The sequence below is a fragment of the Lampetra fluviatilis genome, chromosome 4, assembly GCF_964198595.1.
Source record: "Lampetra fluviatilis chromosome 4, kcLamFluv1.1, whole genome shotgun sequence".
In the NCBI taxonomy this organism is placed as follows: domain Eukaryota; kingdom Metazoa; phylum Chordata; class Hyperoartia; order Petromyzontiformes; family Petromyzontidae; genus Lampetra; species Lampetra fluviatilis.
The window spans coordinates 19,841,727-19,902,366 of record NC_136278.1 but is presented as its reverse complement, the minus strand read 5'-3'; the positions used below and the strand labels follow the sequence as shown (position 1 = coordinate 19,902,366).

At 45.4% G+C, this 60,640-nt stretch overlaps 3 protein-coding genes and 1 pseudogene across 3 annotated transcripts; 2 read left to right on the top strand and 2 right to left on the bottom strand.

The window, feature by feature from the left end:
• Positions 1-8,410: 8,410 nt before the first annotated feature.
• On the top strand, positions 8,411-13,730 carry LOC144931318 (chymotrypsin-like elastase family member 2A). Its single transcript, XM_078855119.1, has 8 exons — positions 8,411-8,504; positions 9,013-9,107; positions 9,573-9,670; positions 9,977-10,105; positions 10,823-10,959; positions 11,276-11,418; positions 12,181-12,333; positions 13,131-13,730. The coding sequence occupies exons 1-8, from the start codon at positions 8,465-8,467 to the stop codon at positions 13,233-13,235; spliced, it is 900 nt and encodes a 299-aa protein (XP_078711245.1). The 5' UTR covers positions 8,411-8,464; the 3' UTR covers positions 13,236-13,730.
• An 8,430-nt stretch (positions 13,731-22,160) lies between these two features.
• Positions 22,161-28,278, bottom strand: LOC144931317 (chymotrypsin-like elastase family member 2A). The gene is made up of 8 exons (XM_078855118.1): positions 28,189-28,278; positions 27,438-27,532; positions 26,271-26,368; positions 25,855-25,983; positions 24,902-25,038; positions 24,415-24,557; positions 23,658-23,810; positions 22,161-23,073 (listed from the first exon to the last, which is right to left on the bottom strand). Exons 1-8 carry the CDS (start codon positions 28,226-28,228, stop codon positions 22,969-22,971), a joined length of 900 nt encoding a protein of 299 aa, XP_078711244.1. The 5' UTR covers positions 28,229-28,278; the 3' UTR covers positions 22,161-22,968.
• Positions 28,279-44,060: 15,782 nt separating this feature from the next.
• On the top strand, positions 44,061-48,924 carry LOC144931316 (chymotrypsin-like elastase family member 2A; annotated as a pseudogene).
• A 4,911-nt stretch (positions 48,925-53,835) lies between these two features.
• On the bottom strand, positions 53,836-59,955 carry LOC144931315 (chymotrypsin-like elastase family member 2A). The gene is made up of 8 exons (XM_078855117.1): positions 59,866-59,955; positions 59,116-59,210; positions 57,949-58,046; positions 57,533-57,661; positions 56,578-56,714; positions 56,091-56,233; positions 55,334-55,486; positions 53,836-54,749 (listed from the first exon to the last, which is right to left on the bottom strand). Exons 1-8 carry the CDS (start codon positions 59,903-59,905, stop codon positions 54,645-54,647), a joined length of 900 nt encoding a protein of 299 aa, XP_078711243.1. The 5' UTR covers positions 59,906-59,955; the 3' UTR covers positions 53,836-54,644.
• Positions 59,956-60,640: the final 685 nt, after the last annotated feature.

The following is a 60,640-nucleotide window of genomic DNA, read 5'->3' as shown; positions in this document are numbered from 1 at the left end:
AGTCAATCTCAAATATGCGTGCGAACAGGTTCCATGCACGTTTATATTTTTATAGTTTGTATAATGCAGCTATAAAAATGCACGAGGACCTACGGAGCTTTTTCCCCCCACAAATGTCCAGGAGAGGTAGGTCAGAAGTTACATAATGCAAGGCGGGGGGGGGGAGATCCTATTATCCTGCTTTATCCACTTACGTAATTTTATTTTCACACTAAAACTGGTTCGTGATGCCCTCTGGGGGGGGGGGGGTGATTATGAAGAGGAGGCGTCCCGCACAATGTGACACTATGGGAATTTACCAAACACCCCGATGTTAGCAGGACCCTCCTTAAAAAGAGTACTGAGACTCAGTGAGACTTCCTAAGGTAAAGTTTATTATTAAAGTTCCTGTAACACATTCAGGCAATATCACCTGCTATGTGATCAGTTATATTTATTTCAGCGATGAAACAATAATAGGTTTTACCCTTTTGGCATTAGCAGGTGTTAAGATGTTCAAACACCAAGTAGACACCTATTGCAAGGCATCAAGGCTGCATTAACCAAACGTACTTGTGGCAAAACATGCTCTTACAATATAGGCATTTTGTTTAAAACTGATCGGCCTACACCAGAGATGTCCTTCTGTATGGCCTTGTTTAACCAGTTTTAGACCACATATAGCCAACATGCGAAAAGTACAAATCGATCCTACACATTTATTTCAGCTTTATGTCTATCACTGGATGCAGGCCTCCTCATGCGGTGTCAGTCATGAGAAAGGTTTGAGCACGCAGTGTTTAGGAACTAGATGATGCAGCATTAAACTTGCGCATAGGCAGGAACATCAGCAAAGAAAAATCAGGTGATTATATCACAAATACCTTGTGATCACACAAGGAAATGAAGGTTCCTAGTTAATTTGCATATGTGAAGACATTCGTTTAATATAAAGTAATTTGAGTAGTGCACGTTTTTTTATTTCTCCGTAGCAACCTTGGAAATGTATGTTTAGTGGAATTAAATTGTAGTTTGCATAGATATATATTTTTTAACAGCCCGTTGTTAATATGCTGCTGGATGAGGGCCTCGCCACGCCATGGCAGTCATTGAGGGTTTTTTTAACCACACTTTGCCGGTCTGTGGTAGCAAGTGTCATCATACTGGTGGGGAGCGGAGTCGCAGTGGTTACGGCACTGCACTATGAATCCCGTGACCTGAGTTTAATTCCCGGCCATAACAAACATCACTGACGAGTGATATTCAAACAGATACTGAGCACCAATAACACTGACAAGCATGGTGAAGCATGGTCAGTCAGACAATGGGTTGACAAAAGGACTGTTAGTATTATTCAATATATAAATCGGACTTGTGTACTCAAACCGTGCACTAACTGGCAAGAGTTAGGCAAGAGTTAGGCGCGAGTGCAAGTGAACAGTAGTCAATACACTGACAAATGAAAATAGTTGTGAGATGAAGAGTACATGCCGGAGGCACGCTTGTTTATGTGAACCAATACATTGTCAATAAACAAATAAGGAGGGTGTTTTTTATTAATCGAAGATATATGCATGTCTCTTAACAGATTCCAAAGTGAGCGAGGCATTGCCCTGGTGTTTTAGCACAACAGTATGTTGTCCAGATTTTTCTACGATATCACATACCCCTCAAATAAAATATGGTGGTACCCTTGCTTGCATGGCACAACCAGACACTGTGTTACCCTTTGAGAAAATGACTACTTGTAACGATTAACTTTTTTAAAATTTTACCAGGTAAAGCACACTGAGCAATATATCTCTTTTTCACAAGTGACCTGGCCACAAATGATAGCTGAACGAAGTTGCTTATGTGGAAATCTATAGCAGCCAAATACTTTAACCCCATGGATAAAAATCCAGGCGACCACGGGGAGAGCATGCAAACTCCAAATATACAGGCGTCAGGGTCTAGATCGAACTCAAGACCTCCTGTATACCGAGCGAGGTAGTTAACATCTGGCCACTGTGGCGAGTACTGTCCCACTTTGCTTAAAAGCCTACATATGCCTTCCAGCAATCCTAACACACGTTTTACACATCATACTATTCTCCTATGTAACATATGGAGCAATCAATTTCACAATATTTATACAATAGTTGAGCAGAGAGAAAGAGATGCAGGTGAAATATGTGGCGTGTCTATAATTATCTCGTGTAAGGCACGAGACTCACGTACAGAGCCAAACTAAGGCAGCTTTAATATTCTCGGGGTTCACTATCAATATCTGAGTCTCGTAACGGCAGCCTGAGGAGTGGGAACCGTGGGCAACGGCTGTTAAAACATGGCGCAAGCTTCAGTCTTATTGCCTCCTTTTAGAATGTCGCCCGCCAGAGGGCGACACAGATAAACGGCTGTGGCGAAATTGCAACGCGGTCGTGATTTCAAGACACAAACAAGATATTTCTTCGTTAATATTGACTTCGTTTTGGTCATATCGCGTGAGTACAAACACAGATATTGATTGTTTAAGCACACCGGAATGTTGAAGCGCAATGCACAACATTTGACAATTAGTTTTCAAAGTTTTCGCTGGTTATCACATCCAGCATCACAGAGCGATTACTCAGAGTTGAACTCCTGCAGGAGATGTGTCTGTGGTGTAGAGTTTCTAGTCATTTGCAGCTTTGAACTTTTCAGGTTTGTTTGGCGACGTATTCATGTTAAGGAGTTGACAACGCTGAGGTGTAGAGTCACAACAGCGAGTGCGTGATTCACTGCCCTGGTTCTTGAGCTGTAGAAATTTTAAGGAAAAAAACCAAGCTTTTTAATGCACACACTTTTATTTGCACCCAAAGTAGAATATAAATTATTTTGACTGCGGAATGAATCAAATTTGATGTGCTGTCCGACTGTTTTGTTGTACATACTGTAGAGTACACATTCATTTTGCCCGTAATCACGGAGCTGAAGCGTGCAGCGAGTGGTGACGATGAGAGTGTTGCGTCTGTGGCCCGGAGGAAGAGGGGGAGGGTGGGCTGAGCCCCCCCCCCCTTAGTTATTCTAACCAGCCCTCCCCACATCAACTCGTTGTCCTCGTCATCTAAACCGTTAATATTAAAGGTATGTAAAGTTAATATATGCTATTGTGTAATGTACTGTATTTTGTTCGGTGTTTAGTGAATAAATATGCAACTTAGTAAAGCTATGGTGAGCATGACAGCGGCCATGGTTCCCCCAAGCCCCTATTTCCCACAGGCCCCTACACTTTACCAACCGCGAGGGCTTTAAGGAACCTAACCCTCGCGGTTGGCAAGGGATTACTGTAGACCCTGGCTCATAAACAAAGTCAGAACTCGGGCTGATCTTTTGAACTTGATACTTTTAATGAGCGTGGCCGTCTTCCCAACGGGGTGGAGACGGACCTATCTCAGGGTAAAACTTTTACATCGAAACATAAATGTCGTTAGCTAATTAAACATTGAACTCCCTCGTTATATTCACAGCCACTATGCTGCTACATCAAGTAGTGGTAAATGCCTAAGTAGAGGCTAGCCAAACTTCATCCCTGTGGTATATAAACAGTACTGGCTGAAAGATCACCGACCAAGCATTGCAACACGGGCTTACCACAAGGTACACTTCATCATCCTTGCCCCAGGCAGCGTTGGATGTATCTTCAAGAATTATTCAGGGTGGCTATTTTCAAGAGTGACTCACAGTTTATCTCAGACTGTAACCAAATGAATAAATTGGTTGGGCTTACGCCTGATTAGGTCTCATATTGGAGCACGTTAAATACATGCAGTGTGCACTACTTCTTTAAACTCATTACGTGGCACTAACAATACACTCGTGAAGTCTCCACCAGAAACAATATTGATTACTCACAAGTTTTGTGTCTCAAGGGCTGCAAATATGATGGATTAACATAACATAATGGAGCTCAGCGTGGAGACTGCATCTTATGAAATAACTGGCCCTGCCTCTCCCTGGTTATGTGGCCAAGTCTCCGAATTAGGCTATCAATTCCATCCCTGTACATTCTGTCATTTAGTGCCAAAGAGTGCACATAATGGACAGAACAATTATTTTAAGGTGGCCTCACTTGGCACTTATATATTAAACAACTTGATATATATATCTGGCGCTTCAGCATCAGAACTACGACACATATCTGGATCTAGAACGCGTACATCATTCTTATACAATACTGCAAAGCTCCACAGGTTTACCACAGAAGTTCCACATGTTACAGCTATTTTACATATTCTTACATCTCCAGAGAACAGGAAGCAACAAGATCACTGTTCTTCTAATTTGCACTAATGATCTGAATACCAGTGTAATGCGTCACTCACTAAACAATGCTCGTGTGTGCATTGCCATTCGATATTAGCATGGTCGACAGAGGACCGCACTCACATTTAGAATGTTAGCAGTGGTTAGCGCATTGCACTATGGACCCAGTGGAACTGAGTTTGATTCTCAGCCACTGCTAACATCAGCGGAGAGTCCAGTGTGAACCAGTCCTGGACCCCTCTGCTTCTCCAGCCTGCACTGACTAACGTGGCAAATATAATCTAACTACGACTGATACGGCACAGGGAAGCCTTCATTCAGCAATCGATTGACCAAGGGCTGTAGTTACATATTAATTCCACCAAAATTTAATTTCTTCCAAGGTAGCTATAAATAAAACCACACTTGTCCTAACCTCCACACATGTCTTGGGTTTCCATGCCATTGCTTAGTTCTAAACATTTCAAAAGGGACATTTCCACACACATGCAAATTTGCACACGAGGAACCACTATGTTTCTGAGTCAATTTCATTGTGATAACGCTCTCTGCTCTGATGGTGTTGCACACGCTCAGGTTTCAGGCTGCCCTATCTTGTTCATAATGTCCCATCTATGTTTTCCAAGTAATTTGCATGCATTCACTTGGATGACGTATTTTCGCTTGGCCAGATGCCGGAAGATGTAGAGGGGGAGGAAGTGGAGAAACGGTCAGCTCTTCACATATTGAAACAACGCACCAAACACCATCTGACATTTAATAAGAATCTCCAACAGATTACATTCATAATTAATGTGTAATAGCGACCTGTAGAAATGTATGCAATGAAAAAAAGAAATCTAAATCAAGTCATAAACAGTTGGGCAGTGCTCTTCTTTGGCAGTCCCGATCCACGAGTGGAAATTCCACATTGCTGCCGTGGGGAGCCAGACTCCCCTGAGTGCATCAACTGTTGACTGTACACAAAGTTTTGCAAATTTAATTAACCCAGAAAGGATCATGGGCTGAGCCGATCCCTGATCTTTAAAACAAATAAAATAGCAAGGGGAGTGGTTACAATGTGTTCAAGATGCTGCAGAAGTTGTAAAACATGGATCAACTCAGTCCTTTGCACTGGATGTGAGTTGGTAGAAAATGTTAATGTGAAACATTGTTCATATCTTTGAAGTGGTAACACATTTCGTAGCCTCTGTATTTGCCAGCATTATTAATCAATTATGTTACAATCTGTAATTATGCAAGTTCTAGTGGTATACATTTTGTTATTACAAGAACGGCAGCTGAAATTGAGAATAACTGAACAGGAATTTGGTGTTTTGATATATTATCAATGCACTCACAATTCGGCAACATAGGACAACATTTAATATTTTAGTTTCAGAGATTGAGAATTTCGCAAATTAAAAGAACAAACAAGAGCAAAGACTCAATCAATTTTTGGGGGTGGTGGGGGGGGGTAATGACCAAGATTTGAACTTGCGATCTGCGATTCAACTAATAGGCAATACAATAACCTGCTTTTTAAACACAAAAGATGAAAAAATACACTTGCGATGTATGATATTTCCAGTAAATCAAGGTTGTAATACATAATTTAGCCACAATAGCATTCGTAAGCCTCAAGGCTCTTTCCAGTTGGATGCTGCTTGGGTTGTTTGGCTAATTTCTTTTACAGAATGTTTGAAGATAGGAGGAGGCTGGAGTACTCGGAGAAAACTCACACGTAAAAGGGGATAACAATGCAAAATTTGGACAGATACATTAGGCCAGCGACTTTCTTGCTACAATGCCACCTTCAGGTCATCTTTCCAAAATGTATCTCGTTATACAATGATCGTTTGTGATTAAAAACGTGATTTGTAACTTTCATGCTTACACATGTATTAATAGTTAAATTTAATGGGCAATTTTATTGATGTGATCTCGGACTGTTTAAGCTGTTGTTTTGCTGCCTTGCCCAAGTTTGGGAACTGGTGTACTTGTGCAACTTGGACGTATATACTTTATCTATTTTACGTATACATTTGTCGTGATTTACTTACCTTTCTTATAATTTGCACTCCTATCGTTGTTTTTATTGTTTGTTGTTGTAACTTTCTGACCCACCTATACTGAAAATATATGAAAAAGAGCTTCATAGATCATCGGATTTCTCCAGGATAAATATAGACTCTGATGCTGATCATTAAACTGGTCAGAGTACTACCGTTGTGTGAAAAAGATTAGAGTCAAGGAAGCAAATGTTAACAAAGGAAGTTGAATATTCTAGACTAGGACAGAGAAGTTATTATGAATACCAGTGAGGGGTTAGAGGATGTGGCCTCAAATGAACCAAGTTTGCCTGAGGACAATGGCGAAACAGTTTTGAAAGACATGATGGGTGATGCCTTTTAGAAAACTCTATCACATCAATACCTGCTCGAGTGCAGAAATTAGCTGGTTCAAATCAAACATTTCTATGCATAGCAAAAATAACTCCAATGTAATATTTCTGGAGAGACTTGGAAAAGTACTGTCATTGACTACTTGCTGAGGCCAGGATGACACACGAGAGTGGGGTATGGATAGAAACGCGTACACACCTGGCCACTTTTGTCTTCCTATAATTTGGCCATTCATGACTTCGCCACGCAAGAGACGATTGTGGTCAATTCCGTTAATGCCACCGCAGCTCACAATGCTTGCTACCTTCTGCTAGATCACCTAAATGTCACACAGCTGACTCTACACATAACCGTCAAAGTCCAATTTAACATTTTCATTATCATCATCACCACCATCTGGAATTAGGTTTCAGGTCTATCCCTGGGTCGCCGACCTCTGGGTGCCAAGCCGACGTATCTCCCAGCTTAAACAAGTGTCTGGTAATGTTTACCTCAATTGGTGACCGCTTCTACACACGGTCCTGTAAATCCATCTCACCAGTCGCTCAATGAATCTACCAGTCTCGTGGTACTCATTTTATCAACCAGAGAGGAGATAATTAGCTCAATCAGCCACCAACCAGGATTTTGAGTTTGCCACCATCTGATATCGACTGTGAACTTTTTAAAGATTGATGGTAGTTTTTCAAGAATGATACCACTTCTGGTATATATGGAACTTTCCAACACAGCTTTTTTAAGCCCGGAAAAAATACTAAATAGAGGAAAACCCTGCCCAACGTGTGTTAGTCGAACGCGTGTTTCGTTTACACACGGTTTACAAAATTAAGTCAGTTCTACAAAACACGGGGGTGATGTTTTGACAATACACACTGCTACGATGATAATTTCCGCGTTGAAAAGTAATGCCAGGAGAGTATTACATCGTACTCTTAAGTTTTTTCGAAAAATCCTTGCAGTCACGAAAGCTTCAAATCTAGCAGTGTTTACATCGGTTGGAATTTGTGAAGGCAACGACTATGAGAACGGTTTATTTACCGTGTATGTTTTGTGTGTGTGTTTTTGTATAATAATGTAACACACTCAACACACACAGCAGCAAAACACAAATGCTCACAATGCCGCATGCATCTCGTTGTCCACCTCGCGCTCCACTCGTTGCTTTGGGCGACACTCCTCTGACCTCCATTGTTGTTGGAGGGCAACTGCCTCCAACTCTCCAGTCGTGTCCCTCATGAGCCTCCTCCGCAGTCATCGGCTAGTCTGATCAGCTCTACATCCTCCTATACAGTATTAGTCCATAATTTATCTACCCGTGCCATGCTCTTTTAGCCTCCTCTATCCAGCCAAGCAGAAGTTGCTTGGGTATGTAGTGGATGGGCATGTGGGCTTCATAATCCAGCCAACGCAGCCTTACATGCCTAAGGAGCTCATTTATGGGAGTGACCAGATCTGTCAACCATCGGTCAGCTCCACGTATCGCACTATAACCTAACCGATACAAAAATCTGTCCTTAAATTTGGTTTGGTATTGTCAGCAGGATAAACAATATATCCCTTACTGCTCACCAATACAGAAAAAGAACACCTAATTTTCATGTTGAAAAAAAAATATCTGAATTTGTAATTTGCATGCCAACTTGATTTGGACAGTTTTGCAGATAGGGAAGTATTCTGATTGCAATCTGAGGGTTCACGTGGACAGCAGATTCTGTATAAAAACCAAGACGGCCCAAAGTGAGACACGGCAGTGGAAAGGAAACACTGGTGCACAAGACGCTCCAAGTCTTCAATCAACTCCAGTTCTTCGATCAGCCATGCTCGCCTTTCTCGTCTGCGCTGCTCTGCTGGTTGGTGGTGAGTGATTGCCATGCACACATTTATTTTAGTAGAGTGATCACTCTAGCTTCTTCAGGAACTGGACTTAGTTATAGAAGAGGTTGCTAGTACATGGAATAAAACATGACACAAAATGCATAAGGACCAACCCAAAAACACATCACAATTATTGTGTGTGTACTATAGTGTGTATGCACATGGAAGAGGTAGTGGAGCGCTTAGCGTCCTGTGATACTAACCCGGCGACCCGAGTTCAATGACCGCTCACGACCAACACCAGTGACGATTATCAAGGTCGGGCTTGGGCCTCGCCTAGGTCGAGTCAACCACAAATGAGTACCTGCCACAATGTGTAAACATCGCCACTCGGAAAACAAATGCGGTTGGGCGTGGTGCTGGCTACCCACCCCTTCGTGTGCCGCAACCGGTCTTCATAGGTGCTCATTAACTGCACTTGCCCCAACATTTCGTTAAGGCTATACGGGGATCTTTGTTTTTGTATCGCGTGTCCTTTTATTTCTCACAGCTGAGGTGTCTGCTCAGAGCTGTGGGATTGCAGCGTATTCCCAGATCCGCGTGGTGAACGGCGTGGAGGCTCGCGCTAACTCCTGGCCTTGGCAGGTAAAGCCAGAGGCTGAATAACAGCCATCACAGCCACACGATGCATTGTCAGTCGATCACAGTGCAGCAGCATCCATTGTTCTAAATGCCACGTGGAGGACATCATCCAGCAGTGCACTGGCAAAACGGCTGCATGTGTGCATCATGAAATGTTCAGATCTTCCACTCTTCTCAATGACATTGAATCAGTGATTATAATGGGATAGTGGAAGCGCAGTGATTTATGCACCGTGCAACGAACCATGCTACATGTTTTACATTCCCAGCGACTGCTAATATTAGTAGGGAGTGAAATCCATACCAGTCCCAGATTCCACCCCTTCACAACCAGCTGTGACTAGGATTGTGAGGCCTGGTCAAATGGTCAGTGGATTGACGAAAGGGCTGAGTTAGTACTGTATTGCAAGATTTAGAAATTGGAGAAAAAACCGTAACTACCACCACTTTTCTGCGTGTGCATTGCAGGCGCTCGTGCAGAGGTACTCTGGAGGAAGATGGGTCAACTACTGCGGAGGAACCCTCATTGATAGTCAATGGGTGCTCACCTCTGCGAGCTGCTACACGTGAGTCACGGCACCAGTGGCGTCGCTTTTGTGTGTGCAGGCGGTGCAACTGCACCGGGTCCCAGGTGTTGTAGAGTATTTTCCTGTACCACATTGTGGACACCAAAGTTTGAGCAATGTATCTTGGGAGCAAGGAGGCGGCCTCTATCAATGACATTTACACGATGCAGCAATGTGGCAGTGAAAATACCATGATGTAACTCGCACCATTTCTGTTTATTAATTCCTCACTGCAATGTTTACAGGTGTAAGTGATTACGACCGCCCGTCGCTCTGTTATCTCCCCACATTCACCACAACGTGCAGGAGTGGCTACAGCTACAGGGTGGTGCTGGGAAAACACAGTGTGTCCACAACCGAGTCTGGGCAAGTCACACCTGCATTGAGCCTGATCGCCTGGCATAGCTACTGGAATCCCAGCATCCCGGCCAATGGGTGAGACTGCACACGGGCGCACTGTTTCCGTGACACTATGACATTACGAGTTGCAATAGACAGATACATATCCATATATATACAAACATGTACAGATACATTCTACAAAGACGCAAAGAGACAGACATTTATTTTCCCTCTCGAAGCACGTCACTGACACTGCCTTTCAGTAAAACAAAGTATAATTGGAATGTCAGGCAATGATGAATTATATAACACTAAATGTTACTTTTGAAGAATAATTTTTCTTCAGAAGTAACATTTAGTGTTATAAGGCAGTGTTAATGACAAGGCGATGAGATGTCTTGATTTGTGCTTACGCACTGCTTCCAGGCCATGCCCATTCTGTGTTTGAAAAGATACAGACAGTTGAGACACAATGCTATTGCTTCATCTCATACAATGCTTACGATACAATAACTAAAACATACAGTAGAACTCATGTATTTGACCCTATTACTCATGGCTCCATTATCTACAGAAGCTGTATTGTCCACAATACGTCTTATTACCTGTGGTCCTATTCTTCCCATTATTCATGAATCTGTCCCCACAAATAAGTGCAGAGTCAAATCATGGATAACTCCACGAAATATATCCCCCACATCACCCGGGTTAAGGGGAGTTCTCCTGTGCACAGCGCTGAATCCCTATTGCTTGTTGTATGTTCGGTGTTGAGCGTCACATCACGACTGCCCCTGTCTCGATCCCCCACAGGTACGACATCGCCATGTTCAAGATTGCGTCGCCCGTGGCTCTCTCCAGCAAGGTGCGCCCGGCCTGCCTGCCCAGCGCCAACCAGATCCTGCCCAACAACTACCCGTGCTACGTCACGGGCTGGGGATCCCTTTCCAGTAAGTAACGTTCACTCCCTGTCAATGAAACAAGAGGAGATAGAGTTTTGGGGAGTGCTTAAAATCCAACGTTTGAATTGCCCCTGCAGTTTGACTCGGCCCTTAATCTTTCTAGGGTTGACACAATGAACACAACTCTGCATAGAGTCAACAGTGGGAAGTAGTCTGTCAGTAGGGTGGCGGTGTTGCTATGTGGCTTTTCCCTTTTGAGCACGGAGAGATGGACGGTTCGATAGGGGAGTGCCTGTTAACGCCACCAAACTCCGATGCTTTCACCAACGCTCTTCATCTCCACGTTGTCTGTGCGCGTGAGCAGCCAGCGGCCCCTTCCCCAGCGAGCTGCAGCAAGCCAGCCTGCCCGTGGTGGACTACGCGACGTGCAGCCAGGCCAGCTGGTGGGGGAGCAGCCTGAAGAGCAGCGTGATCTGCGCGGGGGGCAGCACCCGCTCTGCGTGCTATGTGCGTACGGAGCGCAACGATAGCCAACCCGCTTCAATTCATTAAGTAAAATTTCCAATGGGAATATTTGAGGAAGGCCATAACGGTAGTTTGCTATACTTGCATTTTTCAAATATTTACTATGCACCCTCCGCATCAACATTCAATAACCCAGTTATTTGGCGATGCTATGTTGGTAGTGGTGCACAAGCATAAATGACTACAAGCTCCACACATTCGTCAATAAATCTACCTATATATCTAATTATTTACAATTTAGTTGCAGTTTTTTTGTATAACTAATAGTAAATTCAAATTTGACGGTTTTATTCACGTACATTAAGAGAGTTACTCAAAATAAAATCCAGATATTAAGAGGATGACATGAATTAAATATGGTAGATAAACTAATACTGTAGCCAACATGTCCCTCCCAAATCGTGCCATGTGCATGGAAAAAACAAAGGCAGCATAGTAGAGTTGGGGGACGGGAGGGATCAGGCCTTGGCATTCTGCGATATCTCTCTGTTACTTAGCACCATGGCTCTGAAGCACACTTGACGAGTGTTGGCTCACGCAGACACCTGTTACTACAGGAGCTCAAAACTTTTGGACAGGAGCTCGATGCCCACACTCTTACAAAGCCAAACGCATGCTAGCAAAGACACACAAGTTTGGAGAGGCATGGTGGCATTTGCTATCACAGCCACCCACTCCCATAATCCAATTCTTCTTGATCCAATGTTAACGTGAGGCATTGCTGTACTCTGCTATGCACCACAGGGTGATGGAGGTGGCCCACTGAACTGCCAGCGGTCGGACAATGCCTGGGTGGTGCAGGGAATCACCAGCTACGTCTCATCTCTGGGCTGCAACGCGATTCGCAAGCCCACCGTGTTCACCCGTGTGTCAGCCTACAACTCCTGGATCAGCAACGTGAGTGTTTAGGCTGCCACTGTCCAAGTTGTTAACATCATAAGGCTGTCACTATTAACATGTAATACTGTAGAAATATCATTGCCATAAACTATATGCAGTATAGTTCCAATTATTTTGCGGTGATGTGGAGAGTACATACTGCTAATGTATAAACAATTTGAACATTTCAGGGGATATGCATATGTGATTAACAACTGCATACACGTGAAGCAAATCTGCTATATGGGTCTATTTTAAAATATTATTCAATAGCTGAGACTAATTAGCCAAGTCTATAAATGCAACATACCTTACAACTCAAAAGATTGTGTCATCAAAGAGACAAGATAATCGACGTTCTACTCTAAATATTAGGGTCAAAACAACGGCCAAAATCATGTAACTGTCAATGTAATTATTGCTATAACTCTTGTACATGTCAATATAATTGTCAATGTTGTCAATATCAATGTAAAGCTCAACTGGCTTACAATCTTCTAATTAGATTGATGATAATGGTCTGTTACCAAGACAGGCATTGAAAGTGGGCTCCAGTGGTTTGCAATCAAAAGGAAAAATTGTAAACCAGAAGTTGGAGCAAGATCATCGTAAAACTTGGGGGTCTAGGTATTAACTACAATATGAGAAGCGATGGCAAGGTGTGATGATGACAACTTTATCTTGATCGATCACAATGCAAAGGTGGGATTGGCATAAGGAATCAGGCTGGTATTGGCCAGGTATGATTGCTATCATATTTGTTTATCTGTAGGTACTGACGTTTAAACACCACACATTCTCTGTTTCTCCCGCAGGTCATGAGCGTGTACCGTGAAGCCCCAAAGCTCGCCAATGGAGAGCAGCGTGTCAACAGCGGAGCCAATGCCACAATTGCTGCATTCAGTCAGCCACAGGAGTAAAGCTCTTTACATCAATGCTACCACTAACCCTAGAATTACAGTTTCTTGCTACGGGTATTTAGTTTTAATATGGGACTGGGCATGTGAGGATAGGATGGGTGTTTCAATGTAGTGAGTTTGTGTGGTCACATTGCTATACATGTCATCATCTATGACTGACTCCATTTTGCATGAATACCAGTAGTTAGGCAGTTATCTTTATATTTGGTGACGAAAGAAAGTGGCAATAAATACAGCATGCATACTGGATCATAAAGTGCCATTTATATCACTTGAGAAGTTATTGATTGAATCTGAAATATTAGGATGAGGCCGAGGTAGCATGAGTTAAATTGCTTCCGTTGTCATAGTTTAGTAGGGAATGGAACATCATGTGTTATTGTGGGACGACAGCTGATTTAGGGCGATGCGATTTTGGCTTGGTGTAAATACAAATTGGAGTACAAATAAAGTATCTGGTTTGTTGAATTGACTGGTGGAAGTTATACCACATTAACCATACACATAATTACAGGATTCTTAGATTATTCTTTTGGCGTTCATCTGCATTGCTATGACACGTAAGGAAGACGGCTGCTTGTGTTGTAGCCGAAACGTCGTGAGAATTATTTTATTATGTTTTATTTTTATTATTTTATTACTTCCCTTCTACGTGACTTTACCGAAAGAACCAAGAAGAAATATAATCACACTTGAGTAATCTAGAAATAATACGCTTGTTCATGTGTGTGCGCCTGTCTTTAATGCATCACGATGACATCACGCGAGTTTTGGATGAGGTGAAGGGGTTGATGGGATCAGAGATGCAGGGGTGTTGAGAGGCGTATCAATGTCACGCCAGGATGGGGTGATGTTGTGAGGAGGCAGGGTGATGATGTCACGAGATGTCGAGGGACCAAATGGAGATCATGTCATCACGAGACCTTAGGTTGGTTGGATTTTGTAGAGGGATCATAACGTCATGTGATACTAGTGAAGTTTAGGTTAAGTGTAATGACTCGGACAACTTGAACTGTAGAGTTTTATTTATTTATTATTTAGGGTGCTTCATGCAGGTAACTTGAACGTGGACAGGGAAAGCACAGCTAACTTGGACCAGGGATAGCACGCAAGTAGCGATGACATGAAGAAAGCGACGACGCGAAGATAGCGATGTGAAGACAGCAATGGCGTGAAGACAGTCGACCTGATCCCATGGCAGCCCCAAACCTTGCGTCTCGCATCCTTTTATTCCCGTTGTGGACCTCACTCCGCCCCGGCCATGTCCCCTTTCTCGAACCCTCTAGCCCATTCCCAAGCTTCCCGGATGGTTTTCGTGACCACTGGGCCACGTACTGTTCCTGAAACAGCACTGTCTCTACCCCCACACTGTCTCTGCCTCACCGCCCCCCCTTTTTGAAACACATCAGCCGTCTCGGCTCATAATGACAGTGTACCACGTGAGGGCCAAAGAACCGCATCAGTAATGAAAACTTTTACCCGACCTCCGCCGAATGTTAGGGTAGACGAACTGCATAAATAAACAACCCGACAACCGACGAACTCTAGGGCAGCCGAAGTGCATAAAATAACATGATGCCCGACGCTTTTTAGGATAAAAAAAACCCCGAATGTTGAAAAATAAAAAACCCGCCATGACCATGGGAGATCCGCTTAGCGGAATCCTAAACACTTTGACAGGGTCCTTGATGCCAGTCCATCGCTCTGGGTGGATTTTTGTGCCTCTCCAGGCAATGGGGGCTTGCACAAAAGCCTTGAAGGGGTAGGCTCATCCCTGGACTCTTCTGAGGAATTTGACTGGGCTCCAGCTAGTGGTCCATCACATGTGGCGGCTTCTGAAGGTTCCCCAGGCTTTAGGGAATTGGAAACTGTGGATGTGTAATAAACGACTGGACCCCGATGTCTGGCTCAGTGTCCTTTATTATTCGGTTCGTGCTGTACACCCACACGGCTGTCTTTACTCTGTAGCTTCTCCACGGTGCTGACTCCAATGTCGGCCCGATCCACAACAGCAGCTCCGCTGCTGTTTCTCTCCCACAGCCCCCCTTGGCTGTACTCGCTGCTGCTCTTCTCCCTCCGCAGCTCTGACGGCTTCTTGCTCTCTCTCTCTCTCTCCGCAGCTCCTCCTGGCAGCCACACCGCTGCCTCTAACAAGCAGCCCCCTCTCTCTCTCTCTCTCCGCAGCTCCTCCTGGCAGCCACACCGCTGCCTCTAACACGCAGCCCTCCTGGCTGTCTCCTCTGCAGCTGCACACCACTCCGCAGCTTCCTCTTATCTTCGGGGTTGGCTCCCGATGGCCGTCGGCGCCCCCCCTCTCCTCACTCGCCCCCGTGGCCTCACTCTTTTCCGCTCACACCCCGACTGACTTCCCCTTCCGGTTTACCCGCTTAAAGCCCCGAACCTTCCCCCCACGTCACATGACTCCACCCCCCGTGACGTCACATCCGGAAGGTCGCTTACGCCCGCATTACACCACCCTCCCCCGTAGAAAAATCCCAGCCGACCTCGGCTGACCAATAGCAAATCGTAATGCGGCGAACCGAGCTTCCCCCCCTAAAGGACACTAAGCATACAATGTAACAGCAAGAACAACAACAACAACGCAATTAACATCAACGAACGTACAAAAAGCATGCAATAAATACAACTGTAAGAAGAAAATAACAAGACAACAACACTCAACGAAACGTAAGCGATTTGGAACGTGTGCGGGTCGCCGGCCCGTCCCGGACGGTCGGCGGCCCACTCGCAGAACGGGAACGCGATGAAAGTCGAGGAACGACAGGGGGTAATCCCCCTGTCGCAGCTGGAAGTCCACCGCCGTCCCGTGTCTCTAAAGAGTTAGTCTTGGGCTTGTCCTGTGACCGTGCCCGCAGCTGGGTCGGAAGGGCTGCAGGGCTCGAAGGTCCCGCAGACCTGGCAGGCGTCCTCCGAGCAGGGCCCCTCGTCCCCCGCAATGTCACGGCCGGCCTGTCTGGAACAGGTACGACAGGCGCTCTAGCAAAATCAATGGACGCAGGCAGGGGAGAGTCAGCAGCAACAGACCCCGGCAAGGCAACATTGGGGGATGACGCATCATGTAAGGGAGCAACATATGGTTTCAAGCGCGACGTATGCACAACCCAGCGACGAGACCCAATCTGGACGCGTGCTGTCTGTGGGTTGGGAACCGCAATGAGGCGTACGGGACCATGCCAGGGTTTGTGCAATTTCGGCGAGGTCCCCGGACGTACCTGTGGACAATGAAGCCAGGCTAGGTCCCCAACCTTCCAAGGGCACTCCCCCTCAGACCGTCGCGCATATCGCTCGTTCCGGGCCTGGGCTTTGGCCGTAGCCACGCGGGCATTCTCCCGCGCCTCCGTGACTCGGCGAACCGTGTCCTGAATGTATTCAGGAAGTGGTTTCCGAGGTCCCTTCACCCCAGTTCCCAATTGCACATCCACCGGCGGCACGTTTTCCCGACCATACATAAGGTAAAACGGCGAATATCCTGTAGCCGCATGAGGCGTCATCCTGTACGCCGAAAGCACCCCGGGGATGTGCAGATCCCAATCTGATTGTTGTTCACTCACGGTATGGCAAAGCATGGCAGACAATGTCCTGTTCAGCCGTTCAACCATACCATCCGTCTGCGGATGGTATGGGGATGTCCGTACTTTCTTAGTCCCAAGGCCCGCGCACACTTCCGCCAATAATTTAGAAGAGAAATTCCTGCCCTGGTCCGTGAGGAGTCTCTCAGGCGCCCCCTTATCCATAATATATCCAAACAAAAAGGCGTCGGTAATGGCCGCGGCCGACTGATCGGGCAACGGCCAGGCCATCGGCCAACGGGAGAGGTACTCAACCCCTACCAGCAAATATTTATTACCCCTCGCCGATGGTGGAAAAGGTCCCAATATGTCCAGTGCCACCAATTCATTGACTCGAGACACCTGAATCGACTGGAGAGGCGGCACGTAAGGATGTTTCGGCGGCTTACGTTGTGCACACGCAGGGCACGCGCGCACGTGCCCTACGACATCTGTTGCCATGCCGTGCCAAAAATAATGACGTTGCAACGTCAACAAGGTCTTCTGCACCCCTAAATGTAAGAGAGTGTCACAATGGAGGGTTCTAATCAACTCGAATCGCAAGGACGTTGGTACCACCAGGCGCCAACGTTCCTGGAACCCCTCCCGCCACATAAGCAGACCATCTCGGAGAGCGGTTTGCGGCCCCACAGCCGTACTCGGACTCCCATTGTCCTTAGCAGACCGCTTCCGCAAGGACACCAATGACTCATCCATCATCTGTTCCCGGATCCAGACAGACCGCGGCAGATTCAAAACCCCGTCAGCCGGTCCCGGTTCCATCGGAGTGTCCGACTTCTCGACGGCCAACGTGAGCGGCTGAGGGGGGTTTGGAATCGGCGAACACCTATGCGTCCCCGACTCACATTTACAAGGGGCGCGCCGCGGTAATCTGGAAAGTGCGTCAGCGTTCGCATGGCGCACTCCCTTCCGATGTTGAATTTGGAAGGAAAATTCCTGTAGCGTGTCCAACCAACGTGCCAACTGTCCGGATGGCTGGTCAATTTTAAGGGCATATTGCAAGGCCGCATGATCCGTACGCACAATAAAAGAACGACCGTAGAGGTATGGTCGAAATTGCCGTAGGAAAAAAACAACCGCCAATAGTTCTCTGCGAGTGACACAGTAGCGGGTTTCCGCAGGAGACAAGACTCGGCTACCATACGCCACGACACGCTCTACACCCCCTTTAGACTGTGATAACACCGCCCCAATACCTGTGTCACTCGCGTCCGTATCAAGAATGAATGGGTGATCGAAATCGGGATAATCCAATGTTGGGGCCGTGGCCAATAGATCACGCAGACTCCGAAAGGCCGCCTCCTCCGGCTGTCCCCAAACAAACTTCCGTCCTTTACCCGTAAGGAGATGCAAAGGCCTCGCAATCGTCGCAAAACCCGGCACGAATCTTCGGTAATACGAGGCAAATCCCAAAAACCGCCGAACATCCCCCACGGTGGCCGGAGTCGGCCAATCCCGGACGCACGCCGTCTTTTCCGGATCCGTGGACACTCCCTCAGCGCTCACAATGTGCCCCAAATAGCGGACGGACCGTTGCAGTAGGTGACATTTCTTTGGTTTGAATTTCAATTTGGCAGAACGCATCCTCGTGAACACTGTCTCCAGCCGCGTCAAATGTTCATCGAATGTGCGGCTGAAGACAATGATATCGTCCAAATATATAAGACATGTCTCCCACTGCAACCCCGTCAAAACGAGCTCCATCAATCTTTGAAATGTAGCAGGGGCCGCATTCAATCCCATCGGGAGACAGTTGAATTGAAATAACCCCTGCGGCGTACGGAATGCGGTTTTCTCCCGTGAGGACTCGTCAAGGGGAAGCTGCCAAAATCCCGAAGAGAGGTCCAGTGTGGAAAAGAACTTAGCCCCCGACAATGCGTCGAGGGAGTCATCCATACGCGGCAGGGGGTACGCATCTGCCACCGATATCTTATTCAATTTGCGGAAATCAACACAAAATCGCAATTTGCCATCCTTCTTCTTAACCAAGACGACTGGAGCGCCCCATGGGCTGTTAGATGGCGATATAATGTCCGCAGCCAACATGTCTTCCACTGCCCCCCGTACGTGTTCTCGCTCCGCAGGACTCATCCGATGCGAATTTACCCTTCCGGTTTACCCGCTTAAAGCCCCGAACCTTCCCCCCACGTCACATGACTCCACCCCCCGTGACGTCACATCCGGAAGGTCGCTTACGCCCGCATTACAGATGGAACAACGCATTTTCCTGAGGCACAAGTTCCTTGGCCGATTTCCCCGGCTCGTTGAACACACCAGACATTGGCCACACAGGGCTTGGGGTGAGCTGTCAACAGAGGGCTGAACATATGGTTTCAGGCGCGATGGGTGAACAACCCAATGGCAGCGTCCCACCTGAATTCTCACACACTGAAGCCTCCTGACGTCCTCCACCTCGCGGGGACCTTGCCATGGCCGATGTAACTTGGGGGGGCGTACCCAGCAACACCTGAGGACAGTATAACGAGGCCCTGTCCCCGATTGCCCATGGAAGCACGTGCTCACGTCATTAGAAGCTTGCATCTTGGCAGTGTTTTCTCTGGCCGCTTCGCGAGCTTCAGAGAGACGACGCAGAATCACCTGTAGGGGAACGGGCATCACTGCTTTCTTCCTAACCGAGCCTGATACCTAATTGTGCATCAATGGGGGGTTCCTTTTCCCACCCGTACATGAGAAAAAACAGGGAGAATCCCGTAGAAGCATGTGGGGCCATCCTGTACGCTGCCAAACTCCCGGAACGTCCAAATCTCAATCTGTCTGTGCGTCATTAACTGCCTGACAGAGCATAGATGTTAAGTTTCTGTGCAAGCGTTCCACCACACCATCCGTTTGGGGATGGTTTCGCGACGTTCTGATCTTTTTTGTGCCCGGCACGTCGCATGCTTTGCGCAGCACCTTGGACGAGAAATTTCGCCTTAATCCATGAGAATCTGCTCGGGGGCCCTTTTTTCCATCACATAGCCATGCAAAAATGCATCGGCTATGGATGCAGCCATTGGACACTGGAAAAAATACTGAACCCCAACTAGGAAAAATGTATTCCCCTTTTGTGTAGCCGGACAGGGTCCAATGATGTCAAGCGCAACCAATTTGTTAATGTGGGACACCGTGATGGACAATAAATGGTGTTTGAGATTTTTGTGATGGCGGCTTGTGGCGCACGCATATGTGCAACCTTTGATCAAATGAAAGACATCGTTTGACATTCCCGGCCAATGAAAGTCTTTTGCATGGTTAAAAAAAGTTTCCAAATGCCCAAGGTGCATCAACTTATCTTCATGCACTGCCCACATTAATCTACCTCGCAGGGAGGTGGGGACCACAATACACAGACGGTGCGATGCCTCCTGCCACCTCATCAGCCCACCTTCCCGAAGGACAAACTGCGAGACTCCCTTAGGCCCGGGGTTCTTGTAGTCAGTTTCTGTGCAGCACCGCACATTCAACAGGGAGAGATCCTCCATCTGTAGCTGGCCCCATTGGGCATGCATAAGGCCCAATGTGTAATCTCTATGTGCAACCGCCACAGCTGGTGGTGGGTCACTCAAAGCCGCTACGACCCCCGGTGACCCAGCCATAGGCTGTTTACACTGGCTCGCGCGCGACAAGCACGCGCAGCGTCTATTTCAGCGGCAAGCGGAATAATGCGTCGGCATTACAGTGCCCCACACGCCTGCGATGAACCACTCGAAATAATTCTCCTGGAGTATTTCAAACCAGCGTGAGAACTGTCCGGGAGGCTGGTCCACTCTCAGAGAGTACTCGAGTGCCACGTGGTGCATGCAGACTACAACGTCTCTGCCATAGAGAGAAGGCCTGTACTGTTGGACGAAGTACACCATGGCCAACAGTTCCCTGCGGGTGACACAGTACCACTGCTCACCGGTTGACAGGATGTGACTCCCGTATGCGATCACGCTTTCCACCACGATCTTCACCTGGGACAGGACAGGCCCTATGCCCATGTCACTAGCATCAGTGTCCAGTATGAACGTTAGGGAAACATCTGGGTAGTCAAGATGAGGCGCGTTGGAAAGGTGATTTCGCAACCATCGCAAACTGCGGATCAAATCTACGGTAATACAACGCAAACCCGACAAAACTGCGCACTTCACCCACCGACTTGGGGGTTGGCCAATCGCATATGGACGCCATTGTATCCGGATCCATCGCTATTCCATTAGCACTAACAATCTGGCACAAATATCACATCGAGGTCTGTAGCAAATGGCACTTGGCGGGTTTCATTTTCAGATTAGCCGACCGTACGCTGGAGAGTACTATCCGCAACCACTGCAAATGCTCCTCGAATGTGCAGCCAAACACGATGATGTCATCTAAGTTAATGAAGAAGGAGTCCCACTGCAGTCCTGCCAGCACCAACTCTATGAGTTTCTGGAAAGTCGCCGGTGCCAACTGCAATCCCATTGGGAGACAATTAAACTGGAACAGTCCCTGAGGCATTCAGAATTCCGTTTTCGGGCCTGGATGACTTAACCAAGGGATCCTGACAATAGGTCCCGACAATAGGTCCAATGTGGAGAAAATCTGAGCGCCCGACAATGCGTCCATGGAATCCTCCATATGTGTCAGCTGGGGAAGCGTCTTCTACTGAGACTTTGTTCAATTTACAGAAGTCGACGCAAAACTGTAAGCTGCCATCCTGCTTTTAATTATCAGCGAGTACGTGATGCATTGTTATAATCTTGTTTGAATTATCAGTAATGAGTGGTGAGTGACGAGAATTAGGTGAGTCATACATGTTCAGTCGTGTTTGGTGACTGGAAGTTGGAAGTGGAAGGAAGCAGCCTTCACGTGTTAAGTGAGAAATAACAACGAACACCATCAACACGGTGACTGAACGAGCTCTCAGTCTCCAGAGCAACGACACAAGCCACGCCAACGGCCCTGTTCATGGCCAAACAACGTGCCAGATAGATGATTACCTAGTGCCTTGTGGCGTGTTACTAGCCCCATCAACCCCTCGAGTGCCTTCAGAGGTACATGCTTACAGCACTTGCCCCAACATACTAAGGCTACATGGGCGATCTTTGGTCAGTGGTGAGTCTAGTGAATGTCGGTTTTTGGTGATTGGAAGATGAGTGGTGAGTGCTGAGTAAGGAGTGTTTGGTGGTGTCAGATGTCAGATGATTAGCACAGTTCGCTATGTATGGTGTTCGAAATAAGTTCAACATACGTACATGAATATACGTAAAGCAAGTTGTGAGTGCCTATAAGTTATGACTGCCAGGTGAGTGGTGTGTGGTAAATGTGCCAGGCAATGAAACAAACCAGATACTTTATTTTGTACTTTAAATGTTTATTTTACACCAACCCGAACATTCACGAATAACATTATCAATTTACAGTACAGTTTTGTTCATTCATAAACCAAATCGGACACATCAAGCATTATAAATCGAGTCTACAATTAATAGTGTACTGTATGTCCATTTTTATAGGGAAATGATGCTTTGAATATGGCGTGGAGGCTAAAACAATTTTTTAAATTTACTCCACCAACCAATTGAGCTCTGTTTCTGGATCCTCTTTGTAATGCACACGCAACCAGATTATGCATGAGTCGGGAGCGTGAACACAACGCAGAACATCACACGGCCCCAGGTAATATTTGCCTGGTAGAGCATTATCAGATCCGGTACACTTGAGATTACATTATTTGGAAATCGAGTCGATAATTAGCTAATTATAGATTTGTAATTAGTCGTACCATACTACATATGCAATATTGTTTAACATTATGTCTTCACAAAGGGAGAACATTTTTAACTTACTATGAAAATGGCAGTTCTATTATGGATCTTTACTTTAAAAAGATTTTTTCAATTTGTATATTTAGCACTGGCGGTACAGTATGCATGCTGGTATGACAAAATATATTTCTTGTCAAATTAGAAAGCTTATTGTTTAACGTCTAATATAAATGGCACATTGTTACAGTGTCATTAACACTGGTAATGTCTGGCATGGCCACACAAACTCACTGCATCAAACCACCCATCCTATGCTCACGTGCCCAGTCCCACATTAAAAAAGGCAATACCCGTAACAAGAAACTGTGATTCTAGTATTAGCGATAGCATTGATGTAAAGAGCATGATACTTTAAGCCTGCGGCTTCTTGAATGCAGCAATTGTGGCATTGACTCCGCTGTTGACGCTCTGCTCTCCCTCGGCGATCTTAGGAGCTTCACGGTACAAGCTCATGACCTGCGGAAGGAACGGGGAATGGGTGGTGTTTGAACGTCATTGCCTATAGATAAACGAACATGATAGCAATCATACCTGGCCGATACCAGCCACACCGATGACTCATGCAAATCCCACCTTTGTATTGTGATCGATAAAGAAAAGGACATCACACCTTGCCATCACTTATACTAGTGCACAGTCAACACTTGAGCGCCAAGGTTCACGAGTCTTATCACCATCTTGTGGTTTTCACATTTGGTTTCTGACCACTGAATTCCACTTTCAACACCTGCCTTGGTAACATGTTCATTTCAATCCTCCACATATGCCCCATCCATAAAACGTTTCCCTGATTAATTACAAGGTTCAAGGTTAAGTGACACCTACATAGCTATTTACAACAATATCAACATTAACAATGATAATGACACTTATAAGAGCAATAACAATAATCACATTGACAGTGACGTGTTATTGAAAATGCTTTTTACTGTAACATTTGTATGATAATGACAATGGCATTGCTACAGTAAGAGCATCAATATTGACATTGACAGCGCGATCATGGTAAGAACGTTGACATTGACAGCATTGGCACTCACGTTGCTGATCCAGCTGTTGTAGGCTGACACACGGGTGAACACGGTGGGCTTGCGGATTGTGTTGCAGCCCAGAGATGAGACGTAGCTGGTGATTCCCTGCACCACCCAGGCATTGTCTGACTGCTGGCAGTTCAGTGGGCCACCTCCATCACCCTGTGATGCATAGAAGAGGATAGATATGCATCCACGTTAACTGGGTAAAGCATGCACGGGATATGGTGGCGGGTGCTGGTAAGGGTAAGTACAGGAGCTTGCAAACTTTTCAAATACACTTTATGACCGTGTTGCTAAGTAACGGAGTAAAATCACACAACCCTAAGGCCTGATTCAATATGCACCCTGTTTGGTCTGGCATTAATTTAGTCAATATTTGTATTCCTTCTGTTATTTATTGATTGAATGTAGTCATGCAAAAACTTAGTCTGAAGAATTTTAGTCAAATTTAAGTGTCACCGGATTTCATTTGGTCAATCTGTTAGTCTAGGCGACTAAAGCAGTCACACAATTTGTCCAGTCTGAGTTATTAATTATTGGGGTTGGATGTGCGCCGTCCCCCTCCGCTTCCCCAACATTACCAGGTCAACCAATCAGTGATCTTAGTGGTCACAGTCATCACCATGCTTGGTGATTGTTGTCCACTCATAGTCACTGTTGACTAAATTCAGATTTAAAATAAACATTGTGTTGATAACTATTCTCATTAGTAATTTCGTTAAATAATTGAGGCGGGTTGGCTCGCGTTGAACTCCATACGCACAGAGCACGCAGAGCGGGTGCTGCCCCCTGCACAGATCACGCTGCTCCTCAAGCTGCTCCCCCACCAGCTGGGCTGGCTGCACGTCGCGTAGTCCACCACGGGCAGGCTGGCCTGCTGCAGCGCGCTGGGGAAGGGGCCGCTGGCTGCTCACGCGCACAGACAATGTGGAAACGGAGAGCATTGGTGAAAGCATCGGGGTTGTGTGGCGTTCACAGGTGCTCCCCAAGCGAACCATTGGTGTCTCTATGTTCAATGTGCCAACGGCACATAGCATCACAGCCCACCTACTCGCAGGCTATTGACTCTATACAGAGTTGTGTTCATTTTGACGACAGAAAGATGAAGGGCTGAGTCAACCCTCTACTGTGATTTGTGACAGTTTCTCAGCCAGAATCATCTCGTAAAACTGGAGGGGCAATTGACGCATTGGGCTTAAATCACTTCCCATAACTGTGGCACCGATGGACACTGGGTGAACGGTACTCACTGTCGAGAGAACCCCATCCCGTGACGTAGCACGGGTAGTTGTTGGGCAGGATCTGGTTGGCGGTGGGCAGGCAGGCGAGGCGCACCTTGCTTGTGAGAGTCACGGGCGATGCAATCTTGAACATGGCGATGTCGTACCTGTGGGGGATCGAGATGGGCAGCGTGATGCAAGGCTCAACACCAGTAACGGACTGGGACAAAAAAATCGGCCCAGGCATTAGTAAACAAACCTGCCCAAATTATGGCTATTGACAATCATTTTTTTTAATGGGCTGTGGGACAAACTATATACGAGTAGCTAGATGTGCGATGTGACGTATTCATGTGATTTTGCCGTGCAATTTCATTGGCCCATTTGGGCAGATACAAAAAACAAATGGACTGGTGAAGAATAATCTTTTTGGCTGCCAAATATAGGATTTAATGCCAACTAAGCAATGGAGCTTAGACATTAGAGGTAAGAACATTTTTTTATTTTTACTCCGATCACATTTGCTATTTTTCCACACAAACCGGCTCACCTGCCCTCGGAATGGACCGGCCCACTGTGCATTTGCCCGGAATGCTGCCCTATGGCTAGTCTGGGCCTAATCCACATCCAACATACCCCATGCAATAGGGGTTCAGCGCTTTGCAGATAACTCTCCCCTAACCGTGGTGATGTGGGGGACCAATATCGCAGATGATATTATCTGCTATTTTACTCCTATTATTTATAGGAATAAAATTGCAGATAATCATGTATAATTGGAAGAATAGGGCCACGGATAATAGGAGTTTTTGCAGACCCTACAGTTCCTGTCTGTATGTCTCTGTATGCATGTCTGTTTCTCTACTTATAGTGTTTATATTTTGTCTGTTTGTCTAAATGACACTTTATGTTTGTATTTTTGTCTCTCCATGGCAATTCTGTCACGGTGTCACAAAAACCAGTGTGCCTGTTTGCGTTCTCACCCATTTGCTGGGATGCTGGGATTCCAGTAGGTATGCCAGACGGCCAGGCTCAATGGAGGGGTGATCTCCCCCGGCTCGGTTGTGGACACACTGTGCTTTCCCAACACCACCCTGTAGCTGTAGCCATTCCTGCACGTTGTGGTGGATGTGGGGAGATAACAGAGCAATGGGTGGTCTTAATCACTTAAATCTGTAAACATTTCAGTGAGGAAGTACTAAATAGAAATATTGCGATTTACTGCCACGTGGCATCGTGTGAAGGTAATTGATAGATGCCGCCTCCTTGTTGCCAAGATCGACTGCTCCATCCTTGGTGGCCACAATGTGGTACAGGAAAATACTGTACAGTACCTGGGCCACGGTGCAGTTGCACTGCCTGCACACATACTCGCGACTCCATTGGTGCCATGACTCACGTGAAGCAGCTCGCAGAGGTGAGCACCCATTGACGAGCAATGAGGGTTCCTCCACAGTAGTTGACCCATCTTCCTCCAGAGTACCTCTGCACGAGCGCCTGCAATGCAATCACAGCGAGATTGGTGGCGGTTACTGTTATTTGTCCAGGACTCCAATTACTATATCGAATAATACAGTCCTAACTTAGCCCTTGAGTCAATGCACAATGCTGATTAGAGCTGATTGCGAAGGGGTGTAATCCAGGACTGGTTCAGATATCACTCGCCACAGTTGCTGGAAATATAACCCATGTAGCCCGGTTCGTAGTGCAGTACGTAAACCACTGTGCCTCCGCTCTCCCAAAGTACAATTTAATTAAATCTGTGTTGTCCTGGTGTGTTCTGGGACTGTTTTGCTGTTGTTTTACTGCCTTTCCCAAGCATGGGAATTGAAGTACAAATGCAATATGAACTTCGAAACTTTATTAAAAATAATATTTATGTTTGAGGGACCCGACAGTGATGTGAAGGTATATTCCTCTCCTGGTATGCGGGAGGTCAGGGGTTCAAACCCAACCCTCACACTTGTACATTTGGAGTATGCATGTTCTCCCTGTGGTCGTGTGGATTTTATCCCTGGGTGCTCATGGTTATCCCTCCATATTTAAAAACTTACATCAATATTATTTTGCTGATATAAATTTTCGCATGATGGGCCACTTTGGTGAGCTATCATTTGTGGTCAGGACGTATCTAAAAAAGAAATAGTTCAGTGGGCTTTATCTGGTAAGATAAAACATATATTTTCGTTTAATTTATATATATTTTTTAAGTGATTTGTTTATCTTTCCTATACTTTGCACTCTTGTTGTGTTTTTGCGTTGTGTGTTGTTGTAACGTTCTGACCTGCCCCTACTGGACATCTGTGAAAAAGAGCTTCAAAGCGAATCGGATTTCTCCAATATAAAAACATTCTGATTCACATTCGGAATACAGTGACTGATTCAATGTCATTGGGAAGAGTGGAAGATCTGAAATTTTGATGTTGCATACATGCAGCCTTTTTATCAATGTACTGCTGGATGAGGGCCTCCACGTGGCATGTACAACAATAGATGCTGCTGCACTAAGATCGACTGACAATGCATCGTGTGGCTGTGATGGCTGTTATTCAGCCTCTGCCGTTACCTGCCAAGGCCAGGAGTTGGCGCGAGCCTCCACGCCGTTCACCACGCGGATCTGGGGATACGCTGCGATCCCACAGCTCTGAGCCGACACCTCAGCTGTGAGGAACAAAAGCACACACACGCATAAATGTTCTCAGGGGTGCAGCTCTGGGGTATGCAGCGTATGCGTCCCATATGGGCCCAGTCGGTCACAAGGAGTCCCGAATAAACAGACGAACAAGTATAACATGTTAAGAACAATTTTTTTTAAATCTTTTTTACAAGCGGTCTACCATGGACCGAGCCCGATTCACGCTATCGTATCAATGGAGCATTCAGATTCGCGATCCACCACCTTTGAGGAAATCCTAGAGACCTATACCGATGGGCCGGCATGAAAGCAAGACTCATAACGCATGATAATTTCATTGTGAGTATTGTACCTTTACGTTTATTAATACTTTAACTGTGAGACTGTCTTCCTCTAAAACCCAATACACGGTGCAACTGAAATCATATCGAAACAGTGATAGCCTGCGTATTATTGCATACGGGTTAAAAACATCAGTAGCTGTTTCAGTGAGAGTCGGGAGAAAAGAGGGGGGTGTCCACCAGTCAATGAATGCGGACTGAAATAAAAGCGGAAGTGCCATACGAGCATCTTCTAGAACTAAGTCTAGTTCCTGAAGTAGCTCGAACGGTCGCTCCACTAAATGAAATGCGTGCATTGCAATCACTCAGCAGCTCAATGTGTCAGCAAGAGCAACACTCACCAGCAACCAGCAGAGCAGCACAGACGAGAAAGGCGAGCATGGTTGATCGATGACTTGGAGCTTCTTGAATGCTTGTAGTTTCTTGATCACTGCCGTGTCTCACTGCTGGGACCTCTTCGCTTTTATACAGAATCTGTTGCCCATGTGAGTCCTCCAGGGGCAAACAGAATAGGGAAGTCCAACTCTCAACCAAAACAGCATGCAAATATCAAATTATTTACGTTTCAAATTAAGGCGTGCCATCGTGTCTGATATTTAGGTGGGTGTCAGCAGGAGAGAAGTGGTGGAATTTAAAGTATTTTTAGGCGTATAAAACTTTTATAAATGATGCAGCATGTGCAAAAAGTTATATTTTTATGCAAAACACACGCTATGGGAGGATCGGAAGCTCTTATCCTGGTTGGTAGTTTTATAGGCAGATACCCCACACCACAGTATGGGGAATATCCATCACTGGCTTAGGCCCGCCAGGAGAAGTGAACACTGCCAAACACTGGTTGAACAGGGAGACACTTTTGTTTGGCTTTTAGTGATTTGAAATGTAATGCATTCATTTATTTTCCTTATTTTAAGCCCATTTTTTACATTATTAACCTTACTCTTTGGTTCTTTCGGTAAAGTCACGTAGGTAGGAAAGAAATATATATCACGACGTTTCGATCACAACACCAGCGATCGTCCTCATGTGGAAAAAAATATCCAGCACTACAACTGTTGAACCAAGTAGAACACAGTGAGAGAGCTTCTACAACAAGAGGTTATATATGTTGGCCAAGGGCAAGCAGGCGGGGTCCGAGCTGGGAAGCAGTCCCATCCCCGCACGCAAGCACATCAGTTGTGTTAATGGGGAGATTAGGGAGAGAGATTAGGGAGAGAGATAAGCATGTCAAAGTAAATGAGCTTCCATCGCCGCATAAGAGAACCACCGCAACGGTGGTCGCGCCAGTGAAACACACAACCCACCACACATCCAGAACCATCGATACATCGAGGCTAAGCGAGCAAATGTGGCCATGTTAGTGAGACAACAGCCCATTAATGCAGAGGCACCCAAAAGGCCAATGCAACTCAGAGAGTCGGAGATAACAGCCAAACGGCAGGAAGGATGGAAGCACCGCAGCAAGTTACGACTTTACTTGGTTAATAACGTCCTTCCAATGATTGCTCAGCTTATACCAATCATCTCGGTTGAAATTGTCTCCGTGTTTATAAATCTGGATGGCTTCATAGACGAATCTTTGATAGTAGCCCGAAGGTTTGCAGAGTACCTTGGTCTCGGAAAAAACAATATCGTGCGAGCCCACAGAGTTATAACAATTATCAGCCAAGGTAGAGTTATTGGTTCTGTCGTGTTTCAAATCTGCCTTGTGTTCGTGAACACAGTCCGAGACATGTCGTTTCGTTTCCCCAAAGTAACGGCTGCTGCAGACACAACCTAGTTTGTAGACACCAGGGTATCGCATGTCATGAATGACATCCTTCACAGATGGAATCAAATCACGGATTTTGTGTACTGTATTGAATCGGACCTGGATCTTGTGTTTGTTTAAGATTTTGGAAATATTTTTGGTAACACCTGCTATGTATGGCAAGGTGATGGTTTTGATTGGGTCCTGAGATGGTTGTCTCCCCGTGGTTGGGGATTCAGCTTTGCGGATTTTGCGGTCTGAGTATCCATTCATCTTGAGGGCTTGGTGTACGTGCTCCAGTTCACTGGCTAGGTGGCGCTGGTCGGAGATGCAGTGGACCCTATGGTGTAGTGTTTTGATGAGGGAATTCTTCTGGGCCGGATGGTGGTGGGAATCAGGCTTTAGATAGGAATCCGTGTGGGTTGCCTTCCTGTAGACAGAATGTCCCAACAAGCCATCAGGCCTCTTCTCGATCAAAACATCCAGGAATGGTAGCATGCCATCATTTTCCACTTCCATTGTGAATTTGATGGAAGGGTGTATGGAATTAATGTGGTTGAAAAATTGGTTCAGTGCTGGTTGGCCATGTGGCCAGATTACGAAAGTGTCATCTACGTATCTCTTCCACAGGGAAGAACGGAGGGTGGATGTCAGGATGGTATCTGTTTCAAATTTCTCCGTGAAAACATTCGCTACCACTGGTGATAAGAGACAACCCATAGGGGTACCTTCATTTTGTTTGTAGAATGTACCATTCCAGGTGAAGTAAGTGTTGGTAAGGCAGTGCCTCACCAAAGTTGGTACATCAGGATTCAGTCCCTCTTGGACCAAGTCTTCAATGATTGCTATTGTGTCAGGTAGGGTTACCTTGGTGAACAGAGAGATTACAAAAAAACTAGCAAGCAAATCATCTAGAGACAGTGAAATGTCCTTGATTAGAGAAACCAAGTGAGCTGAGTTAAATACTGGTCTTGCCCGTGAATGGAAGCAGGGTCTCAGACAGAAATTGTGCCAGTTTGTAGATAGGTGAGTTGTTGGTGGATACGATAGGACGGAGTGGAGTACCTTATTTATGGATTTTTGGAAGGCCATAATTCTTGATGGTCTAGCAAGCCCAAGGTTTTAGAGAGAGCTGCTTGGTCGGTTCGATTAAAGAAGTCGGATTAGTGATGATATTGCTTTTTTTGTAGCCAGACGGTTGGTAGGATTTTCGTTGATTTTGGTATAACTGACATATCATTAAGAAGGTCCTGGATGTTGTTGTTGTATGTGGTTTTATCCATGATGACTTTGGCATTGCCCTTTTCGGCTGAGAAGATGACAATGTCATCTCTCTTTTTCAATTGAGCAAGCTCAGAGCGCTCGTCCCTGCTGATGTTACTAATGGATTTCTTAGTGTTTTTGAGGATGGCGGCGATTTAAGATCTTGCCACGTCTGCTGGGATGTGTCCCAAACCTTTGAGGGCTACGTCATCCTGGGCAATGATATCATCCACTGGGATGTTTTTGGGGGTGACTGCAAAATTCAGCCCTCTAGCTAGTACCGATTTTAGGCCATCAGAAATTGGGCTGTTACTCTGATTGATAACAATCTTTTTAACATCTAACCTTTTCACGTGTGGATCTGGCTTCTTTTTTGACAGGATGTTGAATTTAGCAATCAGGTTAACTTTACATTTGGTTGACATTGTCGCGGCAGAAGAAACAGTCATGTTATCTACAAGGTCCCAAGCAGATGTGGACATTTTATCTCTTAATGCTAAGTGAGAAGATGGGTATAAGCTGAGCAATCATTGGAAAGACGTTATTAACCAAGTAAAGTTGTAACTTGCTATGGTGCTTCCATCCTTCCTGCCGTTTGGCTGTTATCTCGAACTCTCTGATTTGCATTGCCCTTTTGGGTGCCTCTGCATTAAGGGGCTGGGGTCTCACAAACATGGCCACCTCTGCTCCCTTAGCTTCGATGTATCGATGGTTTTGGCTGTGTGATGGGCTGTGTGTCTCACTGGCGCGACCACCGTTGCGGTGGTTCTCTTGCGTTGACGCGCTTGCCTCTCACAGCGCAGTTGGCAGCGCCGCAGCTTGTGTTACACATAGACATGACATTATCTTGCTAATCTCCCTAATCCCTCTGCCTAATCTCTCCCATCAACATAGTGCTTGTCTCCCATTAACACTGCTGCTGTGCGCATATGCGACATTAGTACTCCTATGCGGCGACAGAAGCTCATTTACTTTGACATGCTAATCTCTCTCCATAATCTCTTTCTTCCTAATCTCCCCCATTAACACAACTGATGTGCTTACTTGCAGGGATGGGACTCCTTTCCAGCTCGGACCCCGCCTGCTTGCCCTTGGCCAAAAGTTATAACTTCTTGTTGTAGAAACTCTCTCGCTGTGTTCTTCCTGGCTCAGCAGTTCTACTGCTGGATTATTTTTAATGTCTGAGGACGATCGCTTGTGTTGCGATCGAAACGTCCTGATGAATAATTTATTCTTTATTTTTCTACATACGTGACTTTACTGAAAGAACCACAGAGTATGGATTCCTGAAGTCAAGAAAGCTTCAAATCAAGATTCTTGACCTTTTTTTGTTAATTTTGATAGTTACAACATTTTATCATAAAGTGTTATGTCTATGACAACATAGAAGATTAATTCATCAGCCTAAATGTTGTGTTTGGGATATACCTGTTTGCCTTTTAAGCTGGACGCAGTGGCACATGCCTGTGATCCGGCATTTTATAGTCGAATGTTGGTGGACCATGTAGATATATGAGAATCTTCCACACGTGATCTGATACAAAGTGGCCAGAAGATATCAGTACGGCAACTTGATTCTAGAGTCCATTAGTGCAGATCATCCAGTGTTTTCCCGGACCCGGGGCTCGGGGCTCATGTGTGGGGTCTGGGTCCTGGTTGCGTCGCTGCTCGTCGTCATCTCTCTGTCGTCTTGCCACGTGGAAGAACTCCTGTGTGGTTTCCATCGCCGTCATCGTCACGCCGCCAGCCAGCGGCGTAGCCGAGTGAGGGCGATGGGACCACACCAAGTGATCGGCTGTGTGTAACCAGTAGAGACGTTAATACCTAGTGTTGTACTTAGTGTAAGGAAGAATAAGCGTTGGCCTGTGTTGTGCCCAATGTGAGTAATAAAGAAGAAGTACCCTCTACACGACATGTCGCGGAAGTCGCTCATTAGACTTGCATTGCACATGCAGTCACTGTGTTACTGTGTGGGCGCCACAGTACTGTACCACTTTGTTTCAAAGCCTCTACATGATTCGAAAAAAAGTCTCGGTTTTTATATTGTTGATGGTGCGTTTGTGTGTGTGTGTGCGCGTGAGTGGGTGCTGTTGCTAGGGACGGTAACTAACTCTGAGAGGGCACGACCAGAACGGGTTGTCCCTCAGTTTAGAAAATATTCCCTGCCGCCAGCAAGGCGTGCACAGGGTGTTCACGCCGATGAACCGTCTCCCTGGGCCGTGCGAAGGCCGCGTGACCTCGAGTGGACAGAGGATTAGGGGTTGTGTGTTGGCAAGGGGCGATCTTCAGGTTGTCAACAAATGCCTGGAGAAGATTTTAGGCATGTGTTGACAATGATGGAGAACAAGTGGAGACTCTTTGACTTATTTAATGTATTAACATACATTTGTTATCATGTTACAGTGCATTATCCGTTCTTTTTACATTAATAACGATAGTCCCTTATAAGTGTTAACATTTATTTGAAGCACCCTGTAGAGTGGGACCCCAGCGGTCGCTCACCACTAGGGGGCGGTGACGGTACCTTGACGCTTGTGCCTTGAGGCACCTCAAGGGTGCACCTTGAGGCGACATACGCGCACGGATACACCCATATACATGTAGAGATATCCTCCACCTACGTAGAGACACACTCATATGTAAACTGGTGATCACATGGGCGTCTCAGGCTCAACGAAGCGGGGTGTCGAATATGAATCCCTGTGTGAGGTCGTTAGGTGTGGAGTGGTTGCCCAGCTGAGGTGTGCGATGACGAACCTGTGGCGCACACGCATGTGCACTTAGAGTAGGGGGGCAAGTACCCCACCCCAGGAGGGCCTCACTTTGGGGAAGGACTGTTCTATACAGGGGATGAGGAACCTGAGGACGAGATGGAGACCTGCTGGGGGCAGGCCGGTTGAGGCCGCAACCAGGCCGGGCGGAGTGGTAGGGGGCCGCGCAATGCGCCCCCGACGGAGTTTGCGAGCACACGAGGGCCTGACAGAGGCAGGGGGCTACTCTGGAACAGCACTCGCCGCGCCGGGAAGACCTCGGGTGGCGCCGGCAAGACCTCGGGTGGCGCCGGCCCACCAATTCCCCCACCCTGCTCGCGTAGATGTCGCGTCGGGTGACATCACATGGGGCTTGGGTCGTACAGAATTTGTCAAAAGATACAGCGGCGTTTGCATTCGAAGCAGCAGGATATTAAATGGTTGAACAAATAATGTAGGAAGAATAAGACACAGGCACATGCCCTCCTTTGTATTTGCTTAAGATGTGCGTGGTTTCACAGTTTGTCAAATAGAATGACATTTGCAAGAGAGCATTGCACCTGCACACATTTATTTTTTACTGATATTTAAGATTGTGACCACATAATGGGCACCTTTAAAGTCACCTAAAATTGTGGTAATGTAATCCCTATTCAATAACAAAAATATGTATAGAGTTTTAAAAAGCCACTGCCAATTTTTGTCTTGTTATGGACTTACTATGGAGGGACAAATATTAAATTTCAAAATATCACATTGTGAAATGGCTTATGATATGTTTACGTCATTTAAAGGTTGCTTATTTTTACAAACTGCCAGAGTGACGGTAATATTCGTGGAGTGCAGTGTGAGGGAAGGACCATCTGTGAACAATGACCAAGATCCCCCGTATAGCCTTAATACACTTTTGGAGAAAGCGCTGTAAGTGAGCACCTATTAAGATCAGCGCCAGCACACGCCCGGACGCCTTTGTCTCCCAAGTGAGAAATTTACACATCGCACAAAGTACTCATTTGAGGCTGAGTCTACCTCGGGAAGGTCCAGGACCAGTTCAAATAATCGTGACTGGTGTTGGCAATGATTATTTTTGTAATCCACAATGCGGTGGATAAACTTAAGCCATTTACGCACTCGAGATTATTTACCAGTACATCAATGCACATATATACATAACATAGGTGGAGCAACACATTCTTCCTGTTATATCCAATATTACAGATTGAAGAGTGGACATTTTATTGCAATATCAATGCTCATCTCAATTTTCTCTGGTGTTCGCCCCCCCCCCCCCCAGCTGCACAAAATCCCGAGTCCCATTAAACATTCTGCAAGAGTCTGATTGTCTTACTGTGGATGCCACAATAACCTAGAACTCGTTTAGTCCATCTCTCCATACAAAAGCATAGGCTTGGTTAAAGTCTAAAAAACAAATGCAAAGCACCTATACAAATTTCCAGCTGTTCACTACGATCTGGCCAAGTGTAAGTAACAATGCGATGGCTACAACTGAGCCCTGCCAAAATACCCACACTGGGTTTTCCTCGTAAGTGAGCACATCCGTTTAGTTTATTCAGACGGGCAAGATGACTCCATGGCTCGCACGGTAACCACATTTCGAGTGCGAGTCAAGCACATCAAATCACAGAGCCTCTGCGACAGACGGTTCCCGACTGCAGGGCACGACTAATATCAACTACAATCATGAACGTTTGACATGTCAGGCAGGTATAAATTAAATAGGCAGATATAAATGCACGCCCGAACATACCAAAATCTCACAAAAATGCTTCCTGCATGTAAATTATCCTTTGTAATGAAATAAATATATATATATACCTCCAGCACAAGAAATGCTTTCATCCTTTATACATGGAACTTGAAACAAAATATAATATTTGCATTGCCTGAGGTAGTTTCCGATACAAATAGTCAATCTCAAATATGCGTGCGAACAGGTTCCATGCACGTTTATATTTTTATAGTTTGTATAATGCAGCTATAAAAATGCACGATGCCCTACGGAGCTTTTTCCCCCCACAAATGTCCAGGAGAGGTAGGTCAGAAGTTACATAATGCAAGGCGGGGGGGGGGGAGATCCTATTATCCTGCTTTATCCACTTACGTAATTTTATTTTCACACTAAAACTGGTTCGTGATGCCCTCTGGGGGGGGGGGGGGTGATTATGAAGAGGAGGCGTCCCGCACAATGTGACGATAGTACCGTGGGTTTGCGCCACGTGTGAACAGATATTCCCCAATGGCTGTCCCACGGCGTGGATGGTTCTCTCCAGGTTCTCCCGTTTCCTCCCACAAATAGCCACCCACTATGGGAATTTACCAAACACCCCGATGTTAGCAGGACCCTCCTTAAAAAGAGTACTGAGACTCAGTGAGACTTCCTAAGGTAAAGTTTATTATTAAAGTTCCTGTAACACATTCAGGCAATATCACCTGCTATGTGATCAGTTATATTTATTTCAGCGATGAAACAATAATAGGTTTTACCCTTTTGTCATTAGCAGGTGTTAAGATGTTCAAACACCAAGTAGACACCTATTGCAAGGCATCAAGGCTGCATTAACCAAACGTACTTGTGGCAAAACATGCTCTTACAATATAGGCATTTTGTTTAAAACTGATCGGCCTACACCAGAGATGTCCTTCTGTATGGCCTTGTTTAACCAGTTTTAGACCACATATAGCCAACATGCGAAAAGTACAAATCGATCCTACACATTTATTTCAGCTTTATGTCTATCACTGGATGCAGGCCTCCTCATGCGGTGTCAGTCATGAGAAAGGTTTGAGCACGCAGTGTTTAGGAACTAGATGATGCAGCATTAAACTTGCGCATAGGCAGGAACATCAGCAAAGAAAAATCAGGTGATTATATCACAAATACCTTGTGATCACACAAGGAAATGAAGGTTCCTAGTTAATTTGCATATGTGAAGACATTCGTTTAATATAAAGTAATTTGAGTAGTGCACGTTTTTTATTTCTCCGTAGCAACCTTGGAAATGTATGTTTAGTGGAATTAAATTGTAGTTTGCATAGATATATATTTTTTAACAGCCCGTTGTTAATATGCTGCTGGATGAGGGCCTCGCCACGCCATGGCAGTCATTGAGGGTTTTTTTAACCACACTTTGCCGGTCTGTGGTAGCAAGTGTCATCATACTGGTGGGGAGCGGAGTCGCAGTGGTTACGGCACTGCACTATGAATCCCGTGACCTGAGTTCAATTCCCGGCCATAACAAACATCACTGACGAGTGATATTCAAACAGATACTGAGCACCAATAACACTGACAAGCATGGTGAAGCATGGTCAGTCAGACAATGGGTTGACAAAAGGACTGTTAGTATTATTCAATATATAAATCGGACTTGTGTACTCAAACCGTGCACTAACTGGCAAGAGTTAGGCAAGAGTTAGGCGCGAGTGCAAGTGAACAGTAGTCAATACACTGACAAATGAAAATAGTTGTGAGATGAAGAGTACATGCCGGAGGCACGCTTGTTTATGTGAACCAATACATTGTCAATAAACAAATAAGGAGGGTGTTTTTTATTAATCGAAGATATATGCATGTCTCTTAACAGATTCCAAAGTGAGCGAGGCATTGCCCTGGTGTTTTAGCACAACAGTATGTTGTCCAGATTTTTCTACGATATCACATACCCCTCAAATAAAATATGGTGGTACCCTTGCTTGCATGGCACAACCAGTCACTGTGTTACCCTTTGAGAAAATGACTACTTGTAACGATTAACTTTTTTAAAATTTTACCAGGTAAAGCACACTGAGCAATATATCTCTTTTTCACAAGTGACCTGGCCACAAATGATAGCTGAACGAAGTTGCTTATGTGGAAATCTATAGCAGCCAAATACTTTAACCCCATGGATAAAAATCCAGGCGACCACGGGGAGAGCATGCAAACTCCAAATATACAGGCGTCAGGGTCTAGATCGAACTCAAGACCTCCTGTATACCGAGCGAGGTAGTTAACATCTGGCCACTGTGGCGAGTACTGTCCCACTTTGCTTAAAAGCCTACATATGCCTTCCAGCAATCCTAACACACGTTTTACACATCATACTATTCTCCTATGTAACATATGGAGCAATCAATTTCACAATATTTATACAATAGTTGAGCAGAGAGAAAGAGATGCAGGTGAAATATGTGGCGTGTCTATAATTATCTCGTGTAAGGCACGAGACTCACGTACAGAGCCAAACTAAGGCAGCTTTAATATTCTCGGGGTTCACTATCAATATCTGAGTCTCGTAACGGCAGCCTGAGGAGTGGGAACCGTGGGCAACGGCTGTTAAAACATGGCGCAAGCTTCAGTCTTATTGCCTCCTTTTAGAATGTCGCCCGCCAGAGGGCGACACAGATAAACGGCTGTGGCGAAATTGCAACGCGGTCGTGATTTCAAGACACAAACAAGATATTTCTTCGTTAATATTGACTTCGTTTTGGTCATATCGCGTGAGTACAAACACAGATATTGATTGTTTAAGCACACCGGAATGTTGAAGCGCAATGCACAACATTTGACAATTAGTTTTCAAAGTTTTCGCTGGTTATCACATCCAGCATCACAGAGCGATTACTCAGAGTTGAACTCCTGCAGGAGATGTGTCTGTGGTGTAGAGTTTCTAGTCATTTGCAGCTTTGAACTTTTCAGGTTTGTTTGGCGACGTATTCATGTTAAGGAGTTGACAACGCTGAGGTGTAGAGTCACAACAGCGAGTGCGTGATTCACTGCCCTGGTTCTTGAGCTGTAGAAATTTTAAGGAAAAAAACCAAGCTTTTTAATGCACACACTTTTATTTGCACCCAAAGTAGAATATAAATTATTTTGACTGCGGAATGAATCAAATTTGATGTGCTGTCCGACTGTTTTGTTGTACATACTGTAGAGTACACATTTATTTTGCCCGTAATCACGGAGCTGAAGCGTGCAGCGAGTGGTGACGATGAGAGTGTTGCGTCTGTGGCCCGGAGGAAGAGGGGGAGGGTGGGCTGAGCCCCCCCCCCTTAGTTATTCTAACCAGCCCTCCCCACATCAACTCGTTGTCATCGTCATCTAAACCGTTAATATTAAAGGTATGTAAAGTTAATATATGCTATTGTGTAATGTACTGTATTTTGTTCGGTGTTTAGTGAATAAATATGCAACTTAGTAAAGCTATGGTGAGCATGACAGCGGCCATGGTTCCCCCAAGCCCCTATTTCCCACAGGCCCCTACACTTTACCAACCGCGAGGGCTTTAAGGAACCTAACCCTCGCGGTTGGCAAGGGATTACTGTAGACCCTGGCTCATAAACAAAGTCAGAACTCGGGCTGATCTTTTGAACTTGATACTTTTAATGAGCGTGGCCGTCTTCCCAACGGGGTGGAGACGGACCTATCTCAGGGTAAAACTTTTACATCGAAACATAAATGTCGTTAGCTAATTAAACATTGAACTCCCTCGTTATATTCACAGCCACTATGCTGCTACATCAAGTAGTGGTAAATGCCTAAGTAGAGGCTAGCCAAACTTCATCCCTGTGGTATATAAACAGTACTGGCTGAAAGATCACCGACCAAGCATTGCAACACGGGCTTACCACAAGGTACACTTCATCATCCTTGCCCCAGGCAGCGTTGGATGTATCTTCAAGAATTATTCAGGGTGGCTATTTTCAAGAGTGACTCACAGTTTATCTCAGACTGTAACCAAATTAATAAATTGGTTGGGCTTACGCCTGATTAGGTCTCATATTGGAGCACGTTAAATACATGCAGTGTGCACTACTTCTTTAAACTCATTACGTGGCACTAACAATACACTCGTGAAGTCTCCACCAGAAACAATATTGATTACTCACAAGTTTTGTGTCTCAAGGGCTGCAAATATGATGGATTAACATAACATAATGGAGCTCAGCGTGGAGACTGCATCTTATGAAATAACTGGCCCTGCCTCTCCCTGGTTATGTGGCCAAGTCTCCGAATTAGGCTATCAATTCCATCCCTGTACATTCTGTCATTTAGTGCCAAAGAGTGCACATAATGGACAGAACAATTATTTTAAGGTGGCCTCACTTGGCACTTATATATTAAACAACTTGATATATATATATCTGGCGCTTCAGCATCAGAACTACGACACATATCTGGATCTAGAACGCGTACATCATTCTTATACAATACTGCAAAGCTCCACAGGTTTACCACAGAAGTTCCACATGTTACAGCTATTTTACATATTCTTACATCTCCAGAGAACAGGAAGCAACAAGATCACTGTTCTTCTAATTTGCACTAATGATCTGAATACCAGTGTAATGCGTCACTCACTAAACAATGCTCGTGTGTGCATTGCCATTCGATATTAGCATGGTCGACAGAGGACCGCACTCACATTTAGAATGTTAGCAGTGGTTAGCGCATTGCACTATGGACCCAGTGGAACTGAGTTTGATTCTCAGCCACTGCTAACATCAGCGGAGAGTCCAGTGTGAACCAGTCCTGGACCCCTCTGCTTCTCCAGCCTGCACTGACTAACGTGGCAAATATAATCTAACTACGACTGATACGGCACAGGGAAGCCTTCATTCAGCAATCGATTGACCAAGGGCTGTAGTTACATATTAATTCCACCAAAATTTAATTTTTTCCAAGGTAGCTATAAATAAAACCACACTTGTCCTAACCTCCACACATGTCTTGGGTTTCCATGCCATTGCTTAGTTCTAAACATTTCAAAAGGGACATTTCCACACACATGCAAATTTGCACACGAGGAACCACTATGTTTCTGAGTCAATTTAATTGTGATAACGCTCTCTGTTCTGATGGTGTTGCACACGCTCAGGTTTCAGGCTGCCCTATCTTGTTCATAATGTCCCATCTATGTTTTCCAAGTAATTTGCATGCATTCACTTGGATGACGTATTTTCGCTTGGCCAGATGCCGGAAGATGTAGAGGGGGAGGAAGTGGAGAAACGGTCAGCTCTTCACATATTGAAACAACGCACCAAACACCATCTGACATTTAATAAGAATCTCCAACAGATTACATTCATAATTAATGTGTAATAGCGACCTGTAGAAATGTATGCAATGAAAAAAAGAAATCTAAATCAAGTCATAAACAGTTGGGCAGTGCTCTTCTTTGGCAGTCCCGATCCACGAGTGGAAATTCCACATTGCTGCCGTGGGGAGCCAGACTCCCCTGAGTGCATCAACTGTTGACTGTACACAAAGTTTTGCAAATTTAATTAACCCAGAAAGGATCATGGGCTGAGCCGATCCCTGATCTTTAAAACAAATAAAATAGCAAGGGGAGTGGTTACAATGTGTTCAAGATGCTGCAGAAGTTGTAAAACATGGATCAACTCAGTCCTTTGCACTGGATGTGAGTTGGTAGAAAATGTTAATGTGAAACATTGTTCATATCTTTGAAGCGGTAACACATTTCGTAGCCTCTGTATTTGCCAGAATTATTAATCAATTATGTTACAATCTGTAATTATGTAAGTTCTAGTGGTATACATTTTGTTATTACAAGAACGGCAGCTGAAATTGAGAATAACTGAACAGGAATTTGGTGTTTTGATATATTATCAATGCACTCACAATTCGGCAACGTAGGACAACATTTAATATTTTAGTTTCAGAGATTGAGAATTTCGCAAATTAAAAGAACAAACAAGAGCAAAGACTCAATCAATTTTTGGGGGTGGTGGGGGGGGGGTAATGACCAAGATTTGAACTTGCGATCTGCGATTCAACTAATAGGCAATACAATAACCTGCTTTTTAAACACAAAAGATGAAAAAATACACTTGCGATGTATGATATTTCCAGTAAATCAAGGTTGTAATACATAATTTAGCCACAATAGCATTCGTAAGCCTCAAGGCTCTTTCCAGTTGGATGCTGCTTGGGTTGTTTGGCTAATTTCTTTTACAGAATGTTTGAAGATAGGAGGAGGCTGGAGTACTCGGAGAAAACTCACACGTTAAAGGGGATAACAATGCAAAATTTGGACAGATACATTAGGCCAGCGACTTTCTTGCTACAATGCCACCTTCAGGTCATCTTTCCAAAATGTATCTCGTTATACAATGATCGTTTGTGATTAAAAACGTGATTTGTAACTTTCATGCTTACACATGTATTAATAGTTAAATTTAATGGGCAATTTTATTGATGTGATCTCGGACTGTTTAAGCTGTTGTTTTGCTGCCTTGCCCAAGTTTGGGAACTGGTGTACTTGTGCAACTTGGACGTATATACTTTATCTATTTTACGTATACATTTGTCGTGATTTACTTACCTTTCTTATAATTTGCACTCCTATCGTTGTTTTTATTGTTTGTTGTTGTAACTTTCTGACCCACCTATACTGAAAATATATGAAAAAGAGCTTCATAGATCATCGGATTTCTCCAGGATAAATATAGACTCTGATGCTGATCATTAAACTGGTCAGAGTACTACCGTTGTGTGAAAAAGATTAGAGTCAAGGAAGCAAATGTTAACAAAGGAAGTTGAATATTCTAGACTAGGACAGAGAGGTTATTATGAATACCAGTGAGGGGTTAGAGGATGTGGCCTCAAATGAACCAAGTTTGCCTGAGGACAATGGCGAAACAGTTTTGAAAGACATGATGGGTGATGCCTTTTAGAAAACTCTATCACATCAATACCTGCTCGAGTGCAGAAATTAGCTGGTTCAAATCAAACATTTCTATGCATAGCAAAAATAACTCCAATGTAATATTTCTGGAGAGACTTGGAAAAGTACTGTCATTGACTACTTGCTGAGGCCAGGATGACACACGAGAGTGGGGTATGGATAGAAACGCGTACACACCTGGCCACTTTTGTCTTCCTATAATTTGGCCATTCATGACTTCGCCACGCAAGAGACGATTGTGGTCAATTCCGTTAATGCCACCGCAGCTCACAATGCTTGCTACCTTCTGCTAGATCACCTAAATGTCACACAGCTGACTCTACACATAACCGTCAAAGTCCAATTTAACATTTTCATTATCATCATCACCACCATCTGGAATTAGGTTTCAGGTCTATCCCTGGGTCGCCGACCTCTGGGTGCCAAGCCGACGTATCTCCCAGCTTAAACAAGTGTCTGGTAATGTTTACCTCAATTGGTGACCGCTTCTACACACGGTCCTGTAAATCCATCTCACCAGTCGCTCAATGAATCTACCAGTCTCGTGGTACTCATTTTATCAACCAGAGAGGAGATAATTAGCTCAATCAGCCACCAACCAGGATTTTGAGTTTGCCACCATCTGATATCGACTGTGAACTTTTTAAAGATTGATGGTAGTTTTTCAAGAATGATACCACTTCTGGTATATATGGAACTTTCCAACACAGCTTTTTTAAGCCCGGAAAAAATACTAAATAGAGGAAAACCCTGCCCAACGTGTGTTAGTCGAACGCGTGTTTCGTTTACACACGGTTTACAAAATTAAGTCAGTTCTACAAAACACGGGGGTGATGTTTTGACAATACACACTGCTACGATGATAATTTCCGCGTTGAAAAGTAATGCCAGGAGAGTATTACATCGTACTCTTAAGTTTTTTCGAAAAATCCTTGCAGTCACGAAAGCTTCAAATCTAGCAGTGTTTACATCGGTTGGAATTTGTGAAGGCAACGACTATGAGAACGATTTATTTACCGTGTATGTTTTGTGTGTGTGTTTTTGTATAATAATGTAACACACTCAACACACACAGCAGCAAAACACAAATGCTCACAATGCCGCATGCATCTCGTTGTCCACCTCGCGCTCCACTCGTTGCTTTGGGCGACACTCCTCTGACCTCCATTGTTGTTGGAGGGCAACTGCCTCCAACTCTCCAGTCGTGTCCCTCATGAGCCTCCTCCGCAGTCATCGGCTAGTCTGATCAGTTCTACATCCTCCTATACAGTATTAGTCCATAATTTATCTACCCGTGCCATGCTCTTTTAGCCTCCTCTATCCAGCCAAGCAGAAGTTGCTTGGGTATGTAGTGGATGGGCATGTGGGCTTCATAATCCAGCCAACGCAGCCTTACATGCCTAAGGAGCTCATTTATGGGAGTGACCAGATCTGTCAACCATCGGTCAGCTCCACGTATCGCACTATAACCTAACCGATACAAAAATCTGTCCTTAAATTTGGTTTGGTATTGTCAGCAGGATAAACAATATATCCCTTACTGCTCACCAATACAGAAAAAGAACACCTAATTTTCATGTTGAAAAAAAAATATCTGAATTTGTAATTTGCATGCCAACTTGATTTGGACAGTTTTGCAGATAGGGAAGTATTCTGATTGCAATCTGAGGGTTCACGTGGACAGCAGATTCTGTATAAAAACCAAGACGGCCCAAAGTGAGACACGGCAGTGGAAAGGAAACACTGGTGCACAAGACGCTCCAAGTCTTCAATCAACTCCAGTTCTTCGATCAGCCATGCTCGCCTTTCTCGTCTGCGCTGCTCTGCTGGTTGGTGGTGAGTGATTGCCATGCACACATTTATTTTAGTAGAGTGATCACTCTAGCTTCTTCAGGAACTGGACTTAGTTATAGAAGAGGTTGCTAGTACATGGAATAAAACATGACACAAAATGCATAAGGACCAACCCAAAAACACATCACAATTATTGTGTGTGTACTATAGTGTGTATGCACATGGGAGAGGTAGTGGAGCGCTTAGCGTCCTGTGATACTAACCCGGCGACCCGAGTTCAATGACCGCTCACGACCAACACCAGTGACGATTATCAAGGTCGGGCTTGGGCCTCGCCTAGGTCGAGTCAACCACAAATGAGTACCTGCCACAATGTGTAAACATCGCCACTCGGAAAACAAATGCGGTTGGGCGTGGTGCTGGCTACCCACCCCTTCGTGTGCCGCAACCGGTCTTCATAGGTGCTCATTAACTGCACTTGCCCCAACATTTCGTTAAGGCTATACGGGGATCTTTGTTTTTGTATCGCGTGTCCTTTTATTTCTCACAGCTGAGGTGTCTGCTCAGAGCTGTGGGATTGCAGCGTATTCCCAGATCCGCGTGGTGAACGCGTGGAGGCTCGCGCTAACTCCTGGCCTTGGCAGGTAAAGCCAGAGGCTGAATAACAGCCATCACAGCCACACGATGCATTGTCAGTCGATCACAGTGCAGCAGCATCCATTGTTCTAAATGCCACGTGGAGGACATCATCCAGCAGTGCACTGGCAAAACGGCTGCATGTGTGCATCATGAAATGTTCAGATCTTCCACTCTTCTCAATGACATTGAATCAGTGATTATAATGGGATAGTGGAAGCGCAGTGATTTATGCACCGTGCAACGAACCATGCTACATGTTTTACATTCCCAGCGACTGCTAATATTAGTAGGGAGTGAAATCCATACCAGTCCCAGATTCCACCCCTTCACAACCAGCTGTGACTAGGATTGTGAGGCCTGGTCAAATGGTCAGGGGATTGACGAAAGGGCTGAGTTAGTACTGTATTGCAAGATTTAGAAATTGGAGAAAAAACCGTAACTACCACCACTTTTCTGCGTGTGCATTGCAGGCGCTCGTGCAGAGGTACTCTGGAGGAAGATGGGTCAACTACTGCGGAGGAACCCTCATTGATAGTCAATGGGTGCTCACCTCTGCGAGCTGCTACACGTGAGTCACGGCACCAGTGGCGTCGCTTTTGTGTGTGCAGGCGGTGCAACTGCACCGGGTCCCAGGTGTTGTAGAGTATTTTCCTGTACCACATTGTGGACACCAAAGTTTGAGCAATGTATCTTGGGAGCAAGGAGGCGGCCTCTATCAATGACATTTACACGATGCAGCAATGTGGCAGTGAAAATACCATGATGTAACTCGCACCATTTCTGTTTATTAATTCCTCACTGCAATGTTTACAGGTGTAAGTGATTACGACCGCCCGTCGCTCTGTTATCTCCCCACATTCACCACAACGTGCAGGAGTGGCTACAGCTACAGGGTGGTGCTGGGAAAACACAGTGTGTCCACAACCGAGTCTGGGCAAGTCACACCTGCATTGAGCCTGATCGCCTGGCATAGCTACTGGAATCCCAGCATCCCGGCCAATGGGTGAGACTGCACACGGGCGCACTGTTTCCGTGACACTATGACATTACGAGTTGCAATAGACAGATACATATCCATATATATACAAACATGTACAGATACATTCTACAAAGACGCAAAGAGACAGACATTTATTTTCCCTCTCGAAGCACGTCACTGACACTGCCTTTCAGTAAAACAAAGTATAATTGGAATGTCAGGCAATGATGAATTATATAACACTAAATGTTACTTTTGAAGAATAATTTTTCTTCAGAAGTAACATTTAGTGTTATAAGGCAGTGTTAATGACAAGGCGATGAGATGTCTTGATTTGTGCTTACGCACTGCTTCCAGGCCATGCCCATTCTGTGTTTGAAAAGATACAGACAGTTGAGACACAATGCTATTGCTTCATCTCATACAATGCTTACGATACAATAACTAAAACATACAGTAGAACTCATGTATTTGACCCTATTACTCATGGCTCCATTATCTACAGAAGCTGTATTGTCCACAATACGTCTTATTACCTGTGGTCCTATTCTTCCCATTATTCATGAATCTGTCCCCACAAATAAGTGCAGAGTCAAATCATGGATAACTCCACGAAATATATCCCCCACATCACCCGGGTTAAGGGGAGTTCTCCTGTGCACAGCGCTGAATCCCTATTGCTTGTTGTATGTTCGGTGTTGAGCGTCACATCACGACTGCCCCTGTCTCGATCCCCCACAGGTACGACATCGCCATGTTCAAGATTGCGTCGCCCGTGGCTCTCTCCAGCAAGGTGCGCCCGGCCTGCCTGCCCAGCGCCAACCAGATCCTGCCCAACAACTACCCGTGCTACGTCACGGGCTGGGGATCCCTTTCCAGTAAGTAACGTTCACTCCCTGTCAATGAAACAAGAGGAGATAGAGTTTTGGGGAGTGCTTAAAATCCAACGTTTGAATTGCCCCTGCAGTTTGACTCGGCCCTTAATCTTTCTAGGGTTGACACAATGAACACAACTCTGCATAGAGTCAACAGTGGGAAGTAGTCTGTCAGTAGGGTGGCGGTGTTGCTATGTGGCTTTTCCCTTTTGAGCACGGAGAGATGGACGGTTCGATAGGGGAGTGCCTGTTAACGCCACCAAACTCCGATGCTTTCACCAACGCTCTTCATCTCCACGTTGTCTGTGCGCGTGAGCAGCCAGCGGCCCCTTCCCCAGCGAGCTGCAGCAAGCCAGCCTGCCCGTGGTGGACTACGCGACGTGCAGCCAGGCCAGCTGGTGGGGGAGCAGCCTGAAGAGCAGCGTGATCTGCGCGGGGGGCAGCACCCGCTCTGCGTGCTATGTGCGTACGGAGCGCAACGATAGCCAACCCGCTTCAATTCATTAAGTAAAATTTCCAATGGGAATATTTGAGGAAGGCCATAACGGTAGTTTGCTATACTTGCATTTTTCAAATATTTACTATGCACCCTCCGCATCAACATTCAATAACCCAGTTATTTGGCGATGCTATGTTGGTAGTGGTGCACAAGCATAAATGACTACAAGCTCCACACATTCGTCAATAAATCTACCTATATATCTAATTATTTACAATTTAGTTGCAGTTTTTTTGTATAACTAATAGTAAATTCAAATTTGACGGTTTTATTCACGTACATTAAGAGAGTTACTCAAAATAAAATCCAGATATTAAGAGGATGACATGAATTAAATATGGTAGATAAACTAATACTGTAGCCAACATGTCCCTCCCAAATCGTGCCATGTGCATGGAAAAAACAAAGGCAGCATAGTAGAGTTGGGGGACGGGAGGGATCAGGCCTTGGCATTCTGCGATATCTCTCTGTTACTTAGCACCATGGCTCTGAAGCACACTTGACGAGTGTTGGCTCACGCAGACACCTGTTACTACAGGAGCTCAAAACTTTTGGACAGGAGCTCGATGCCCACACTCTTACAAAGCCAAACGCATGCTAGCAAAGACACACAAGTTTGGAGAGGCATGGTGGCATTTGCAATCACAGCCACCCACTCCCATAATCCAATTCTTCTTGATCCAATGTTAACGTGAGGCATTGCTGTACTCTGCTATGCACCACAGGGTGATGGAGGTGGCCCACTGAACTGCCAGCGGTCGGACAATGCCTGGGTGGTGCAGGGAATCACCAGCTACGTCTCATCTCTGGGCTGCAACGCGATTCGCAAGCCCACCGTGTTCACCCGTGTGTCAGCCTACAACTCCTGGATCAGCAACGTGAGTGTTTAGGCTGCCACTGTCCAAGTTGTTAACATCATAAGGCTGTCACTATTAACATGTAATACTGTAGAAATATCATTGCCATAAACTATATGCAGTATAGTTCCAATTATTTTGCGGTGATGTGGAGAGTACATACTGCTAATGTATAAACAATTTGAACATTTCAGGGGATATGCATATGTGATTAACAACTGCATACACGTGAAGCAAATCTGCTATATGGGTCTATTTTAAAATATTATTCAATAGCTGAGACTAATTAGCCAAGTCTATAAATGCAACATACCTTACAACTCAAAAGATTGTGTCATCAAAGAGAGAAGATAATCGACGTTCTACTCTAAATATTAGGGTCAAAACAACGGCCAAAATCATGTAACTGTCAATGTAATTATTGCTATAACTCTTGTACATGTCAATATAATTGTCAATGTTGTCAATATCAATGTAAAGCTCAACTGGCTTACAATCTTCTAATTAGATTGATGATAATGGTCTGTTACCAAGACAGGCATTGAAAGTGGGCTCCAGTGGTTTGCAATCAAAAGGAAAAATTGTAAACCAGAAGTTGGAGCAAGATCATCGTAAAACTTGGGGGTCTAGGTATTAACTACAATATGAGAAGCGATGGCAAGGTGTGATGATGACAACTTTATCTTGATCGATCACAATGCAAAGGTGGGATTGGCATAAGGAATCAGGCTGGTATTGGCCAGGTATGATTGCTATCATATTTGTTTATCTGTAGGTACTGACGTTTAAACACCACACATTCTCTGTTTCTCCCGCAGGTCATGAGCGTGTACCGTGAAGCCCCAAAGCTCGCCAATGGAGAGCAGCGTGTCAACAGCGGAGCCAATGCCACAATTGCTGCATTCAGTCAGCCACAGGAGTAAAGCTCTTTACATCAATGCTACCACTAACCCTAGAATTACAGTTTCTTGCTACGGGTATTTAGTTTTAATATGTGACTGGGCATGTGAGGATAGGATGGGTGTTTCAATGTAGTGAGTTTGTGTGGTCACATTGCTATACATGTCATCATCTATGACTGACTCCATTTTGCATGAATACCAGTAGTTAGGCAGTTATCTTTATATTTGGTGACGAAAGAAAGTGGCAATAAATACAGCATGCATACTGGATCATAAAGTGCCATTTATATCACTTGAGAAGTTATTGATTGAATCTGAAATATTAGGATGAGGCCGAGGTAGCATGAGTTAAATTGCTTCCGTTGTCATAGTTTAGTAGGGAATGGAACATCATGTGTTATTGTGGGACGACAGCTGATTTAGGGCGATGCGATTTTGGCTTGGTGTAAATACAAATTGGAGTACAAATAAAGTATCTGGTTTGTTGAATTGACTGGTGGAAGTTATACCACATTAACCATACACATAATTACAGGATTCTTAGATTATTCTTTTGGCGTTCATCTGCATTGCTATGACACGTAAGGAAGACGGCTGCTTGTGTTGTAGCCGAAACGTCGTGAGAATTATTTTATTATGTTTTATTTTTATTATTTTATTACTTCCCTTCTACGTGACTTTACCGAAAGAACCAAGAAGAAATATAATCACACTTGAGTAATCTAGAAATAATACGCTTGTTCATGTGTGTGCGCCTGTCTTTAATGCATCACGATGACATCACGCGAGTTTTGGATGAGGTGAAGGGGTTGATGGGATCAGAGATGCAGGGGTGTTGAGAGGCGTATCAATGTCACGCCAGGATGGGGTGATGTTGTGAGGAGGCAGGGTGATGATGTCACGAGATGTCGAGGGACCAAATGGAGATCATGTCATCACGAGACCTTAGGTTGGTTGGATTTTGTAGAGGGATCATAACGTCATGTGATACTAGTGAAGTTTAGGTTAAGTGTAATGACTCGGACAACTTGAACTGTAGAGTTTTATTTATTTATTATTTAGGGTGCTTCATGCAGGTAACTTGAACGTGGACAGGGAAAGCACAGCTAACTTGGACCAGGGATAGCACGCAAGTAGCGATGACATGAAGAAAGCGACGACGCGAAGATAGCGATGTGAAGACAGCAATGGCGTGAAGACAGTCGACCTGATCCCATGGCAGCCCCAAACCTTGCGTCTCGCATCCTTTTATTCCCGTTGTGGACCTCACTCCGCCCCGGCCATGTCGTGACCACTGGGCCACGTACTGTTCCTGAAACCGCACTGTCTCTACCCCCACACTGTCTCTGCCTCACCGCCCCCCCTTTTTGAAACACATCAGCCGTCTCGGCTCATAATAACAGTGTACCACGTGAGGGCCAAAGAACCGCATCAGTAATGAAAACTTTTACCCGACCTCCGCCGAATGTTAGGGTAGACGAACTGCATAAATAAACAACCCGACAACCGACGAACTCTAGGGCAGCCGAAGTGCATAAAATAACATGATGCCCGACGCTTTTTAGGATAAAAAAAACCCCGAATGTTGAAAAATAAAAAACCCGCCATGACCATGGGAGATCCGCTTAGCGGAAACCTAAACACTTTGATAGGGTCCTTGATGCCAGTCCATCGCTCTGGGTGGATTTTTGTGCCTCTCCAGGCAATGGGGGCTTGCACAAAAGCCTTGAAGGGGTAGGCTCATCCCTGGACTCTTCTGAGGAATTTGACTGGGCTCCAGCTAGTGGTCCATCACATGTGGCGGCTTCTGAAGGTTCCCCAGGCTTTAGGGAATTGGAAACTGTGGATGGAACAACGCATTTTCCTGAGGCACAAGTTCCTTGGCCGATTTCCCCGGCTCGTTGAACACACCAGACATTGGCCACACAGGGCTTGGGGTGAGCTGTCAACAGAGGGCTGAACATATGGTTTCAGGCACGATGGGTGAACAACCCAATGGCAGAGTCCCACCTGAATTCTCACACAGTGAAGCCTCCTGACGTCCTCCACCTCGCGGGGACCTTGCCATGGCCGATGTAACTTGGGGGGACGTACCCAGCAACACCTGAGGACAGTATAACGAGGCCCTGTCCCCGATTGCCCATGGAAGCACGTGCTCACGTCATTAGAAGCTTGCATCTTGGCAGTGTTTTCTCTGGCCGCTTCGCGAGCTTCAGAGAGACGACGCAGAATCACCTGTAGGGGAACGGGCATCACTGCTTTCTTCCTAACCGAGCCTGATACCTAATTGTGCATCAATGGGGGGTTCCTTTTCCCACCCGTACATGAGAAAAAACAGGGAGAATCCCGTAGAAGCATGTGGGGCCATCCTGTACGCTGCCAAACTCCCGGAACGTCCAAATCTCAATCTGTCTGTGCGTCATTAACTGCCTGACAGAGCATAGATGTTAAGTTTCTGTGCAAGCGTTCCACCACACCATCCGTTTGGGGATGGTTTCGCGACGTTCTGATCTTTTTTGTGCCCGGCACGTCGCATGCTTTGCGCAGCACCTTGGACGAGAAATTTCGCCTTAATCCATGAGAATCTGCTCGGGGGCCCTTTTTTCCATCACATAGCCATGCAAAAATGCATCGGCTATGGATGCAGCCATTGGACACTGGAAAAAATACTGAACCCCAACTAGGAAAAATGTATTCCCCTTTTGTGTAGCCGGACAGGGTCCAATGATGTCAAGCGCAACCAATTTGTTAATGTGGGACACCGTGATGGACAATAAATGGTGTTTGAGATTTTTGTGATGGCGGCTTGTGGCGCACGCATATGTGCAACCTTTGATCAAATGAAAGACATCGTTTGACATTCCCGGCCAATGAAAGTCTTTTGCATGGTTAAAAAAAGTTTTCAAATGCCCAAGGTGCATCAACTTATCTTCATGCACTGCCCACATTAATCTACCTCGCAGGGAGGTGGGGACCACAATACACAGACGGTGCGATGCCTCCTGCCACCTCATCAGCCCACCTTCCCGAAGGACAAACTGCGAGACTCCCTTAGGCCCGGGGTTCTTGTAGTCAGTTTCTGTGCAGCACCGCACATTCAACAGGGAGAGATCCTCCATCTGTAGCTGGCCCCATTGGGCATGCATAAGGCCCAATGTGTAATCTCTATGTGCAACCGCCACAGCTGGTGGTGGGTCACTCAAAGCCGCTACGACCCCCGGTGACCCAGCCATAGGCTGTTTACACTGGCTCGCGCGCGACAAGCACGCGCAGCGTCTATTTCAGCGGCAAGCGGAATAATGCGTCGGCATTACAGTGCCCCACACGCCTGCGATGAACCACTCGAAATAATTCTCCTGGAGTATTTCAAACCAGCGTGAGAACTGTCCGGGAGGCTGGTCCACTCTCAGAGAGTACTCGAGTGCCACGTGGTGCATGCAGACTACAACGTCTCTGCCATAGAGAGAAGGCCTGTACTGTTGGACGAAGTACACCATGGCCAACAGTTCCCTGCGGGTGACACAGTACCACTGCTCACCGGTTGACAGGATGTGACTCCCGTATGCGATCACGCTTTCCACCACGATCTTCACCTGGGACAGGACAGGCCCTATGCCCATGTCACTAGCATCAGTGTCCAGTATGAACGTTAGGGAAACATCTGGGTAGTCAAGATGAGGCGCGTTGGAAAGGTGATTTCGCAACCATCGCAAACTGCGGATCAAATCTACGGTAATACAACGCAAACCCGACAAAACTGCGCACTTCACCCACCGACTTGGGGGTTGGCCAATCGCATATGGACGCCATTGTATCCGGATCCATCGCTATTCCATTAGCACTAACAATCTGGCACAAATATCACATCGAGGTCTGTAGCAAATGGCACTTGGCGGGTTTCATTTTCAGATTAGCCGACCGTACGCTGGAGAGTACTATCCGCAACCACTGCAAATGCTCCTCGAATGTGCAGCCAAACACGATGATGTCATCTAAGTTAATGAAGAAGGAGTCCCACTGCAGTCCTGCCAGCACCAACTCTATGAGTTTCTGGAAAGTCGCCGGTGCCAACTGCAATCCCATTGGGAGACAATTAAACTGGAACAGTCCCTGAGGCATTCAGAATTCCGTTTTCGGGCCTGGATGACTTAACCAAGGGATCCTGACAATAGGTCCCGACAATAGGTCCAATGTGGAGAAAATCTGAGCGCCCGACAATGCGTCCATGGAATCCTCCATATGTGTCAGCTGGGGAAGCGTCTTCTACTGAGACTTTGTTCAATTTACAGAAGTCGACGCAAAACTGTAAGCTGCCATCCTGCTTTTAATTATCAGCGAGTACGTGATGCATTGTTATAATCTTGTTTGAATTATCAGTAATGAGTGGTGAGTGACGAGAATTAGGTGAGTCATACATGTTCAGTCGTGTTTGGTGACTGGAAGTTGGAAGTGGAAGGAAGCAGCCTTCACGTGTTAAGTGAGAAATAACAACGAACACCATCAACACGGTGACTGAACGAGCTCTCAGTCTCCAGAGCAACGACACAAGCCACGCCAACGGCCCTGTTCATGGCCAAACAACGTGCCAGATAGATGATTACCTAGTGCCTTGTGGCGTGTTACTAGCCCCATCAACCCCTCGAGTGCCTTCAGAGGTACATGCTTACAGCACTTGCCCCAACATACTAAGGCTACATGGGCGATCTTTGGTCAGTGGTGAGTCTAGTGAATGTCGGTTTTTGGTGATTGGAAGATGAGTGGTGAGTGCTGAGTAAGGAGTGTTTGGTGGTGTCAGATGTCAGATGATTAGCACAGTTCGCTATGTATGGTGTTCGAAATAAGTTCAACATACGTACATGAATATACGTAAAGCAAGTTGTGAGTGCCTATAAGTTATGACTGCCAGGTGAGTGGTGTGTGGTAAATGTGCCAGGCAATGAAACAAACCAGATACTTTATTTTGTACTTTAAATGTTTATTTTACACCAACCCGAACATTCACGAATAACATTATCAATTTACAGTACAGTTTTGTTCATTCATAAACCAAATCGGACACATCAAGCATTATAAATCGAGTCTACAATTAATAGTGTACTGTATGTCCATTTTTATAGGGAAATGATGCTTTGAATATGACGTGGAGGCTAAAACAATTTTTTAAATTAACTCCACCAACCAATTGAGCTCTGTTTCTGGATCCTCTTTGTAATGCACACGCAACCAGATTATGCATGAGTCGGGAGCGTGAACACAACGCAGAACATCACACGGCCCCAGGTAATATTTGCCTGGTAGAGCATTATCAGATCCGGTACACTTGAGATTACATTATTTGGAAATCGAGTCGATAATTAGCTAATTATGGATTTGTAATTAGTCGTACCATACTACATATGCAATATTGTTTAACATTATGTCTTCACAAAGGGAGAACATTTTTAACTTACTATGAAAATGGCAGTTCTATTATGGATCTTTACTTTAAAAAGATTTTTTCAATTTGTATATTTAGCACTGGCGGTACAGTATGCATGCTGGTATGACAAAATGTATTTCTTGTCAAATTAGAAAGCTTATTGTTTAACGTCTAATATAAATGGCACATTGTTACAGTGTCATTAACACTGGTAATGTCTGGCATGGCCACACAAACTCACTGCATCAAACCACCCATCCTATGCTCACGTGCCCAGTCCCACATTAAAAAAAGGCAATACCCGTAACAAGAAACTGTGATTCTAGTATTAGCGATAGCATTGATGTAAAGAGCATGATACTTTAAGCCTGCGGCTTCTTGAATGCAGCAATTGTGGCATTGACTCCGCTGTTGACGCTCTGCTCTCCCTCGGCGATCTTAGGAGCTTCACGGTACAAGCTCATGACCTGCGGAAGGAACGGGGAATGGGTGGTGTTTGAACGTCATTGCCTATAGATAAACGAACATGATAGCAATCATACCTGGCCGATACCAGCCACACCGATGACTCATGCAAATCCCACCTTTGTATTGTGATCGATAAAGAAAAGGACATCACACCTTACCATCACTTATACTAGTGCACAGTCAACACTTGAGCGCCCAGGTTCACGAGTCTTATCACCATCTTGTGGTTTTCACATTTGGTTTCTGACCACTGAATTCCACTTTCAACACCTGCCTTGGTAACATGTTCATTTCAATCCTCCACATATGCCCCATCCATAAAACGTTTCCCTGATTAATTACAAGGTTCAAGGTTAAGTGACACCTACATAGCTATTTACAACAATATCAACATTAACAATGATAATGACACTTATAAGAGCAATAACAATAATCACATTGACAGTGACGTGTTATCGAAAATGCTTTTTACTGTAACATTTGTATGATAATGACAATGGCATTGCTACAGTAAGAGCATCAATATTGACATTGACAGCGCGATCATGGTAAGAACGTTGACATTGACAGCATTGGCACTCACGTTGCTGATCCAGCTGTTGTAGGCTGACACACGGGTGAACACGGTGGGCTTGCGGATTGTGTTGCAGCCCAGAGATGAGACGTAGCTGGTGATTCCCTGCACCACCCAGGCATTGTCTGACTGCTGGCAGTTCAGTGGGCCACCTCCATCACCCTGTGATGCATAGAAGAGGATAGATATGCATCCACGTTAACTGGGTAAAGCATGCACGGGATATGGTGGCGGGTGCTGGTAAGGGTAAGTACAGGAGCTTGCAAACTTTTCAAATACACTTTATGACCGTGTTGCTAAGTAACGGAGTAAAATCACACAACCCTAAGGCCTGATTCAATATGCACCCTGTTTGGTCTGGCATTAATTTAGTCAATATTTGTATTCCTTCTGTTATTTATTGATTGAATGTAGTCATGCAAAAACTTAGTCTGAAGAATTTTAGTCAAATTTAAGTGTCACCGGATTTCATTTGGTCAATCTGTTAGTCTAGGCGACTAAAGCAGTCACACAATTTGTCCAGTCTGAGTTATTAATTATTGGGGTTGGATGTGCGCCGTCCCCCTCCGCTTCCCCAACATTACCAGGTCAACCAATCAGTGATCTTAGTGGTCACAGTCATCACCATGCTTGGTGATTGTTGTCCACTCATAGTCACTGTTGACTAAATTCAGATTTAAAATAAACATTGTGTTGATAACTATTCTCATTAGTAATTTCGTTAAATAATTGAGGCGGGTTGGCTCGCGTTGAACTCCATACGCACAGAGCACGCAGAGCGGGTGCTGCCCCCTGCACAGATCACGCTGCTCCTCAGGCTGCTCCCCCACCAGCTGGGCTGGCTGCACGTCGCGTAGTCCACCACGGGCAGGCTGGCCTGCTGCAGCGCGCTGGGGAAGGGGCCGCTGGCTGCTCACGCGCACAGACAATGTGGAAACGGAGAGCATTGGTGAAAGCATCGGGGTTGTGTGGCGTTCACAGGTGCTCCCCAAGCGAACCATTGGTGTCTCTATGTTCAATGTGCCAACGGCACATAGCATCACAGCCCACCTACTCGCAGGCTATTGACTCTATACAGAGTTGTGTTCATTTTGACGACAGAAAGATGAAGGGCTGAGTCAACCCTCTACTGTGATTTGTGACAGTTTCTCAGCCAGAATCATCTCGTAAAACTGGAGGGGCAATTGACGCATTGGGCTTAAATCACTTCCCATAACTGTGGCACCGATGGACACTGGGTGAACGGTACTCACTGTCGAGAGAACCCCATCCCGTGACGTAGCACGGGTAGTTGTTGGGCAGGATCTGGTTGGCGGTGGGCAGGCAGGCGAGGCGCACCTTGCTTGTGAGAGTCACGGGCGATGCAATCTTGAACATGGCGATGTCGTACCTGTGGGGGATCGAGATGGGCAGCGTGATGCAAGGCTCAACACCAGTAACGGACTGGGACAAAAAAATCGGCCCAGGCATTAGTAAACAAACCTGCCCAAATTATGGCTATTGGCAATCATTTTTTTTAATGGGCTGTGGGACAAACTATATACGAGTAGCTAGATGTGCGATGTGACGTATTCATGTGATTTTGCCGTGCAATTTCATTGGCCCATTTGGGCAAATACAATAAACAAATGGACTGGTGAAGAATAATCTTTTTGGCTGCCAAATATAGGATTTAATGCCAACTAAGCAATGGAGCTTAGACATTAGAGGTAAGAACATTTTTTTTTATTTTTACTCCGATCACATTTGCTATTTTTCCACACAAACCGGCTCACCTGCCCTCGGAATGGACCGGCCCACTGAGCATTTTCCCGGAATGCTGCCCTATGGCTAGTCTGGGCCTAATCCACATCCAACATACCCCATGCAATAGGGGTTCAGCGCTTTGCAGATAACTCTCCCCTAACCGTGGTGATGTGGGGGACCAATATCGCAGATGATATTATCTGCTATTTTACTCCTATTATTTATAGGAATAAAATTGCAGATAATCATGTATAATTGGAAGAATAGGGCCACGGATAATAGGAGTTTTTGCAGACCCTACAGTTCCTGTCTGTATGTCTCTGTATGCATGTCTGTTTCTCTACTTATAGTGTTTATATTTTGTCTGTTTGTCTAAATGACACTTTATGTTTGTATTTTTGTCTCTCCATGGCAATTCTGTCACGGTGTCACAAAAACCAGTGTGCCTGTTTGCGTTCTCACCCATTTGCTGGGATGCTGGGATTCCAGTAGGTATGCCAGACGGCCAGGCTCAATGGAGGGGTGATCTCCCCCGGCTCGGTTGTGGACACACTGTGCTTTCCCAACACCACCCTGTAGCTGTAGCCATTCCTGCACGTTGTGGTGGATGTGGGGAGATAACAGAGCAATGGGTGGTCTTAATCACTTAAATCTGTAAACATTTCAGTGAGGAAGTACTAAATAGAAATATTGCGATTTACTGCCACGTGGCATCGTGTGAAGGTAATTGATAGATGCCGCCTCCTTGTTGCCAAGATCGACTGCTCCATCCTTGGTGGCCACAATGTGGTACAGGAAAATACTGTACAGTACCTGGGCCACGGTGCAGTTGCACTGCCTGCACACATACTCGCGACTCCATTGGTGCCATGACTCACGTGAAGCAGCTCGCAGAGGTGAGCACCCATTGACGAGCAATGAGGGTTCCTCCACAGTAGTTGACCCATCTTCCTCCAGAGTACCTCTGCACGAGCGCCTGCAATGCAATCACAGCGAGATTGGTGGCGGTTACTGTTATTTGTCCAGGACTCCAATTACTATATCGAATAATACAGTCCTAACTTAGCCCTTGAGTCAATGCGCAATGCTGGTTAGAGCTGGTTGCGAAGGGGTGTAATCCAGGACTGGTTCAGATATCACTCGCCACAGTTGCTGGAAATATAACCCATGTAGCCCGGTTCGTAGTGCAGTACGTAAACCACTGTGCCTCCGCTCTCCCAAAGTACAATTTAATGAAATCTGTTTTGTCCTGGTGTGTTCTGGGACTGTTTTGCTGTTGTTTTACTGCCTTTCCCAAGCATGGGAATTGAAGTACAAATGCAATATGAACTTCGAAACTTTATTAAAAATAATATTTATGTTTGAGGGACCCGACAGTGATGTGAAGGTATATTCCTCTCCTGGTATGCGGGAGGTCAGGGGTTCAAACCCAACCCTCACACTTGTACATTTGGAGTATGCATGTTCTCCCTGTGGTCGTGTGGATTTTATCCCTGGGTGCTCATGGTTATCCCTCCATATTTAAAAACTTACATCAATATTATTTTGCTGATATAAATTTTCGCATGATGGGCCACTTTGGTGAGCTATCATTTGTGGTCAGGACGTATCTAAAAAAGAAATAGTTCAGTGGGCTTTATCTGGTAAGATAAAACATATATTTTCGTTTAATTTATATATATTTTTTAAGTGATTTGTTTATCTTTCCTATACTTTGCACTCTTGTTGTGTTTTTGCGTTGTGTGTTGTTGTAACGTTCTGACCTGCCCCTACTGGACATCTGTGAAAAAGAGCTTCAAAGCGAATCGGATTTCTCCAATATAAAAACATTCTGATTCACATTCGGAATACAGTGACTGATTCAATGTCATTGGGAAGAGTGGAAGATTTGAAATTTTGATGTTGCATACATGCAGCCTTTTTATCAATGTACTGCTGGATGAGGGCCTCCACGTGGCATGTACAACAATAGATGCTGCTGCACTAAGATCGACTGACAATGCATCGTGTGGCTGTGATGGCTGTTATTCAGCCTCTGCCGTTACCTGCCAAGGCCAGGAGTTGGCGCGAGCCTCCACGCCGTTCACCACGCGGATCTGGGGATACGCTGCGATCCCACAGCTCTGAGCCGACACCTCAGCTGTGAGGAACAAAAGCACACACACGCATAAATGTTCTCAGGGGTGCAGCTCTGGGGTATGCAGCGTATGCGTCCCATATGGGCCCAGTCGGTCACAAGGAGTCCCGAATAAACAGACGAACAAGTATAACATGTTAAGAACAATTTTTTTAAATCTTTTTTACAAGCGGTCTACCATGGACCGAGCCCGATTCACGCTATCGTATTAATGGAGCATTCAGATTCGCGATCCACCACCTTTGAGGAAATCCTAGAGACCTATACCGATGGGCCGGCATGAAAGCAAGACTCATAACGCATGATAATTTCATTGTGAGTATTGTACCTTTACGTTTATTAATACTTTAACTGTGAGACTGTCTTCCTCTAAAACCCAATACACGGTGCAACTGAAATCATATCGAAACAGTGATAGCCTGCGTATTATTGCATACGGGTTAAAAACATCAGTAGCTGTTTCAGTGAGAGTCGGGAGAAAAGAGGGGGGTGTCCACCAGTCAATGAATGCGGACTGAAATAAAAGCGGAAGTGCCATACGAGCATCTTCTAGAACTAAGTCTAGTTCCTGAAGTAGCTCGAACGGTCGCTCCACTAAATGAAATGCGTGCATTGCAATCACTCAGCAGCTCAATGTGTCAGCAAGAGCAACACTCACCAGCAACCAGCAGAGCAGCACAGACGAGAAAGGCGAGCATGGTTGATCGATGACTTGGAGCTTCTTGAATGCTTGTAGTTTCTTGATCACTGCCGTGTCTCACTGCTGGGACCTCTTCGCTTTTATACAGAATCTGTTGCCCATGTGAGTCCTCCAGGGGCAAACAGAATAGGGAAGTCCAACTCTCAACCAAAACAGCATGCAAATATCAAATTATTTACGTTTCAAATTAAGGCGTGCCATCGTGTCTGATATTTAGGTGGGTGTCAGCAGGAGAGAAGTGGTGGAATTTAAAGTATTTTTAGGCGTATAAAACTTTTATAAATGATGCAGCATGTGCAAAAAGTTATATTTTTATGCAAAACACACGCTATGGGAGGATCGGAAGCTCTTATCCTGGTTGGTAGTTTTATAGGCAGATACCCCACACCACAGTATGGGGAATATCCATCACTGGCTTAGGCCCGCCAGGAGAAGTGAACACTGCCAAACACTGGTTGAACAGGGAGACACTTTTGTTTGGCTTTTAGTGATTTGAAATGTAATGCATTCATTTATTTTCCTTATTTTAAGCCCATTTTTTACATTATTAACCTTACTCTTTGGTTCTTTCGGTAAAGTCACGTAGGTAGGAAAGAAATATATATCACGACGTTTCGATCACAACACCAGCGATCGTCCTCATGTGGAAAAAAATATCCAGCACTTCAACTGTTGAACCAAGTAGAACACAGTGAGAGAGCTTCTACAACAAGAGGTTATATATGTTGGCCAA

Bases quoted from the DNA above. Each gene is read 5' to 3' on its own strand.
- LOC144931317 (XM_078855118.1), bottom strand. From the start codon at position 28,228: ATGCTCGCCTTTCTCGTCTGTGCTGCTCTGCTGGTTGCTG. The intron at 25,984-26,270 runs GTGAGTCATGGC...CACAACGTGCAG, and splicing joins ACCTCTGCGAGCTGCTTCAC to GAATGGCTACAGCTACAGGG. The intron at 23,074-23,657 runs GTGAGTGCCAAT...TTCCTTCCGCAG, and splicing joins ACAACAGCTGGATCAGCAAC to GTCATGAGCTTGTACCGTGA.
- LOC144931318 (XM_078855119.1), top strand. From the start codon at position 8,465: ATGCTCGCCTTTCTCGTCTGCGCTGCTCTGCTGGTTGGTG. The intron at 10,106-10,822 runs GTGAGACTGCAC...GATCCCCCACAG, and splicing joins CCCAGCATCCCGGCCAATGG to GTACGACATCGCCATGTTCA. The intron at 12,334-13,130 runs GTGAGTGTTTAG...TTTCTCCCGCAG, and splicing joins ACAACTCCTGGATCAGCAAC to GTCATGAGCGTGTACCGTGA.
- LOC144931315 (XM_078855117.1), bottom strand. From the start codon at position 59,905: ATGCTCGCCTTTCTCGTCTGTGCTGCTCTGCTGGTTGCTG. The intron at 59,211-59,865 runs GTGAGTGTTGCT...TGTTCCTCACAG, and splicing joins TGCTGCTCTGCTGGTTGCTG to CTGAGGTGTCGGCTCAGAGC. The intron at 57,662-57,948 runs GTGAGTCATGGC...CACAACGTGCAG, and splicing joins ACCTCTGCGAGCTGCTTCAC to GAATGGCTACAGCTACAGGG.